At 36.3% G+C, this 67,500-nt stretch overlaps 7 protein-coding genes across 17 annotated transcripts in view; 3 read left to right on the top strand and 4 right to left on the bottom strand.

The window, feature by feature from the left end:
- LOC144965545 (putative 3-hydroxybutyryl-CoA dehydrogenase) overlaps positions 1 to 1,817 on the top strand; it is a 13,328-nt gene extending 11,511 nt beyond the window's left edge. Inside the window, exon 9 of the mRNA XM_078900978.1 lies at positions 1,467 to 1,817. Coding sequence (XP_078757104.1) covers positions 1,467 to 1,660 — 194 coding nt within the window. The 3' untranslated portion in view covers positions 1,661 to 1,817. The remainder of the gene's footprint in view (positions 1 to 1,466) is intronic.
- A 12,937-nt stretch (positions 1,818 to 14,754) lies between these two features.
- On the bottom strand, positions 14,755 to 34,055 carry LOC144963209 (dihydrofolate reductase-like). Of its 5 annotated transcripts, none has more exons than XM_078896986.1 (2): positions 33,343 to 34,055; positions 14,755 to 16,998 (listed from the first exon to the last, which is right to left on the bottom strand). In XM_078896986.1, exon 2 carries the CDS (start codon positions 16,992 to 16,994, stop codon positions 16,437 to 16,439), a length of 558 nt encoding a protein of 185 aa, XP_078753112.1. In that variant the 5' UTR covers positions 16,995 to 16,998; positions 33,343 to 34,055; the 3' UTR covers positions 14,755 to 16,436. The 5 variants fall into 5 exon arrangements, with proteins under 5 accessions (XP_078753112.1, XP_078753109.1, XP_078753108.1 ...); XM_078896983.1 differs by lacking the exon at positions 33,343 to 34,055 and adding an exon at positions 28,624 to 29,454; XM_078896982.1 differs by lacking the exon at positions 33,343 to 34,055 and adding an exon at positions 27,395 to 27,620.
- On the bottom strand, positions 21,375 to 27,398 carry LOC144963207 (zinc finger SWIM domain-containing protein 3-like). Its single transcript, XM_078896980.1, has 3 exons — positions 25,454 to 27,398; positions 24,692 to 24,876; positions 21,375 to 23,251 (listed from the first exon to the last, which is right to left on the bottom strand). Exons 2-3 carry the CDS (start codon positions 24,761 to 24,763, stop codon positions 21,623 to 21,625), a joined length of 1,701 nt encoding a protein of 566 aa, XP_078753106.1. The 5' UTR covers positions 24,764 to 24,876; positions 25,454 to 27,398; the 3' UTR covers positions 21,375 to 21,622.
- On the top strand, positions 27,905 to 37,654 carry LOC144963208 (transmembrane protein 223-like). Its single transcript, XM_078896981.1, has 2 exons — positions 27,905 to 28,433; positions 36,929 to 37,654. The coding sequence occupies exons 1-2, from the start codon at positions 27,905 to 27,907 to the stop codon at positions 37,219 to 37,221; spliced, it is 822 nt and encodes a 273-aa protein (XP_078753107.1). The 3' UTR covers positions 37,222 to 37,654.
- Positions 37,655 to 43,161: 5,507 nt separating this feature from the next.
- On the bottom strand, positions 43,162 to 52,592 carry LOC144963196 (peptidyl-prolyl cis-trans isomerase FKBP2-like). Of its 3 annotated transcripts, none has more exons than XM_078896952.1 (5): positions 52,454 to 52,592; positions 50,156 to 50,363; positions 48,019 to 48,131; positions 45,908 to 45,990; positions 43,162 to 43,356 (listed from the first exon to the last, which is right to left on the bottom strand). In XM_078896952.1, exons 2-5 carry the CDS (start codon positions 50,324 to 50,326, stop codon positions 43,295 to 43,297), a joined length of 429 nt encoding a protein of 142 aa, XP_078753078.1. In that variant the 5' UTR covers positions 50,327 to 50,363; positions 52,454 to 52,592; the 3' UTR covers positions 43,162 to 43,294. The 3 variants fall into 3 exon arrangements, with proteins under 3 accessions (XP_078753078.1, XP_078753076.1, XP_078753077.1); XM_078896950.1 differs by lacking the exon at positions 52,454 to 52,592 and adding an exon at positions 51,939 to 52,089; XM_078896951.1 differs by lacking the exon at positions 52,454 to 52,592 and adding an exon at positions 51,493 to 51,642.
- LOC144962934 (uncharacterized) lies at positions 52,281 to 58,770 on the top strand. Its single transcript, XM_078896349.1, has 3 exons — positions 52,281 to 52,572; positions 55,796 to 56,970; positions 58,735 to 58,770. Exons 1-3 carry the CDS (start codon positions 52,281 to 52,283, stop codon positions 58,768 to 58,770), a joined length of 1,503 nt encoding a protein of 500 aa, XP_078752475.1.
- Positions 58,771 to 63,790: 5,020 nt separating this feature from the next.
- The window catches only part of LOC144963195 (cytochrome P450 2D9-like), a 21,057-nt gene continuing 17,347 nt past the window's right edge, over positions 63,791 to 67,500 (bottom strand). For all 5 annotated transcript variants that reach the window (XM_078896945.1, XM_078896947.1, XM_078896946.1 and 2 more), the window contains exons 9-11: positions 66,941 to 67,068; positions 65,781 to 65,977; positions 63,791 to 65,001 (exon numbers count right to left, since the gene is read on the bottom strand). In XM_078896945.1, the coding sequence (XP_078753071.1) occupies positions 64,805 to 65,001; positions 65,781 to 65,977; positions 66,941 to 67,068 (522 nt within the window). In that variant the 3' untranslated portion in view covers positions 63,791 to 64,804. The remainder of the gene's footprint in view (positions 65,002 to 65,780; positions 65,978 to 66,940; positions 67,069 to 67,500) is intronic.

The raw sequence follows: 67,500 nt of genomic DNA, 5'->3' as shown, positions 1-67,500 counted from the left end.
TGCTTCTACACTCTATATCTATCTACTACTACTACTACTAACTACTACTTAACTATACTAATACTAATATATAATAATAATAATAATAATAATAATAATTAATAATAATAATAATAATAATCTAATGGTAGTAATAATGATAATAATAATAATAATATAATAATAATAATAATAAATAATAATATAATAATAATAATATAATAATATAATAATTGATCATGTTTGTTTTGTTTTAAATTATAATATTGTTCTCTGCTTTTCATACAACACTTTTCAGATTTTTGTTTTCATGTTTTTTTATTTACCGTGAAATAGGGGTAACTGCTAAGGGCAGAACCTCAAATGTGTGCGCCAGATTGAAAATCATTAAACAAATATGGTAGAATGTACATCGGTTGATAGATTTCACCATTCCCCACATTTTAGAAAAAGGTCATTGGACAGGTTATAGATATATCATATAAAGATGTTTAAAAAGTGTTCTACGACTATCTTTATGTGCGGCTATGTGGTCTTGTGGTATGACACTCGCTTTCGGATCGGCAGTACCTTGGTTCGAGCCTCGCTCGCTCGGTGCATAGTTGAGTCCTTGACTCACATTCTCTCACTGTACTCAGGTCTAAAATGAGTACCTGGCTGTTAACAACGTTGTCTCTTTCGGAAAAAAATGTAATCTCGCCTAGCAGGCGTCATGACTCGTTCTACATGGTAAGTGTTGCTGTCGGTCAGGAACCCTTTGTAAAGCGCTTTGAGCATGTTTAGTGGATATTGCTCTATATAAATGCTCTACTTTATGATATATCTTGACATTGAAATAATCTGTCTGATGTTCTTTTTATATATTGTTTGGAATGGGTGAAACCTATCAAATGGTGGGCATTTTGCAATATTTCTTTAATAATTTTCAACCTGGAAGGTGTGGGGGGGGGGGGGGAGGGGGGGGCACATTTGAGGAGCTGGTCTTTTTCACCCCATCTGACCTTAGTCACCCTATCTGACCTTAGTCCCCCCGTTTGACCTTAGTCACCCCATTTGACCTTAGTCACCCCATGTGACCTTAGTCACCCCATTTCATGGTATTTATATATTTATTTATTTATATATATATATATGTATATATTTTTTTTTTGGTACCAAACCCTCTTCCATTTTCAATCTCAAATGTCAAATTTGAGGAGGTGGTCTTTTTCACCCTATCTGACCTTAGTCACCCCATCTGGCCTTAGTCACTCCACCTGGCCTTAGTCCCCCCGTTTGACCTTAGTCACCCCATTTGACCTTAGTCACCCCATGTGACCTTAGTTATCCCATATGACCTTAGTCACCCCATTCCATGGTATTTATTTATTTATTTTTTTATTATTATTTTTTTTTTTTTTTGGACCAAACCCTCTTCCATTTTCAATTCCAAATGTCAAAAAAAGCTCACACAATTTTGAATTTCTTACCCAACCCCCATACTTTAGCTGCTTCCGTCATTCCAAGTGACCTTGACCGTGATTGTGCCATCTGCATGGACAGAGTAAGAGACTGCCTTTTGTCGCCGTGTCATCACATGGTCACCTGTTTCGAATGTGGAAATATGCTTCAGAATAGGCACGATGCCTGCCCTGTTTGTAGAAAAGATATTCACAAAACAATACGAGTGTTTCATACATGATGATTTCTTACAACAGTTGATAAGATTGTTTTTTGTTACTGTTACCTCATTACATGAATATAATGATCTGTATTTATTCTTAGTGTTTTACTATTCCTGCAATGATTATTTTTAAGATATTGACAAATGTTTCCTCCATCGCCATCTCCCCATCCCTTGTTCTAAATAAATGAACTATTTATGTCAATGCATGACATTATCAGTTGGAAGGTGAAAATTTTAGATTTGCATTTTTTTTTTTTTCATTTTCTGAAAGAATATGCTCACGAAAGCATTTTAATCTTTATTTAACGTAAAGGTATCCAGCAACTTTTCTCAAGTTTCATACTTTTTTAACTTGACTACCTGTAAAATATATTTAGAAGTGAAATTAAGCTTTGATATTTCCCGATGATGTACAAAAAAGGGTTGATTTAATCATTTATAACAAGAACTCATTTTTGATAAAAATTGACCTTCTAACTAAACTCGGCAATATCTCAGTTCAAACCTTTTCACCGTCCGACTGATTATGTCATTCACTGTAACATTTTATCTTGAAAGGACCAAGTGGATAAGGCATTGCTTTTCTACTTGGAGGACTTAGGTTTGAGCCCTCCTGTTGACAGCTTGTTTATTTTTTTACTTTGAGCAAGAAGCTGAGGCCTTATATTGCTTATTTTGCGGTGTCACACTGCAGCTGACACCTAGATAGGTTTTCTTGGTCTTTTTCTCAAACTTTAAATAAAAATTTTGTCAAGGATGAGTCAAGGAATTTATATATATATATATATAATATATATATATATATATATATATATATATATATATATATATATATATATATATATATATATATATATATATATATATATATATAAAACAAACATGATGTTACATAAAACTTTTTTTAAATGGCATTATCTGTGATATATAAAACTGCCCCAGGCATTTGGACCTATCTATCCCTTCAAATATAAAGATCTGGATCCATTTTCCTATTTTAAAGAAAATTTTGAAAACATTGTTGTTTAAACAGGTGTATGATGTCTAGAATTAATATTGAAACAATGAAAGTATTATTAAGTGTTCAGTGGACGTGTGTGCTTTGAGTTCATTGTGCCTTATTGGTTGTTCCATTCCAATCGATGTGTGTGATTTATCTTTGAATTCATTACTCGTTTTAAGGACTTTTCTATGGTATTAATTAATGGAATACAGTGGAACCTCAGTATAACAGTTTTGGATATAATAGGTACCTGGGGTTTTTGAAATCCTCTTTTTTATCCCTCTTTGTCATTTGTAAAATTTATTGGCTATAACAGGGATTTTTTAGAACTTAATCGTGATTAAAGGGGGGCATGAAACTCACTCAATATTTCCAAATACAATGTATAAGCCCACATTATATTCAACTAACCCTACATACCACTAAAGGCAACTGAGAGCTAGGCAAGGCCTAGTTCATGAATGTTGTGTGTGTGTGTGTGTGTGTGTGTGTGTGTATGTGATAGTCGGTACTTACTACTCTATGCTGTATCATTTTAAATGATGATTTAGGCCATTCTCGGGTATACCAGGGATTTTAGGCTGGTCCCAGATCACTGTTATACTGAAGTTCCACTGTATAAAGATTTTCAATCAGTTCTACTTCTTTGAATTCTGATTCATATTTCCCGTATATCAGTAAGCTAGTCTTTTCAAATTATTCAAGAAATTAGATGTTATTCTAACATTATTCTTTCAAATTTGTATTATTTAAAATTTATTATGTGCTTGTGTTGAATTCCAGTGACATCGATATGACTAATCTTTTGTTTAACAGCTCTGATAATTTTTTCATGTTCTCCACATAGATCAGAATAATGTAATAATTTATTTTTTTTCATCAATCCAGCTCTGTTTTCCTTTGGATTTTTTTCATACAGTAGAATTACTTTAAACCGAAATTTTGGGGACCTTCTAAACCATTTCGGTTTAAAGACATTTTGGTTTAAAGCAAGTTCCAGTTTTGCAATGTTTTTCAATGGTAGTAACTTTTTAAGGAATTTGCTCATTTAATGGTATCATGGGTTTCCCGTTAAATGGAGTTGTTGAATAAATGCCGTCTTCGTAACCATTAATTTTTTTTATTTTTTTTTTGTGTGTGTTTTAAAAATATTTTTGGGGGTTTTCGTTTTCAATTCAAAATTGTTGAAAGAGTTGTGTTCGGGATGCCGTGTATTTTACATATCTCTGTCTTGATCAACTTTTTTTCATCGACTTCACATAGTATTTTAATTTTAAACTCCAACGTGTAAGCACAGTGCTTTCTTTTAGACATCTTTTAGTACAATGCAAAGCTAAAATAAGATCGAAAGTTCTTGTGCGATAATTGATAATGAATGACGCGCAGCTACTCAGAGGTGAAGTGAAATGGAAATGAAAAGGCGTGTCAATGCTAAGCTGTCTACTACTACTAGGCATCTCTCTTTTGTTGAAAAGCCATTAGGTTCATAGAACCCCCCCCCCCCTCCCTCACAGACACACACACTTAAACAAAGTGGAAATGAAATGGCATGTCAATGGTAAGTTGTCTACCCCCCCCCCCCCCCCCCCCCTTCCTTATTCTCGTGTTTAAAATCTCCAGTCAGTTCCAAAGCATCAACACACGAGCGAGAACATCTCGCTTGCGTGATTCTACATCCCAACTCCTCCTCTTTCCTCATTTTTCGCCTGCCAGTCACCCGCTGTCTTCCTTTTCCAGTCTGTGCGATTGTGGTGTTGGCCGAGCCCAAGTGCAGTGATTGAAGTGTTTGCCTACACCCCACCCATCACCCTCATCTTATACTTACGCTCTTTGTTTAATATCGCCGGGCATTATTACGTGTGGCCACCTTCCCCAATTTTTGAAGAAAAATTGAGAGAGAATAAAGGAAGGTGGTCTCAAATTGTTTCGGTTTAAAGAAAGTCCTTCTTAGAAGTATTTCGGTTCATCGTAAGAATTAGTACAAAGATAATGAAGAAACTAGTACAATTTATTAAATTCTTTGCGGTTTAAGGTATTTTTCGGTTTAGCTTCTTTCGGTTTAAAGTAATTTTACTGTATTTACCATTTTCATAATATCTTTTAATATGAAAAAATCAAACAAAAAAAACTTGAGCTTTTATTGTATCGTAATATCCACTAAACGTGCTTAAAGGGCTTTACAAAGGGTCCTGACCAACAGCAACATGTAACATATAGAACGAAACATGATCTTACAAATTTTCTGACAGAGATAACGCTGTTAAAGGTTAGGTACTCATATTACACCCTAGTATGGTGAGAGAATGTGAGTAGAGTCTTTCCCAAGGACTCAATATTGCACCGAGCGAGGCTCGAACCCAGAACCTTCCGATCTGAAAGCGAGTGTCATACTTCAAGACCACAACATATGTACACTATGATAAATCAATTATAATTTCCAATGATACAGAAGAGGTTTGGATAATCTGCCTTGAAGTTGGTTTAGCATCACTATTTATATGAATGAAGCCTCCAATATCATTGATTAGTGTTAAAGTTTTACATTTCTTTCATTCTTTTATCACAATAAATAATGAAAATAAGTGATTGGACTTTTCAATATAATAACAGTATTAGTAATAAAAGAATCACTGTTCAACTTACGCTTTTGTAATCTTCATGTCATAATGGATTTACAGTAAACTCTCAATATACACCCACCTCCCCCCCCCCCTCCCCTATTTTTTTCTGTCTATACTGTCATCACTTATCATCAATCTAAATTAGATCCAAGAGGGAATCCATTAGTAACACAGTCAAACATGTCCCTGTGCTAGATTTTAATATGATATAATGCAAGTTATGCACAACATAAAACAAACTAAAATTGAATATAAAATATAATTCTATCTCAGAGAAAAGTTAAATTTGAATAATTATAGCATTTAGGGTATGTTGTGTAGCCTTTTTGATTGATTTTTTTTTTTTTGCTTTGTTTTGTTTAGTTCATGTCGTAGTTATTATCGTAGGCGTAATTTAACCTTCCATTTTATCTTTTATTAGCAGTTTAAGTACCCCGGCCTCTTATTGCCATCAACTTAACATATTTCTGTACCGATAAGCCTTAACATGCATTGCTATTGCGTGTAAGTGTTGGGTTTCTTCCAATTTCCTGGCTTTTTTTTTTTTTGGTTTTGATTTTACAAATATATTTGTTACACTTGAATCCGCATAAAGTCAACACTTAAAATACTTTAAAATAATCTTCTGCTTAAAGTCAACATCTCTTGTTGGTCCCAAATTTATTTTTTAAAATCTAAGTGTGTTTTATTGATACTAAAAGATAATGAAATGTAAGCTCCATTTTATTAAACGAAGACAGATACTGTGGATGTTTCGGGTTTCCCCTTTATCAACAAAACAAGATGATTGAAACACTAAGGACGAATGAAAGATTGATTCTGGATAAAATCAGCCTTGCTTAAAGTCAACCACCAATCTTTCTGATCCAGCGGTATTGAGTTTATCAGGATTCCACTGTATATTATTAGCTAGACTAAATGGAAAAGATGTTTTATGATGTTTGTGTTTTTCTTTATTTTATTCAGATTGGGTTGTTTGTCCAAATCAAAGCAGTTTCAGATTCAGAGTTTTATTTACAAATTGGATTTTTGAACCAGAGGAAACTTCATAAAAATCAGTTTGTTTTACTTATCATCTCAGACATTTTTTTCAAGTTAAAACAGACGACACATGTATTTCAAATTAAGGATTTATATACATTATTATTATTATTATTATTATTATTATTATTATTATTATTAATATTATTATTATTTGATATAGCACCAGTATTCACAAAGTGCTCAGAGGTGTTTTACAATAGTTTCACACAAGTTCATCCATTCGACTACAAAATCACCACAACAGTCACACAAACACACATACACACACACACACACACACACACACACACACACATCTTGTTTGAAGTTCACATAGAATCACAATAAGCAGAATAAAAAATATTGTTTTTTTTTTAATATAACATAGCTCACTCTTTGAATCTTCCAGTTTAAGCTAATGCAGAATAATTAATTGTGTGGGTGGGGTTCCTGACCTCCCATAGTGGGCAGGGAGGTACATACTGCGTCTTCTCCCCCCTTATATCTGTTTTCCAACACGCTTTCTGTCTTTGTCTTGGAATGAGATTACTTGGTTTTGTCCTGGCCCTGGTCGGAGTCCTGGCTGGGAGGGAAACAGTCAAATGCATAGTTATTGTTTTGGGAAATGATTTTTTTTCCCTTGTAAATCATCTCTCTGTTATGTAGTATTATTTTTGTTATTTTAAATGTATAATGTAAGCATTTTAGTGTATTCCTCTTTGTCGGATTTTGTGCTTGTGTCCGGATGAGACTTATAGTTGATCTCAAACTAAGTACATTGGTGGTATGCTCTTGGAATCTACATCTGATCCCTATTTAATTTGTTCCTAGTTCCCCTCTGTCTTACTTTCTCTTGGCTGCTTTATTTAATTGTAATTCTAGAACTTTTTACTATCCCATTTTCTTCCTTTTTACTGGTGCTGATATAACCTAAATGTGTTTCAAGCGCCGTAAAACCCTTAAAAACAAACAAAACAAAGTCACTCACATACATATTTATGGCCGAGACATATGTTTCTATGATCCCCATGTCGTTATTATTATCATCATCATTTTTACCACTATTATTAGAACTAAAAAAACATGGAGAGCATAGAAACATATGTCTCGGCCATAAATTTGTGAGTGACTTTATTTATATAATTTTATATTAGCTCTAACCAACATTATTGAGCACTCTCGTACCTACAAGTACCCACCAACACTCATACTCATATATATATATATATATATATATATATATATATATATATATATATATGTATATAATTTCCTGTGTATTTTCACACAAGTAAGATACTTCCATGTTGCCAAAATGTATTGATGAATGACTCGATTGGATCTGTCCTTACAGTGCTTTAAATATTTGCATGTTTTGAAAATTGATCAAATGGATATGATATTAAAACGGAATGGCTATTGGTCAGTACTGACCCCCAGGCACTGGCACATGCTGGTTAGTACTGATGAACAGGCACCAGCGCCCGGGGGTCAATACTGACCAATAGGAACTGGTGCCTATTGGTCAGTACTGATCACAGATTAGTGAGAGGTCTCTGGTACTGCCGAGCCACAGGCGTTGGCACCTGCACTGACGATGCCAAAATTATGGAAAAATGACATTTTTAAAAATAACTTGTTTGGATTTCCTGTCCCATAATAGTCACAGGTTTTGTCGGTTTACGTGAGATTTGTGTAATAAATTTATCAATGAATTAAACAAGTGAAATTTTTCAATCCTGAGACTGAGAAAAAGACCAAATTTGGTGTTGAAACGCCAAACTGGCAGCCTTGTATGCCTTGTATTTTGTATTTTATCATCTCCATTGCGCATGCTCACTGATGCGTGACGGCTTCAAGGTTTTTATCTAGAACTGAAAGTGAAAGCTCTTTCATTATCTCGTCTTTCTTCATTCCGTCATTATTCATTTGAAATTCGTCGTGCTCGCATCTCACTGAGACAGGAGAAAGGTACAGATGGAACTCGCTGTAGTCAACAAGTTTTCCTCCCGGAAGAGGGGGGGATATTTTGCTGTTAATTCTATCCCCTTTGAATTAGTCCTTTCTAAGCAGATGTTAAAATCCACTCGACATCTTTCATCTTTTGTCAATTATTTTTCTGTCGTTGAATGAAATAAAACTTGTCACTAGCACCGTCCAACCTCTGAGAACACTTTCTGACAAAATTTAGGATGCACTGGAAGGAGGGGAGAGCTGGTCCCTGTGCTAAGGGAATATATCCACCTGCTGTATGATAATGCTAGTGTGTAGTAGAAATCTGTATTGGTGGCGGAGGCAGTAATAAGTACAGAAGGTATAGTTACGATCGTAATAGGGCTGATATGTAGTGATGTTACACCTACTCTTCCTGTTCCAAACTCCCGGGAAATGTATGTAACTGTAACCAAGTTTCAGTTAGAGTTAGAAGCAGGATGTATATACCGGAGGATTACAGGACGTAAAAGAGGATAGATTATGATCTTTGATTGGCGACCAGGATTTAATATTTAGAAAATAAGATGCCATGACTCTGAAACCAGAAAATCAATTACACAAGGTTGGTATCCAATCCTCCGGAAGAGTGGTTTTACACTTCAATTGAGATTGGAACCATTTTTTTATACATCACATGTTTGTTCCCTTTTATGATGGTGTAATTGTGGGGATGATGAAGAGATCATATTATGATATCTAAATCGAACGGTGAGGGGACACTGATTGTGAAATGGTCATGCCGTAATGGAAGTTGTAATGATGCGTAGCTTTCTTGGTCCTACGCGACCTCCACCAGAAAGAGTTGTATTATTCAATAGAACAATGAGATTATGTATTTCTTCCTGGCTTGAGCAGTACTATTGACATCTCACTTTTCATGACCGTCGCCCGGAATTGTGATTCATTTATTTTATTATTTTTCTTTTGAGTCAATCAACGCGTAACCTTCATTAACTTATTGATGGAACGAAATTGACGCCACTCAGCTCCTTGTTATTGTTTTTAGCCAGCCATTTTTATGATTACTACTCACTAAATTCTATCAGACTATGTATAAAGTTTAAGGTAACACATGGTTTTGTGTGTTTGTACGTTATATCTGGCTGGCGGATGTTGTGAGCACTTTACCTTGATGTACAGCATCAATATTATAGTCTGACACTAGGACTGCGATTACGATTAAGCGATGAATGATATATATCTGATAAACAACAAAAAACCTAAATTTTGCTTAACTGTTTTTGTATAAAAAGTAGTCCTTCAGAGCCATTTAACTCATGGAGCCAGAGTTTGTCCCAGTTTCTGTAGCGTGAAACAGACAATAGTAACTGCTTGCTAAACTTTGGATAGGACACTAGTCTTCCACAAAGTACTTTCCACCAGATCTAACAGACCCAGCTACCCAATCACTGCTGGACAGGGAGGTAAAAAAAAAAAAAAAACTTAACTGCACCTGGGATAGATCTTGGTCTTCTTGCATATGAAGCAAGTGCTCTCTCAACTGAACCATTGAAACCTCAATGGTTTTTGCTGTGCCGCTGTTGGTGTAAGTCTAATTATAAATAAATGTATATTACCCAATTTTGCTAGACAGAAGGGTGGGAAACTGCAATCTGGTTTAAAATTATCATCTTTTTTTTCTCTTCACGACGAAATGATCGAATTTGCTTACAATCCAGACATAATGCCAGAATTTTGATATTTTTTATGCTGTCCATCCGACAGTAATTTTGTACTATTTGTCAAATTGACCCCCCCCCCCCGGAAAAAAATACATGTAATAAATAAATGAAAATAAAGATATTTTAATTTTAACAATTTCAACATATTCCCTCCTACCTCAGTTGCTATACGTTTTAATGTGTAGAGGAACATGTTTTGTTTTTAATTGTTGGACTCAAATTGTTATTATTTTGTTTGTTGAGTCTGGAGATTGATAGCTGAATAAAAGTGGAAGTCAATTTTTAAAAAAAAATTTTGTAGGTCACAATTTGCTCTCCTTTTACAATGTATATATCTATGATGAAACATAATCTTAGTATATTAAAGTAGATTTGTGTATTTTTCTGTAATGCATATTTTATCCACCATAACCAAGGGAAAGGAGCAAATCTTTCTTTCTCTTGTTGAATTATTTTTTCTCCATCCATTTCTTTTATTTATCTGAGTGAGGTTCCCGACCTCCCATAGTCTTGTGCGGGGAGATACTTGCTGTCTTCTATCCCTCTGTATCTGTTTTCCAATTGCTTTCTGTCTTTGTCTTGGAATGAATGTCTGGGTGGGGTTCCTGGCCTCCCATAGTGGGCAGGGAGGCACTTACTGTGTCTTCTACCCCCTCCCCCTATATGTTTTCCAACATGCTTCGCCTTTGTCTTGGAATGAGATTACTTGGTTTTGTCCAGGCCCTGGCCAGATACCCTAGCTGGGAGGGAAACAAGAGTTTTGGGAGATGATATTTTTGTCTTTTAAATCATCTGTTATTGTTATGCACTGTATTGTTTTGTTTACATATTTATATATGATTTGTAAACATTTGAGTGTATCCCTCTTCGCTGGGACCTGTGCTTGTGTCTGGAGACTTATAATATAAGCGATATCAAATTAAGTACTTTGATAGTGTGCTCTTGGAATCTACAGCTGTTTCCTATTTGAACCAATTCCCCTTTGTCTTCCTTTTCTTGCGTGCTTTAATTGTAATTCTAGAACTTTTGACTATTCCATTTTCTTCCTTTTTACTGGCGCTGATATGACCTTAATGATAATGTGTTGCAAGCGCCATAAAACCCTTAAAAACAAAACAGATCTCAAACTAATTACACTTGATAATGATAGTAGTGTGCTTTTGGAATCTCCTTCTGTTCCGTATTGGAACCAGTCCCTCTTGGGTACCTTCACTGGCACTGAAATGACCTAAATATGTGTCACAAGGACTTTGTGTATATCCCTTTAAAATGAACAAAGCACAATCTCTCAATCTTGATGTTATTATATGAGGTAACAAAACGGAAAAAAAAAAAATAAATAAAAGGCATTCCGTCATTGTAGAGCAGTATTGTTCTGTAGGTAAATGTACCTTCGTGTTATAATTACGACATGTACTATGCTCAATTTGATCGTCTCTATTTTGTTGTATTATTAAGATGGAATGTGATACTATATGTATATCCCACTTTTTTTAAATAAAAAAGAAAAGAAAAAAAAAAATGGTTAAATTTCTTTTTTATTTCACACTTTATGCTGGAACTCAGTTGCAATATTTTGTCAGACCTCACATGCGGTTATTTAAGTACCTACAATTGATATTTAATTTCAATGTTAAATCAATTATAGGTCCAGGTGTGGCCTACTGGGGAGGTCACTTGATGCGTCTTCTATCCCTGTATATGTTTTTTTTAAATTTCTGTCTTTGTATTGGAATGAGATTAGATAGTTTTGTCCTGGCCCTTGCCAGTCCTTGGATGAGAGAGAAACAGTCAAATGTACAGAGTGTTAGTTTTGTGAGGTGACTGTTTTTTCCTTGCAAATCATCTCTCTGTTATGTACTGATAGTTCTTGTTTTGAGATTATTTTGTAAACATTTGAACGTGTTCCTTTCAGTGAGATCCTGGATGAGACTTTTAGGTGATCTCAAACTAAGTACAGTACAACCTCTGGATAGCGACAATGACCTCTGGTCCTAATTTTCTTTTCTTTTCTATATGTAATTAGTACTAATAAAAAACCCAAAATAGCGACATGATACATTTGAATAAAACTCCTGTTTAGCGACATCGTTCTAACAATTGGTACCGATGCTTGATATCCGACCATTGCCATCTCGTACTCAAATTTTTTTTTTAAACCGCTTTTTTTCCTCCCAATGAGATTGCTTTGTTCATTGTTACTGACCAATCAGAACCCCACCCAGTTAATTGAGTTTAACCAGTTAACTGCCATACTCTGGACAGACAGGTATTTAAAACAGCAGATACATTATCAGTTTCGCTAGTAGACCTTGGTCTACCACTACCTTCTTGTCTTTTAGTTTTAGAAGACCCGGTCTTCCTAATCTTTGCAACAAGGCGATTAACTCTCCTCTTTGCCCAGTTCTTATAATTTGGAAATATTCGTCAACACATCCAACCCCTCTCTTTGTACCGTGTCTCTATGGTAAATTTGTCGGCCTCTATAAGGGGCATTGTAAACGAGAAACTAATAAAGATCCACAATGATTTGAAAAAATAAAGTTTGAAATAGCTGGGTTGAGAATAGCTTGTTTGATTTGATGCATATTTGCAAAGAAAGGGAATTGCTTCAGCTTATGATGACAGTTTCCTTTCTTCAACGGTTCAAACAGTGCAGAATGGTTCCTTCTGGTTTTGATAGATATATACGTAACTGGTTGTGCATAGTTTCCCAGGCATAGCAACAGGTGTCTTCTTTAAAGAATTGCATGTACTTACTGTGTCTTCTATCCCCCTATATGTTTTCCAACTTGCTTTCTGTCTTTGTCTTGGAATGAGATTACTTAGTTTTGTCCTGGCCCTGGCTGTGAGGAAAATGGTCAAATGTATAAATTATTTTGGGAGATGATATTTTTTTCCTTGTAAACCATCTCTCTGACTGTTATGCACTGTATTATATTTTTTATACATATTATATATGATTTGTAAACATTTGAGTGTATTCCTCTTAGTCAGGGACCTGTGCTTGTGTCTGGATGAGACTTTTAGTTGATGTCAAACTACTAAGTATTTTGATAATGTGCTCTTGGAATCTACATCTGTTTCCTATTTGAACCAATTCCCTTTTTTTCTTCCCTTTTCTTGAGTGCATTATTTGTAATTCTAGAACTTTATACTTTCCCATTTTCTTCCTTTTAACCGGCGCTGATATGACCTAAATGTGTTGCAAGCACCGTAAAACGCTTAAAAACAACAAACAAACAAATAATTACGTGTAAATGCCACAATAATGTGCGTCATCTTTCACCATTATCGAAATTTTTAGGTTTTACAAGATTTAATATTAATCAAAAGCCACTCATCCAATTATTTTGATATTTTTTAAATTCTATTAACAAAGAATAGTTCTGATGGTAGGGGAAATTTGGAAAAGATATAGATACAGGTATTTATATAATTTTTTACAATAGAAAAAAATAAACAGCAGTGCAGGTTTTTTTTTGGTGACACCTGATATTTACTGGACTAATAACAAGAGATCATTTTCGTTTTGTTTTTAAGGGTTTTACGGCGCTTGCAACACATTGAGGTTATATCAGCGCCAGTAAAAAGGAAGAAAATGGGATAGTTGTTTTTTTGTTTTTAAGGGTTTTACGGCGCTTGCAACACATTCAGGTTATATCAGCGCCAGTAAAAAGGAAGAAAATGGGATAGTAAAAAGTTCTAGAATTACAATTAAAGCACCCAAGAAAAAGTAAGACAAAGGGAACTGAGAACAAATAGGGATCAGATGTAGATTCCAAGAGCATACCACCAATGTACTTAGTTTGAAATCACCTACAAGTCTCATCCAGGCACAAGCACAAAATCCAACAAAGAGGAACACACTCAAATGCTTACATTATACATTCAAAATAAAAATAATAATACATAACAGAGAGATGATTTACAAGGAAAAAAATATCATCTCCCAAAACAATAACTATGCATTTGACTGTTTCCCTCCCAGCTAGGACTCCGGCCAGAGCCAGGACAAAACCAAGTAATCCCATTCCAAGACAAAGACAGAAAGCATGTTGGAAAACAGATATAAGGGGATAGAAGACGCAGTATGTACCTCCCTGCCCGCTATGAGAGGTCAGGATCCCCACCCAGAAAATGGGATAGTAAAAAGGTCTAGAATTACAATTAAAGCACCCAAGAGAAAGTAAGACAAAAGGGAACTGGGAACAAATAGGGATCAGATGTAGATTTCAAGAGCTTACCACCAATGTACTTAGCTTGAGATCACCTATAAAAGTCTCATCCAGACAAAAGCACAAAATCCGACAAAGAGGAATACACTCAAATGCTTACATTATACATTAAAAATAACAAATATAATAATACATAAAAGAGAGATGATTTACAAGGAAAAAAGTATCTCCCAAAACAATAACTATGCATTTGACTGTTTCCCTCCCAGCAGGGACTCTGACCAGGGCCAGGACAAAATCAAGTAAACTCATTCCAAGACAAAGATAGAAAGCATGTTGGAAAACAGACGTAAGGGGATAGAAGACACAGTATGTACCCCCCTGCCCACTATGGAAGGTCAGGAACCCCACCCAGAACAATAGATCAAACCCAAATGAAGGCAAATAAAAAACAAACTAGGCAGTTGAGATAGATAGATAGAAATAAATATTGAAAGAGAGAGAGAGAGAGAGAGAGAGAGAGAGGGGGGGGGGGGGGGGGGATAACAGGTGAGTGAGAAGGGTAATAACTATAACTGCAACAATGATACACCAGCCATACACCAAATTTGGTTTACATATTAATTTATTTTCCCATTAAAACGTTTATAATGTCACCAACTTTTTCTTTCCTTAAAATGTCAATGGGGCTTAAGTTAGTTATCTAATATATCTTTCCTTTCTAATTTATTCTAAATCACATTTATTAAGCACTTACAAGATACCAATTAGCATCGAAAAATAAAGAAGAGCGAGACATTTTTTTCGAGTAAAAAAATTATCGCTCTATATCATCTGGTTAAAAAGTTATGACCAACAAAGTGGTGAAAAATTGTTATAAACACTGTGACCAAAACACTACAATTTAATGGATAATCGAGCACAATTCAGAGACTGCTTCAGATACAACTCTAAAACTTTTACATGTAGTAATTCAACATCTCTGTCACATGTTACAAACAGTAAAACGAATTATTTATAGAGAGAGAAAAGTACAGTTCAGAGTGTTGAAACAGCTGAAATCAAGGAAAAATAGATTATGACATGGAAATCATAAAGACCTAGATGAGATAGAGACATAATTTTCCGGCAATAATGGTCATTATCAAAACTTTATAATTTTATGAGAAAAAAGAAGCATTTTTGACCCTATAAATTTTCTTGAACAATCTTATGGTGATCATTGGCTTAGATGAATGACCACTATATCACGGGAATATTGGAAACGTTAGGATTAAAATATTTAATCATATACAGATATACCAAATACACCAATGAATCAGCGTCATTTAGGCCTTATAAAACTGGAGATATGGGCTGACAAATGTGTGAGGTGGTGAATGAAAAATTATAGAAAATAGATTTTTTCTTACCAACTTCCGATCCCCTAAATTAAACAAATCAAATGTGTGTGAGCGATAACTCTTGTGTGCAAGCACAATTTGCCCTGAAATATTCAGTGAAGAAAATTTTTTTATCAAAAAAGGACTATTTCCGGTTTTAAAAATTATAATACGCAATAAATGCATGCACTCTTTACACAAAGATTTCTAAATATTACGAAAATGGAGGGTAATGATAATAGTACAGCTGTATGCAGAATTTTATGCCCTTTTCATCGATATATCTATAATACTTGCCGTTTCCTTTCACAGAAAATGAAAAGCGAATACAGACATGTCAACCAACCTCAACCATTTGAAAAGATTGATCATATTTTCCCCAATATTTATGCTCATTTTCTCATGTTTCTTACCTAAAAATCATATATTCAACATGTGCAACCATCCAAAATTTTAAATTTATTTAATTTAACATTTGTTGAATTTATGGAGTCTTATCAAGCTAGAGTTGGAGAGAATAGGGAAATCCTGCAATTCCTGTGACAATCATCTGTCTGCCTACTCAGGTTAATGTAGGTGGAATTGACATTTAATGACTTCAACTATTCCACTTTTATCATGTTTTCTCCTTTTTGTTACAAACAGTTGATTTTTTGCATTTATCATATTTTAATAATCATATGAGAAATCATACTGGTTGGCAAGCCTGCGAATATCTTAAGTAGATGTCATTTTTAAAATTTTCTTCCAGTTCTGGTGATGAGATCAAATTTCTTCAATCTATTATAACACAAATTTGTCTGCTTCAAGAGAAAACCATCACATTCAAAGTCACAAAAACAAATGATTGCACTTCAATTAACAAATTACATAAAGTATCCAAGTCATATCTGTAGCCGATATTTGTTCAAACAGTTCCTTTTTTTTCATAAACCTCAAATTGAAACTTTATTCCATTTTCTTCTTGTTCACATGATGGAATATCCTCAGGGTTATCAATCTTTTCAAACACAGATGGGTCTACTTCAGGAAAAAACACATCACAGTCAAAGTCACCGAGCACACGAGTTAAATAAATCCTGCATGGGTTGGGGGCTAGCATTGCCTCCCTGTATAAAGAGCTCCCTCCAATTATGAAGATGCCCTCAGAATCAGTACTGTTATTTACCATCTCAATTGCTTCTTGAAGGCTACGTGCAAGACTTGCTCCTTCAGGTGATTCTGTGAGTTGAGAACTCAGAACGATATTCATACGACCAGAGAGGGGACGGAACTTTGCAGGGATGGAAAACCAGGTCCTTTTGCCCATAATCACAGCATTTTGTTTTCCTTCCTGAATGGAAGAACATGTAATTTTCTTGAAGAATGCCATATCTTTCTTGAGACGCCACGGTATCCTTCCTTCAATTCCAATTCCCATATTGTTGCATGCAGCAACAACAATATACAGTTTTTGTGTTGCCATGTCTCTGAGAATAGAAAAAAAAAAAAATTTTTAATTAATATATAAAAGCTACCAACAAACCCAAAGCAAAATAAATGATCTTCGTCATTTAAACACTCATTTACAGCAATCTCTAGTGATTACATTATTACCTGGTTTATGGAGACACTAAGATAAGTCATCACATTAAATTTGTATAGTAAAAGGCTCAGGAATCGCAATACCAAAGGCTATTATTATTCGAAATACCCCAAAGAAGTGATCAAGAGACCTCAACCATGGTACTTATTTTGATGCTAGTGTTGGTATAGGTTGTAGTAGTGATGATGCTCTAGTGGTCATGGTGATAATGATGATGATGAGGTGGTAGTGGTTGTGGCAGTGTCAATGCTGTGATGGTGATTGTAGCAGTGGTGACCACTACTACTACTCCTACTATATGGGAAATACCAACCTATGTAATATATACAAGTTGAATACCCCAAAATAGTCTTAGTGCATTTTTTAAAAAACCTACAGCGTTCTTACAGCTCCCCATTTAATAATAATAATAATTTAAAAATTAGACTCATACAAAATATTAAAGGAAAAAAAATATTATAAATTTAAACAGCAAAATAAAGTATTTTTTTCAGTTTTATTGTAAAAGGACATAACCCATTTACGTTTATGTTTATTGGCAATACAGTCCTTGATTGAAGGCTTCATTGTCAAAGATGTTGGTTCTATTTTATTTTCACTTGACAAGTTCTATTTAACAGGAAGTAAAAGCTTAAATGATATCTGAGACCATTTGAAGTATAAAATAAGCTTACATGCATAAAGGTTTTAGTGAAAACCAGCGTTTAATAACCAACTGAAAAGAGCACTATAGTACAAAATGAGACGCATCAGCTGATGTGTCCGATGTGAACAGATCAAAAGTCAGAAAAGTGAAACATTTGTTCAATTGTCACCTTTGAAGGAAGATTAAATAGTCTACACAGGTATTTCCTAGTATTATAATTAACGTTCCAGTGGTGCAATAATGATAAAGATGGCAGAAGAGTCAAAATGCCGGCAGGCGATTATTACATTTAGTAAAATAGTTCCCCTCTTTGATTTAATACATAGAGAATAAAAAAGGATTTGAGAGTATTTATATGAATAGATATAAACATGTTGCGTAATGACATAATAAGTTTTACCTCTGGCAATTTAATTGCATATAATAAAATGGTAGATTGAAAAAGTTCAAATAAATTGAAACGGATTCCCTATTTTAATTATTACAACATATGAACTGACAATTAATAAAATTTTATTGCCCCCCCCCCCCCCACCCCCCACTTCTCTCTCAATGTGTGGGGGTGTCAAAATGTATAACTAATAGAGAACTTCTTACCATAATAATTATTAAGGCTAATGCCTTTAGAATATGGATACAAATGATAACAAACATACCTAAACATATGGGAAAGAAAATTGATGACTTGATGGCAAAATAAAATTATAGCAATTGGTAGTTTTTACATATCGATATTATTAATATCGGATTTCACAAAGAGAAGAAAGATATACGAACTTTTAAAACAAAAACTATAAAATGCCCATTAAAAAAGTTGGAAAGTATGTATTCAAAATAAAAGCAAAGTAAATAATAGTACTGAAAATATTATGGACTAAATAAAAAATAATATATAACTAAATTTTAAATTGTCGGGCAGGCATGATGAGAAGATAATGTAAACATGGCATTTCGGCGATAGTTAAAGTGTCTGCGCATAGATATAGAGGCCTGAAATTTGGTATGAATAAAGTTTAGATGTTATTCTAAAAACAAGCGTTTTATGTTCAAATTAAAAACACACGCTGTAAATAAAAAAGGCCGCTGGTAGACACAGCGTGCTATGCGACTATGGTAAACATCGCGTGTTACGTTGTGGGAAAGAAACGGTAGTAGGTGCAGCGTAATACGCTACCACCCACTTGCCGAGATGGTAGCTGCAGCGTAGATAGGTAGAGCGTAAAACATTATGAAGTTTCCGATGGCTGTTATAAATCCATTTTCCGTTTCGCATCCAGATTTTAGTTTTTTTTGTGACTCGTTTTGTTTCTAGATTATGAGTCCAAAATTATTGTTTAAATCCCACAAACGCTGCATGCTGCCAATTAACCTCCTCCTCCTCCTACTACTACTACTACTACAATAACGTTTTTTAAATCTACGTACTACTTCCAATTGTATTATCTGACGGTGTAAAAATACAAACGAAATGGTGAAAAATGAAAGATATTGGATGGAAAAAGTAGAATCAATGTACCGTTGGGCTCAAATCCTTCGTCGGCAAAACAAACAAGGGGTGTAAATATGACAAATGTAGCGCTGAACTGTTGGGTGATAGAAGTATAAAGGAAACGGGGGTGTAGCATACATGTGTGAGTAGATTCCCTAGGCTGTTTCACACATGAACATTAAGAGCAGGTCAGTTTAAATAAAGACGAAAAAAGAATAAAACAAAAGAGATACTTGTTAGAAATATATTAATCGTATCTAGTAGTAATAGTAATGATATTGGTAGTAGTAGTAGTATTGGTCGGGACTCAGTGGCTAATAGCACTGATGGCAGGGACTCAGTGACTATTAGCACTGGTGTTAGGGACTCAATGGCTAATAGCACTGGTGTTAGGGACTCTGGCTAACAGCACTGATGGTAGGGACTCAATGGCTAATAGCACTGATGGTAGGGACTCCGTGGCTAATAGGGCTGGTGATAGGGACTCAGTGGCTAATAGCACTGTTGCTAGGGACTTGGTTGATAATAGCACAGGTGGAAGGGACTCAGTGGCTAATAGCACTGATGGTCAATGGTAGGGACTCAATGGCTAATACTAATAGCACTGGTGTTAGGGACTCTGGCTAACAGCACTGATGGTAGGGACTCAATGGCTAATAGCACTGATGGTAGGGACTCCGTGTTTGTTTGTTGCTTTAGGTCTCTTCCAACACAATTGAGGTTATATGAGAGACCGCTGAAACAAAAAAACAAGCAATCTAACAAAAATAGTACAAATGTCAATCAAAATCATAACCTAAAGATATCATAAGCTAAATTATAAATAACCAAGAACAAACAGGCAGAGGATTTACAGGAAAAAAAAAATATCCCCTGTCAAAAATACAATCACAAACCAAAGAAGCAGGATAGGCTAGTAAAGAGAAGAAGAAACGACATCACTATCGGATCGTACACCCATGCGAACATCATAGGTATACGATTCAAGGGTGATGCTCCCATCCAACCACCCCAAGTAGGGACTCAATGGCTAATAGGGCTGGTGATAGGGACTCAGTGGCAAATAGGGCTGGTGATAGGGACTCAATGGCTAATAGCACTGATGGTAGGGACTCAATGGCTAATAGCACTGATGGTAGGGACTCAATGGCTAATAGGGCTGGTGATAGGGACTCAATGGCTAATAGGGCTGGTCTGGTGGAAGGGACTCAGTGGCTGATAGCACGCACTATTGATAGGGACTCAGTGGCTAATAGCACTGGTGGTAGGGGCTCCGTGGCTAATAGCACTGGTGGAAGGGACTCAGTGGCTTATACGGGTGGTGGTAGGGACTCAGCTGATAATAATAGCACCGGTGGTAGGTACCGAGAAAGAGAGAGAGATGGAACAACAGCACAGGTGGCAGGGACTCAGTGGTTTATAACACAAAAAGGTGGCTAATAGTACTGAATTAGGTACAAGTAAAACGAATAACAAAATCAAGACATGTAGTAGGATTGCAATATCCGCCACAACCAGCAAGGAATACAATTTATTATTGTAACAAAACATTCAAATTCAATATATAGAACAAACATTGACATCAAAACTGAAGGCATAAACCAAACGTCCATGCCAAATACTTCATGATAAGAATATCACCATTGCAATGCACGGTTCATCAGTAATATAAGTGAGAAAAAAAAATCAAAACACATCAGAGGCACGATGACACATCTTGACTTGGGATTTAGCCCCCCCCCCCCCCCCCCCCCCCCCCCCACCCATTCCACGTTCGAGACTGCACACCCCTGCAGCCACGCAGTCCTCGGCACGTAGGTACACCTTGACTTGGGATTTAGTTTCCCACACCCATTCCACGTTCGAGACTGTACACCCCTGCAGCCACGCAGTCCTCGGCACGTAGGTACACCTTGACTTGGGGAAATGTGCTACATAAATGAGAACTTTGTGCAATACTGGTGATTATTTAAGAACATGCACAAAATTTACATACATAAGAATTACTGTCAGGCAAATGAATGCAAACATTGTGGAACCAACGGATACAACGAAGACATCTTGTCGAGTCAGTTGGCCCACTGCTAAGCTCTCTTGGGGGATCTTCTAATCAACATTCATTACATTTATTTTTTTAAATCCTCTTTTTCTTTGGTAAGCCTAAAACAGTAATTCCAAACCCTTTTGGTCTTCCTCTCTTTCCTAACTTTGTTGGGGTTTGATATTTAAAAGATCTGTACCCACTCTATCTGCCCCATTACAATAAGCCAAAGCTCCAGTAACTCCCGCTACAACACCCCCACATTCAGCACTGTCACAGCTGAGCGTCTCAACAACCCCTGAGTTTTCTACAAGTACATCTACCACAGGAACTTAAAAAATATGACCATCTACACTACCTAGCCCTTCTACTACAACACTGTCAACAACCTCACCCTGTGTATCATCAATTTCTGCTCCACTTGCACCACCTAACCCTATCTCGTCACTACTAGTACCGTCTAACACCATCTCCTCACCGTCCCCTCCACTTCCACCTTGAACACTTACTACATCTGCTACACTGTTTGATGTCTCCACCCCACAATGCCCTGCTTCTTCCACAGCACTATACCCAATATCAGAGTCAAATATGCTAAACTCCTTGCCCTGACTTACCTTTAACTCAAACCCATTCAGCAGATCTAGATAATATCGTAACCTGTCCTCACCTAACTCTACTAGAAGGTGAAGCAATTTATCAACCTGTGGCTTTGCGAGTCCATAGCGGTCTTTCTTTTCCATGGCACATGTGCGCCAATCAAAAGAAGGCACACTAGGGAACATATCTATAGATTGCTGTTGCACATTGCACATGTTATAGCCAATGTGCCATCTCTCATTAAAAAGAGACAGCGAAAGGGGATTTTCTCCTTTGTCCAGACGAACAGAAATAATGTGCTTACAGGGCAACAACATTGATGTTGAAGTGTGGCATGTGCAAGTCAAACCATCAACCTCATTGCAATCGTCAATATTATCGTTGTTATAAACATAAGCAACAGAGTCTAAGTAACTGATATGATAATTAACAGCTTTTTGAAATTCTGAGACAACAAGCTTAAGCGCATGGGGTGTAAAATGTTTCTGAATTTCAGGGAATTGGGATGACGATTTCTTGGTAATATTCACAAAATTTAAATGAGCAGTCTCTTCCAGTAAACTCTCATAAAGAAAAAAGATTTTCTTAAGGCATACATCAAGGGGTGCTGGGGACTTTATGACAGACTTTAATTTCTGGTGATAGGATTCTATCCAGTTGTTAGTTGTATCCCCAAAATTAATGTGCTCAGCTCTGGCATAATGCACCCAGCGCTCACGCATGCCGTCCCAGTTGTCCAAAAAGTACTGGAAAAAAGTCTGATGGAGTGTCAGCAGCACTTCCTTGAGCTCATTATATTGTTGTAAGCTCTTGGCATTGCATAGCTTCTCCACCATCAGCCTTATTCCCATTTTTACATTAGACTCAGCCTGTAAACTGTCAATTTTTTTTTTGAATGCCTTCTTAACATGAAACAAACACAATTCGCACAACGCGTCGGGGAACACTTCCTCCAACCTCGCCACCTCACTTAGGTCTTTGTCCACCATAAAAGTTTTAATTGAAGAGGAGTTTGGATTGTGGTCCTTAAATTTTGTGAAAATTTCCGTCAACATCGATGAACTTTCGTTTGTTATTAAGGCAAATCCACATAACCTGCTCCTGGAATTTCCATCCACAACTAAAAATGACAGCAATGGCATGTCCCTGTCATTTACACAATACGTGCAGTCAATAAGAACGTGTTCCGGAAATTTCCTGAATGTTTCCCTCATCTCTGACGGCTGGACAAATACATACTGAAGAACATTTTCTTTATTAATGCCGTAATCAGACACAAGACCTGGATCCTTGACTCGCAACCTGTCCAGTTCCACTGCCAACATCTGGGCATCATTGCCATTAGAGGCAGCCTGTTTTTCCTGTTAAGTGATATAAATAAAATAAAAAAATTATCACGGATCCGGGTACAACAAAAAAAATTAAAAAATTAAGCATAATTCATGAAAAAATGATGGATGATTACTTTTAGAAAAATTAAAAGAAATAAATAGGGGGTGTTTACATGATACATTCAAAACAACAAATGTAAAAATTCATAACGGTACAGACAGATGATATACAATCTGTCCCTCCAGGAAACCGCGACGCTCGTAGCCGCAACGCTGCCGTGATTTTTCACTGTTACCGCAATGTTTTTTGCAATGTTCCATGCTCTGGAGTCAAATATAATCATATAATGCTAAACATAGGAAAATACTACTGCCACCGTCACACAAAACTATTTAAGATTTCGTGAGTAGCTTCCCTTGACAACACAGGAAGTAGATAATTCATTGTTTTCAATCGATTGACTCATCTCGGCAATTTATCATCCTCTAATAGGCTTTTGTTGAATTTGTGCCGAAATTGAGTTTGAGTTGTATGAAAAAAAATAAAATCGCCCATGATGTTTAATAATTCAGCAAAGAATGGTTCCAAGACAACAGCCCGGGAACGACATAGATAATTTCTGGGACGAAACTTTTCTGTGATGCATGTAACATCGTTTTAGATCATCAGAGAAAGGCTAAATTAACTTGGTCCCCTCGATCTCGTTACTCCCGAGTTCCAATGTATCATTATGATGTATAGATGTACTTGGAAACATAATAATAATAATAATATTTTTTTAATTTATGAGCTTTTCTACCACATAATTGTTAGGAATCCATGCATTTGTGTAAAAGTGTTGTTTTTTTAATTTCAAAATCTCCTGGTGGCATCCCCTGTATATACCTGGCATATTATTTCTTTTCTGTGTATGCAATGTCAATATCAATGTAATTTAACGTAATCCATGGACACAATACTGTATAATACATACCAACTAAAATTGGTGGAATGTGCTTGTCAAGCAAGAATAAATTATTGTGCGCTGTTTATTGAAAACAATGTTTTAATTTGCAAGTATTCCTAGCAATCAGTTAAAGATAAAGAGACTTCTTGAATTAGGCAATAGAAAATTATCACGGAGTCCAAAAGTTGTTGCGACTACCCAAAGTTTGTTGCTAAGAGCCAGTGACTTTTGAATAGAATTAATTCGGACTCTTGGAAAATTTTCTGATTATCCGGAGTGTACTCTATTATACAAGCATTACAGTATAGTCAACATGGTGTAAAATGAATTCTAAAAAATAAATAAATTTTAAAGATTGAACTTTTATATATGGGGGCAGGCAATCATAGGAATAGGATCTCACAGAGAAGAATTTTAAGTTGTTCTGATCAGTCTATATATTTATCAACATTATGTCTGGTGCCAACAATGTCGTTGCAAAGCGGTTGCATTGTAAACAAATGAGAAAAATGAAATGACTTACTTTCTGACGCACGGCTTTCTTAATGTTGTGTACATCTTGCATGATGACACGTTTCCCTGTCAAACAAACCATTTCTCTCCTCAGGTCTTTAAGAGGTACATTTAACTTAATAAGTTCCTCCGCTTTTCTCTTCTCTGCCTCATTCAGCTTCCTCTGTTTTGCATATCTCTCAAATATATCTGTAGCTGTGAGAGAAGAGATAATTTTTGTATTCTGTACAATTAAAAAATAATGTGCTCACTTGACTCGTCTCTAATCATAACATGTATGGTAATTTTCTATGGAACTCAAATCTTGAAACTAAACAAAAACCGAATATATAGCTTTATAGAATCCGGTTAAAGGTACCAAACTCAAACATAGAAATCAGGTTGAAAAAAACCCCTCAAAATTAGGAAACTACTGTTATATTTCATGTAAAAGATTGAATACAAATTTCCATAACTAACAAATATCAAAATTTCAGTTTTGGTCATCTTAACTATAAATTCCTTCTCGATGTATGGTTTATCCCGAACAAGTGGCAATTTGAATACAAGTCCAAAAAGCATCCCCTGGCTATTCGGACCTAAACTCAAAAGTAGTATGCTTGTGCAATCATAGACGCCAAGGCCAGATTCAATAACAGCCTCACACATGATGATTGTACACAAGAAGCATTTGAGACGGAGTCCAAATCACCGCAGCCATATCCCAAAACGACACCGTAATGACATGATGGTCAAATAGAAATTAATAATTTAATGGATAAAAAGTACTCACAAATCTCATGATTGTGCACTTCATTAAGTTGCTTGATAACGATCTTCGACCTGTCCTTTCTGTCCAAACATGCATAGATTTTTGCTTCACATGCTTGCTTACTGGACCTGTGGAAATAAAATGGTCTATACTTCAAAACTTGTCAATAATACTGCGCGCTGGGCAGCAGTTCTAATTTAGGTCCACATCTAGTCATCTAGATCTGACATATAGTGATATAGAAATCGAAATATAAAATCATTCATACTACTTACACTTACAAGTATGTATAGTGACAAGGATTTGAATCCATTCACATCAATATCATTCTCTGGACATACAACAAAACATATTCATATGAACTCTCCAATTCACGAAATATAAACAAAACTGAGAAATATCCCCACAAACCAGGGCTCGAGTAGCTCAGTTGGTAGAGCACATGCTTAATACACACAGAAAGAAACTGAGATCAGTCATTCAGTTATTAGTGAAGTTGTGATGATGTTCATACACTTCCCCCCAGTGATTGGATTTGGATAGGTGGGTCTGTAACTGTAAGATCTAGCTGAAAGTACTTTGTGCGTCCAAAAGCAGAAGTAATTAATTGCAATTGTCGGTTTCACACTATAGAAACCTAGGTCTAGGTAAACTCCAGCAGGCCTCTACTTTAAAGACTAGAAACTTAATAATAATAATAACAATAACATAAATAATCCCCACAATGTTACACTCCCCTTTCCCATGTCCAGTCCCTCACTCACTAAATCAAAACAATCTCTCCCTATCTGTACAAGAACAATCTCTCATGTCATACCCCAATAATTCCAAAAATACTCCTGAATTTAGTCATTGACTCATAGAGAGCCTAGTCTAGTATTATTAGTATTAGTATAAAATCTGCTTTGACGTTTAAAACTCCGATGGAATATCATCTCATTGATTTAATAATAAAATCGTTTTAATTTTGATTTTGTCTCTATCTTGTACTTGTATTCATATTCTATATGCCTTAAAAACACAAATCACTTTTAAGCAAGATCTACGAATATTGTCAATAAAGATAAAAGTTTTAAAAAGTTGCAAAGTACTAACAAAACTTACTTTGTATCACGCTTTCCTTGGCCACTCGGTTTGAGGTATGCGTGCACGGTATGTATAGTACACATACTCCATTTCAAGTGGATATGCCCTCTGACCATCTTTTACATGTTTGTTCGCTTGAATGCACGTTTTGCACGATGATTTACAAAGGGTTGACTTGTTTTTTTAGCAATATTTTTCAATTGCAGCGAAAAAGTTATTCCATGAAGGAAATTCCTGTCCTATTCGTAGCATCGCCATGTTGGTGAATGACAGGAAGTAGGAAGACAAAGTGAGTTGCGCGATCGTATTATGCGCACTACGCTGCGAGGAATGGGGGTAGTAGCGGTAGCGAAGTACGCTGCGAGGAATGGGGGCAGTAGCGGTAGCGAATTACGCTGTGCCACCCACTTCGAAAAAAAAATTAATTAATAATGTATTTGAAAATTGCCAAATTTTAGCTTCATATATTATATAACTTCTAGTTAGAATTTTTAATGGATTTTTCCTTAATTGGCACCATTTAAAAGGAAACTGAAAGACGAAAATAATGATACCAAAATATCTGCGATATTCCTCTTTATTATTATTATAACGAAGTTATGCATCAATTGAACCCCCCAAAACGCTAACGGCAATTTCCAGTTGCAACTTTCCTATGGCATGGCATGGGCGAGTTGGGTCACAATTTGACTGCCACTGCTGCTGCTCACTAAACTGCCTATTCAAACTCAAACTAGGCTTTGGCGTGAAGGTGTGTTTACACTTTCAGTTTTCCAGCATTCACAACTCTGGCAAAAAAGGACCATTTTTTATTTGGCTAGGGAGACCAAGATTTTGATCTCCCTATCTAGATACTTCCTTGATATAAAGACTTACATAAAAGATGGAAGAAGTTTGCTTTATAGCTGAGGTGGTTGTTGAAAGTTGGGCGAGTTTGCCTATTTATCTTGGCAACTTTTCACAGAAAAATAAAAAAACGATAGGGGCTGCCTTTGCCTTTTCACAGTTAACTTCCCGCTTTTAGCATTTGCTAAACTGCTGAAACTGTGATCTGTAGCTGCAGAATTTTTTATTCGATAAATTATTTATCTTGATTTATGTTTTTAGCACTGTCCAACTAATAATAAGTTATTTTTTGTAGCATTCAATTACTCAAATTAAATAATAATTAAAAAATAGAACTTGATACTTTCTAAAAGTTAATTGTTAAAACCGCTGACCTAAAGTACGAAAATCAAATCTAACGATCAGGTCTGGCAGGGGACGTTACTCTCAAACACTTTCTGTTTGTTTACTGCTGGATTTGACGGTCACAACCAAAACTAATAGGAAATAAGCCCTAGAACAGAGTTCAATAATTCATCTGTTCCTTCGGAAAACAAAAATATGAATGTTGCACGTCAACTTGCTTATACTTCTAAAAACTTTTTCCACAGTATTGCGACACAAGCCCGTATCAATTCTATTATAACTACAGCCAGAGTGGCCAGAGGAGTCGGCTACCAAGGTATCCGGCGTGCTGAATCAAGAACGAGATGGACTGTTGCTCTTATAAACAGATTCAAACATGTGTTTCCCAAAAGTTCATTGAATACAATGTATATAATACCACGACGTTTTGTTTCAAACACGTCTTCTAAAATACAATTTACTGTAAATAATGTCAACAAGAAAGTCACAGAAAATATTCTTGTGTTTTCCAACGAAAATGATTCGTTCTACAAATTCCTTTCTTTCTTCGGAGTGTTCCAGATGGTATTGTGGGGTTATTTATCACTTTCTCCTGTGCAAAATTTAAGTACTGGTCCAGTAACGTTAAAGAAGGAAGATCTATTGGATATGCCATGGTGGAAAAGGTGGCTTTACAAAGAGGGTCAATACAAGAATGCAATCTCAGGAATTTTCCTAACTGTCGGTATGTAAAATGCTTTGATGAGTCAAGGGTTGAGTTTTACACCTTTATATAAGAAAAGCACCTGGGAGTCAGGTGTCGTGAATAGATTTTTACATCTCATTCACGATGAGAAAATAAAATAATAAATAATATGCCCGAGGCATGAATCTCCACCGAAGTGGGCAGTTCCCGATTTACTAAGTACACATACCTAGATTTTGATTATCCGTTAGGAACGTTTGCTGTAGATTCAAATGGTCAAAGAGAGAGAGTAAGCGGTGACTGCCGCTTATATACGGTGGCCAACAAGATATGACGTCACAATCACAAACGGAACATCATGACAACAACTCACAACAGCCTCGATCGAGATACTACACACCAACACACAAACACACAACATAAAAAGGCATACTGTTCCCTACATTCCTCCCCCTTCTAAAACAAACCTCATTCTCCAGTTTGACATCCTATAACGAAAAAAAAAGACTTCTTACCTTATGAGGCGTTGCTCCAATTGAGCCATAAAACAGGGGAAATAACAACAAACAATAAATCTCCCTTCCCGGGGGCTTGAAAACTTGAAATAAAAATCCACAAAACATTACTGAAAATATCCATATCAGAACATAGTACTTATGAAAGTTGGACCACAATTAATAAAAGATAACATGTTAGGAGGGATGTAATATTTTAAATTTAATTGGGAACATAAGCAATCAAAATTGTAAGACAATATCAGTGTGGTTGCTTCCTGCACTTGTAAATGGGTGGATATGTCTCATTTTTTCTTTAAAACAATGCAGCTGAAAATTGAGCTTATTTAGTATTTACATTATTGCTAACAGGATAGGGGAGCTCTTTATTAATTGATTGACAAGATGATGATGACCAGGGATAATGTCAGAAATTTTTTTTTTTTTTTTTTTTTTTTTTTAAAAGCATAGTCGGAACCATGTCCGTTACCAATTCATGTTAATGTCTATAATACAGGTCCTGCCACAAGGTGGTATCCATCATCATTTTGAAGCTTATGCTTCTGACTCACCTGATCGAGGTAATAAAATACCTTCTGATGTATAGCCATAATTCCCTCCCTCGCCTGACTGAGGTGAATTCTCAGGTGTTTCATGTTATCAGTTCATTAGGGGTACCACTACCCTGGTTTCCTGGCCCACATGGTCATCATGGTACCCTCATGGGTTCTTTCTCACATCTTGGCTTATTCTGATTCCATCATGTTGGGTCGGGTTCTTAAGCCATGATCAGATGGGCCTCTGGGTAGCTCTCTCCCTTCCTCGCCTGTGATTCCGAGGGGTACCATCCCTGGTATCATCAGGTCTCTGGGTTCAGGGGGGCTTACACCAGGTATCATCAAGCCTGTGATTCTGAGGGGTTCCAACCCTGGTATCATCAGGTCTTGGGTTCAGGGCACTTTTTTCAGCTGTCATCAAACCTGTGATTGCTTGGGGTGTCATCAGGCTCCCTGTGCATGGTGTCTGCTCCAGGTGTCTCTAGTAGTCCCTTGTGCCCTTGAGTCATCATGATGTGAGAAGTTTCTTAGTGGGGAGGTGAAACCTCTACCCTTTGATGGGGAGGTGAGGCGTCACCTCTACCCTTCTCCTTCAGCCTTTGGTTCGAGTCCAGTATCATCAGGCTGAGCTTCCCTGGTATTTTCTTTGGAATTGAACCCCTTCATCACTGTCACTGCCATGTTGACAGTGGTGGCATCGACTCGTTGCTATTCTGCTCAGTTGATACAGACCGTGATGTTGCTCCAGACAGTCAAACATACTTTGTTGTTTCTTTCCAGGGTCTGGGGTTTTTCTTTTTGTACATAGCAACAGAAATGAGTCATGACAGAGTTGGAGGCTTCTTGATTGACCATTCTTCTTAAAGCTTGTTTCTGTTTTTTACACATAACACTGCACCGAGGATTAAATCTGCAATGATGCTGGCAGGACTGATCAGGATGGCATTCAGTTATAAAACGTTTTTAATTTTTAATTTCTGTCTTCAAGGTGCACTTTTTGCCTCTTCTAATTCCATAGTCGAATTTCATCTTTTCAACTCTGTCCTGGGAAAGCTTGGAGTGCCAGTTCCCACAGTCTGTCTGTGTAGTCCAGAACATCCTCCTTCTCGGCCTGGATGGTACTGTTGAATTGTATCAATGCTGCATGTTGCAGTTGTTGGCCGCCAAATCTATTCCTTAAAGCCCCATATGCTTCCTCAATATTTATGAAGACTGTTGATTGGTGGATACGCGATAGGTAATCCGCGGCTTTTCCCTCCAATGTTAAGTTTAAGAAATACAGTTGATCACGAAGGTGCTGGATATCATGATACTTCAAAAAATTTTGGAAACTATATACGAATGTGTCCCATCTTCCAGTTCCATCAAACGATATTGATCTTGGTAGCTGCACTCTGGATGGGGGAAGCATGTATGAGTATTCATTTGGCATCTCATAGTTGGGCTTGTTATCAGGGTTGCGGGATGCAAACGGGACGTCACGATATGGCAACTGTCTTGCTTCGTCTCTCCACTTCTGACGTTCGTTGTACATATCAATCACATTTTGGACATCACCGTACATCGGGGGCATCCTTCCTGATGGCATCGTATGCGCTGTCCTACTTTGCCTTACTGGATCTCTTCTACTCCTTTGCTCCTCTCTCACGTGCATTGGTGCTACATCTTCCTCTGAGAAGTGGAGGTAGGGATCCCTTTTGCGAATATTCACCGGGTCATAACCTTTACCTTGGAGATCCCCCTTAAAGGGATCCTGACCAAGTTTACCCCCCTGTGAAAAAGGCACCCCGTCTTGATTGGACGGCGGAAAGGTTGCTCGGCGTGACATGCTTGGTGAGTCGTGAAACTCTTCACGTGGGAAAAGTCTCATATCGCCATTTTGATTTACACCTGAAGCATCATTCGCCTTTCCTCGCGACTTATCAGTAGCAACCATTTCGGGTTGCGAAACGGCTCGTCGAGCGAGGTTTTTTTGGTTCGAACGGTTCGCCCCGCAGGTCTACATTACTGCTACTCAAGTTATCCAATGGGCATGATTTATCCGGGGTACTAGCCTGGGAAGCTGTGGCAGCTGGTTCCTCAGGATTTACCCAAGCACCGGTAGACGGAACCGCAAAATCAAAAAGATCTAACATTTTGATGTTAGCAACCTTATCTTCCAAATCGTCTCTAGTTAGAAAACCCTTCTGAGCACGCAGGTCTAACACTTTGCGAGCCAGTGACTTGCTGATCAATGAAGATCTGGCAAGATCTTTGGATGAGATTGAGTTGATCATGATTTTTGAATCCATTTTAAATGAACTGAAACAATATGAATAGATTTTGTCTCAGTGAAACTGCTCACATGGATTGAAACTAGGCCATAGCCAACTTTATGACAATTTAGGGTTTTCTATTCTTGTCATATTAGATTGGGGTATGTAGACAATTTGGTGACTGGGACAGGTAATTTGTGAGCTAAATGTCCCACATATTGGACGGAAAGAGTTTCAGGGAAACGTCCAATAATTAATAGGGGTAGTTAGGAGCATGTAAGTGAAGATGAACGCTTCTGTCTGGTGAGACCCAACTAGCCGCCTGTGTAGCTTGGTCAGCTAGTTAGATTTATCACTTACAACTTAGTCTAGTTAGTCTACCTGAGTTGAGTCCAGTTACTGTTGACTTTAAAACTAGAGATAGAGGTAATTGACCAGCAATCTGGGAGCCATGCAATGCATAGGAATAGTACTCCAGATGTCAGTCCTTGAGACTCTAGTCTCATGCATAAAAGATAAGCACCCTACCCTGTATGCATGGTGGGTCTTGATTAAACTCAGTTTAGACAGATTTCGACTTCTGTTGTAATCTTCTGGTATTAACACTTAGAGCTTAGAGACTAGTCAGCTAGTCTACCTGAGTTGAGTCCAGTTACTGTTGACTTTAAAACTAGAGATAGAGGTAATTGACCAGCAATCTGGGAGCCATGCAATGCATAGGAATAGTACTCCAGAAAGCAGTCATTGAGACTCTAGTCTTATGCATAAAAGATAAGCACCCTACCCTGTATGCATGGTAGGTCATGATTTAAACTCAGGAGTTTAGACATCGACTTCGCCTTCTGATGGATATGTTTTCCAGAGTATGGATGTAAAGAGTTCAGATAAACATCCTATACTTAATAGGGGTTGTTAGGAACATGTAAATGAAGATGAACGCTACTGTCTGGTGAGACAAAACTAGCAGCCTGTGTAGGTTGTTCAGCTAGTTAAGTGATTTATCACTTACAACTTAGTCTAGTTAGTCTACCTGAGTTGAGTCCAGTTACTGTTGACTTAAGAACTAGAGATAGAGCTGATTGACCAGCAATCTGGGAGCCATGCAATGCATAGGAATAGTACTCCAGATGTCAGTCCTTGAGACTCTAGTCTCATGCATAAAAGATAAGCACCCTACCCTGTATGCATGGTGGGTCTTGATTAACTCAGTTTAGACATAGACTTCGACCTCTGTTGTAATCTTCTGGTGTTATCACTTACAGCTTAGAGACTAGTTAGCTAGTCTACCTGAGTTGAGTCCAGTTACTGTTGACTCAAGAACTAGAGATAGAGGTAATTGACCAGCAATCAGGGAGCCATGCAATGCATAGGAATAGTACTCCAGATAGCAGTCATTGAGACTCTAGTCTCATGCATAAAAGATAAGCACCCTACCCTGTATGCATGGTAGGTCATGATTTAAACTCAGGAGTTAGAGACATCGACTACGACTAGTTGTGTAAGTAAAAACACCATGACACCTATTTTATGAGTGGTTCACCAGATCAGCAGATAGTTATAAGGAATAATGCATAGTAGGTCTCATCTCCTAGTCATTTAAAGCATTTCCAAATAATTCAATGAAAATGGGAAAGGTACTCACCAATATTTTGTTCCTTTTTTGTAGAGTGAAAATCTCTCTAAATATTATCGTAGTTAAATCACTGAAATACTGATAATTAGTTGAGAATTGCCGACCCCTAAAACGGCGAATAGCTGCAGAAATAGCAGTTAAGACCTCTCTGGTTGGGTAGCATCCACCAACTCCCATGTAATCCAGAGGAAAAATATCGTGGCGCATCTAAACATAATCCGTTGAAATTTTAGAACAATGCTAACTAACGACGGACTTGTTTACAGAACTCTTTTTTATGAAACTAATTCCCGTGCCCATGCACGTGGTGTCTCCATGCACGATTTTCATGGCAGGGTTCGAAATTTTACAGTTACACTAAAACCACAGTGAAAATTGTAAAACTTTATTAGTCGCAGCGCCAATTGTCGTGAATAGATTTTTACATCTCATTCACGATGAGAAAATAAAATAATAAATAATATGCCCGAGGCATGAATCTCCACCGAAGTGGGCAGTTCCCGATTTACTAAGTACACATACCTAGATTTTGATTATCCGTTAGGAACGTTTGCTGTAGATTCAAATGGTCAAAGAGAGAGAGTAAGCGGTGACTGCCGCTTATATACGGTGGCCAACAAGATATGACGTCACAATCACAAACGGAACATCATGACAACAACTCACAACAGCCTCGATCGAGATACTACACACCAACACACAAACACACAACATAAAAAGGAACAAAATATTGGTGAGTACCTTTCCCATTTTCATTGAATTATTTGGAAATGCTTTAAATGACTAGGAGATGAGACCTACTATGCATTATTCCTTATAACTATCTGCTGATCTGGTGAACCACTCATAAAATAGGTGTCATGGTGTTTTTACTTACACAACTAGTCGTAGTCGATGTCTCTAACTCCTGAGTTTAAATCATGACCTACCATGCATACAGGGTAGGGTGCTTATCTTTTATGCATGAGACTAGAGTCTCAATGACTGCTATCTGGAGTACTATTCCTATGCATTGCATGGCTCCCTGATTGCTGGTCAATTACCTCTATCTCTAGTTTTAAAGTCAACAGTAACTGGACTCAACTCAGTTTAGACAGATTTCGACTTCTGTTGTAATCTTCTGGTATTAACACTTAGAGCTTAGAGACTAGTCAGCTAGTCTACCTGAGTTGAGTCCAGTTACTGTTGACTTTAAAACTAGAGATAGAGGTAATTGACCAGCAATCAGGGAGCCATGCAATGCATAGGAATAGTACTCCAGATAGCAGTCATTGAGACTCTAGTCTCATGCATAAAAGATAAGCACCCTACCCTGTATGCATGGTGGGTCTTGATTAACTCAGTTTAGACATAGACTTCGACCTCTGTTGTAATCTTCTGGTGTTATCACTTACAGCTTAGAGACTAGTTAGCTAGTCTACCTGAGTTGAGTCCAGTTACTGTTGACTTTAAAACTAGAGATAGAGGTAATTGACCAGCAATCTGGGAGCCATGCTCGCAGCGCCAATTGTCGTGAATAGATTTTTACATCTCATTCACGATGAGAAAATAAAATAATAAATAATATGCCCGAGGCATGAATCTCCACCGAAGTGGGCAGTTCCCGATTTACTAAGTACACATACCTAGATTTTGATTATCCGTTAGGAACGTTTGCTGTAGATTCAAATGGTCAAAGAGAGAGAGTAAGCGGTGACTGCCGCTTATATACGGTGGCCAACAAGATATGACGTCACAATCACAAACGGAACATCATGACAACAACTCACAACAGCCTCGATCGAGATACTACACACCAACACACAAACACACAACATAAAAAGGCATACTGTTCCCTACACAGGAAATAGATGTGGTTTAGCAACGAGGTGGCCAAGTGGTTAAGGCATCGTACACTGTGACCCGGAATGTCTTCTAAAGACCGATACTTGTTTTCTTATGAATTACTTTGAACAATTGCCGAACAATCCATTTCATTTATTTTCCTTAATGGCATGATACAATGACAAATTAAGTATCAAGAGATTTTATTAACCCTCGAATGGTAAGCAAAATGGTATTTACTTCAAGAATGGCACATTAAACGCCCCGGTTAACTGTAGATAAGGAAGACAATTTTAAAATTCAAAATCAAAGGGATCAGAATCACAAAATTTTTTAATTTTATAAAAGTTTCATCTCAAGAAATGTCATTCGTTTTCTTTCACTAACAATAGACCACAATGTAATCAATTAGACTTCAATTTAATTGACATCACATGGTTGTCATCAACAAATAACCATGTCCAATTTTCCTCAGTCATGCTGCAGAGTAGGATACACACGCAGACACACACAAACACTCACACACCCCATCGCCATTTCACATAACTGACACCCGTCTGCTTATTCTTATTGCTTTGCCATTTGCGAACAATGGTTGGCTCGGTAGATTTAAATAGCGGTACAGCATTTCTTAAAGCAGCCTGTGGCGAGTCTGCTCCTGTGGCGAGTCTGCTTCAGTTGACACTCCTATCGTTTGTCCAGTCAAATTATACATTCTAAAGTGGTTGGGACATGTCTCTTTACAGGCACTCTGGGTGGGGATTCTGACCTCCCATAGTGGGCAGGGAGGTACATGCTGTATCGCCCCATGCCGGATTTCCAAATGTTTCCTGTCATTGTCTTGGTATAAGATTACTTAGTTTTGTCCTGACCCTGCCCGGAGTCCTTGGCTGGGAGGGAAACAGTCGAATGTATAGTTATAGTTTTTAGAGATGGTATTTTTTTCCTTGTAAATCATCTCTCTGTTTTGCATTGTATTATGTTTTGTTTACATGTTATATATGATTTGTAAACATTTGAGTGTATTCCTCTTAGTTGGGACCTGTGCTTGTGTCTGGATGAGGCTTTTAGGTGATCTCAGACTAAGTACTTTGACGGTGTGCTCTTGGAATCTACACCTGTTCCCTATTTGAACCAATTCCCATTTGTCTTACCTTTTCTTGGGTGATTTAATTGTAATTCTAGAACTTTTTACTATCCTATTTTCTTCCTTTTTACTGGCGCTGATATGACCTTAATGTGTTGCAAGCGCAGTAAAACCCTTAAAAACAAAAAAAATTCACAAGCACTGGTCTGCGCATCACATCATTGTAGTCAACGGTCAAACCACTGAACTTGATGAGCTCAGAGTAACGACATCCCTGGATAATGCATACTTTTTCTGTCTCAGGCGATTCAATTTGATGCAATTAATTTCATTTGTATACCTTATCGAGAGGTTAATTTCATATCACTGAAATTCAAATAGAGCCACAAAATACAGGCCAAAGGTCTTAATTTAATTGAAGAAACAATTCTATGGTGGATGACATGAAGTCAAGGACATGTGAATTATTTTTTGTTTATAGATTTTTTTTAAAAAGTAATTTTTGCTGTGTTAGTGTCAGTAATAAACAGGAAGCAGGTTAATGCCTTTGTATAGAGTTTGTTTACAACAATAATGTCCAATGGAAAAAAAAATTATATATATAATTGCTTTTAGTGCATCATTATAATTCTTTATGGCTTTGTCTTTCTTTGGTTCCATAAGTCTGTCTTTTGTTTCTTTCAGGATCATCAATCCTTTTTGTCAGCCTTGCCTATCCAAGAAGAGCAATTAAAAGTTTGTGGTTGTTGAAAGGTGGCAATCATATCAAGATCACTACACACAGCCCATTCAAGAATAGCCAATCTTTCAATGTTCCATTAAACAATGTAAATTGCTTACAGGCTCGCACTGGAGGCGGTACCCAGATACCACTTAAAGTAAAAGATAAAGCCTTTTTCTTTCTTATGGACAAGCAGGGAACTTTTCACCACCCAGAAATCTTTGACTTTGTGATAGGATTACAACGAAATTTATAAAACAGTATGTAGTGTCAAAGTGATACTAGGCTGCTAGAAGCTGTGGACTGTAAAAAGTAATAAACAAAAATTTATTTAACAGCTTTAAAAAAAAAAGAACGAAATACCAAACACGGAACGTTTCGGTTTCAAAACCCTTCTTTTGAGCCTGAAACATTCCATGTTTGGTATTTTTTTCTTTTTTAAAAGCTGTTTCCTGACCTCTCATAATGGGCAGGGAGGCATTCACTGCAACTTCTGTTCTGCTGAAAATTAACAAAGCTTTACTACAGCTTTGAGGTGTTGACTTAAAGTAAGCGTATTGCACTGTATGTGAATAGGGAATGTGTGGTTGATAGTGATTGAGTGTTTATAAATGCCTTTGTCTTGTTTTGTTATATGTAGAACTAATAAATCTGAAGAATAATTAAGGATTAAACAAATAATTTACTAATGAACTTGTGTGCATTACTTATTTAAACCTCTCTGTCCTTGTTGAGACACAAGAGGGTTTAACTGTAACATTTGTGGTGTTGTATATCCTTATCCAGTGCTCTTTAAAAAATTGTCTGAAAATTTGTTCACAGAATGTATGACACCTTATGTTTAAGTCCATCCATGTTTACATTGCATGCACATTAAGGATAAAAAAGAGTACAAAGATTGCGGCAATATTGTCGGAAAATCCGACAATTGTTGGACATTTTGCAGGTATTTTGATCTTAGTATGGGTGGATATAATATGAGTTCCATAATGATCTTGGGGCTGAAGTGGTAGAGTGGTTAAGGCATTGCACTGTGATCTGGACAGTCCTGGGTTTGAACCTAGCTTTAGACATTTTCAGGGGGTTTTTTTCTTCCTCTGGTAAGATTATTAACCCCCAAATTGCTAACTTTGGACATGGGTGATTCCTGTTGACATCAGATATCCTGTTTGATGGATTATCTTATATTCCTTTATGGAATGCCTAGGCGATGGGATCTAATGGGGCCAATGATCTTTGAGCATGGAAGGCAATGTCTAGCTTTTCCGTTGTTCATCTTTTCTGGATTCAGTGGATTATGTGCTAAGGTACCCTTTTTGACTGAAAATTAAAATATTAGTTTGACAACTAGGATACTAATATATTTCCTTGTCATCTACCTAAAATTCTGGGTGGGGTTCCTGACCTCCCATAGTGGGCAGGGAGGCACTTACTGTGTCTTCTATCCCCCTGTATCTGTTTTCCAACATGCTTTCTGTCTTTGTCTTGGAATGAGATTTCTTGGTTTTGTCCTGGTTCTGGCCGGATACCCTGGCTAAGAGGGAAACAGTCAAATATATAGTTAGTTTTGGGAGATGATCATTTTTTTCCTTGTAAATCATCTCTCTGTTATTTGCTGTATTATGGTTTGCGTATTATATATGATTTGTAAACATTTGAGTGTGTTCCTCTTAGTGGGATCTTCTCCCATAGTGGGCAGGGAGGTACATACTGTGTCTTCTATCCCCTTATACTTATATCAGTTTTCCAACATGCTTTCTGTCTTTGTCTTAGAATGAGATTACTTGGTTTTGTCCTGGCCGCTGAGAGGGAAACAAATGCATAGTTGTTTTGGGAGATGATATTTTTTTCCTTGTAAATCATCTCTGTTATGTATTATTATATTTGTTATTTTGAATGTATAATGTAAGTACTTGAGTGTATTCCTCTTTATTGGGTATTGTGCTTGTGTCCGGGTGAGACATAGGTGATCTCGAACTAAGTACATTGGTGGTATGTTCTTGGAATCTAAATCTGATCCCTATTTGTTCCCAGTTCCCCTTTGTCTTACTTTCACTTGAGTGCTCTAATTGTAATTCTAGAACTATCCCATTTTCTTCCTTTTTACCTAAATGTGTTGCAAGCACCGTAAAACCCTTAAAAACAAAAACAAATTCGTGGGATCTTGTGCTGGTGTCTGGGTGAAACATTTAGGTGATCTCAAGCTAAGTACACTGATAGTGTGCTCTTGGAATCTACATCTGTTTCCTATTTGAACCAATTCCCCTTATTCTTACCTTTTTCTGGGTGCTTGAATTGTAATTTTAGAACTTTTTGCTATCCCATTTTCTTCCTTTTTACTGGCGCTGATATGACGTTAATGTGTTGCAAGCGCCGTAAAAGCCTTAAAAACAAAACAAACAAAATCTAGCTAAAATTTTGATTTTCAGTCAAAAAAGCTATTGTAGCACATAATTCTATACATGTAAAGACATGTTTCCCCTGCTTACTATAGATGAATCCATTTTTATTCTATTCACAAAAATCAAAAAAAAAAAAACACTTCTAAAGTAACCAAATTCAAGCAATGTTGAGGAGTAATGTTCAGGGATTTGAGAGGTGACCGTGATCACGAATTGACCTGTATACTGTGTCCATGAGGAAGCTACTTTTTTCACTTCCACAAATTCAACTCAGGTATTAATGAGTATCTTGCTAGAATTAATATTGCTAGTACCAAAAAAAAAAGGGTAATGTAATGTATAGTTAGATACGATATAAACAAGTAATTTGATTGTTTGATGAAAATAGACGAAAACATTGTCTGGGTACGGTCATCGGACCTCCCATGGTGGGCAGGAGGCCACTTGCTGTGCCTTCTATCTCCCATATCAGTTTTCCCTTTCCACCTTGCTCTGTTTTAGTTCTGGATTGAGATTGATTCTTGCAGGGATCCTTAGCTCGAGGATCAAAATGTGCCAGATTTTAAAATAACCAACAGGGAGCCGGTAAAGAGGTAAAGAAAATATGACATGACGAGTAAATGTGACTTATATTGCAACAAAACAAAACAACAGACATTTCAACCATTGGCCTTCTTCAGGAGACAGACAAAACACGCAAAAAATAATTTTTCAACGTAGACAGAATGACTAGAATTTGTATAGACAGGGTAAGTGAGCAGGCAGTTGTAATAATAATAGACCTGTTTGGTACCATGAAAAATTAGTAGAAATACCAATATTTGACTCCAGCTACAGAACTGCATAGGTCTCTTTGACTCAATAGATCTTGTTGAAAAAGAAAGTTTAACTCCTTGAACCTCACTGCTGTTTATTTCTTCATAAAATCGGATCACTAAGTTATACTGCTGGAACCCAGCAAGTGACTGACAACAGCAGCTGCATGCTGTAAAAGTGGCTACCTGGACGGGGATTCCCCTTTTTGAGGGTTAAGACACAAAGTATTGCATTTTCGTGATGTAATACAACACCATATCTAGATGACCACTTACATTACAATAATATTAACTTACGGAACAGACAGTACTACCTTCACTTGTTATGTTGGTTCTTTTTTCGTTTTATTGTGATTATTCTGATAGGTTTTATTAGCAATTTAAAATCCCTACCATTTTAAAATATTTTTGTTGTTGTGCGGACAATAAAAAATTCAAATCTTTAAAATCAGACGTTGGATTCCGAAACTAATTAATGCTTTGTCCAGTCTTAATATTATTACACACAGTAAAACATTCATTTTCTGATTCAACACATTTTAACTACGTTTTTAATGGTCATAAATGTAATGGGCTGGACATCTGGTATGTTCTCTCCATTTGTATTTTGTATTGTATTTAAAAGATATGGAGATAAGAGGATTAAACAATTTAACACACTCCTAAAGAACATATAAAGCAATATATTGTGTGTGTAGGTTTTACTTCACTATTACAAATAGAAACAAAACCATCGTCATTACACCAAACAACAACACCATCACAGTGGCGTTGTAGATAATAGAAGCAATGAATATGGTAGAAAAGATATTCCTCTCTCTCTTTCTTTCTCTCTCTCTCTCTCACACACACACACACACATACATACATACACCGATACATCCTGCATATACACACATATTACATACACACGTAAAAGACAGGCTAAGAGAAATGAATCACATTCACACTACACCTAATTCATACCACTGACAACAACGATATAACATCAACAGTTAGTACAGATAGTATTCCACAAAAGCAAGTTTGACTGGGGAAAATAAGAAGAGGGGGAGAGGGGCGGTGGGGGAACTCAAACACAGCCAAGATAGAGAAAATAATAGTGGCACCTCCTAGGAATTAACAGATATTCAGACATTATTCTCAATATTCACAATGTACAAGTAGTGCAGCTGGTGAATAAAACTTTCCCACACCAATCAACAGAGACATGAATGAAACAAACCCATTCATTTCATATTTCTTAAATCAGTAACAGATGTGTCTTTAAGAACTATTATTATTGTAGGGCTACTTGCAGAGGGAGTGTATATATATATATATATATATATATATATATATATATATTCGTGGGAACGTTTAATGACAAAACTGTAGAATCAGTGTAGTAAAGTGTTCCATGGTCAGTAGGGAGTCCAGGAAATGATTATGACATTGTTTACATTGTGTAACTGGTCCAAATTCATCACCCACGATAGCCTAGACATCTCATAGACTTCTACTGCTAGATATTCCCAGTGAAATTTGATACCCCACCCCTACACTTGTTACATATTTGTTGAACTGAATTAACATTAGTGCAACAGAAAGTAGACAGTTTGTATTATGTACTAGTGTGAATAATAATAAACTGCAACATCTGATTGTTGTTGTAGGGATTGCAGAAATATTTGATTTAAACGATAAATGTAGTGATAATGTGAGTCTACTTTGCTGTGTTCCTGAGAAAGAAATATACTGATGATATCCATGATATTTAGTCCAACGTGTGAGGGGGATTTCAATCTATAACATGAGTGATATAGATTTACATTTAAGATAATTGTGGCTTGGCTATGCCATTATTTATCAGACCAATTAGACTACTCGCTTCACTGACTGCAGGCACGTGCCATGCCAGAGCGCAGGTAAAGAGAAGGAGAGTAGTGACCTCTTGACCTAGCATCTCAACTAAGTGATCCGCTGGTAAACCACTGTGACCTCTATGCAGGACTTTTGGACCATGCTGAGAGCAAGTTACATTTATTTCTAAAGCTATTTGAATTTTTTATTGTTTCTGTTTGGAAACTACGAATTTTTTTGAAATTTCAAGTAGGCAGCTCTGATGTAACAATGTCTATTGAAATATAGAAAGACATTGTTTTAATCATCTGTTTATGTACCCGACCTGTGTTATATTCTGAATAGAAGTAACTTCAAACTAAGAGGAAAGCACTACGCCTGACCATGATATATAAATCAAAGAACAAACTGGTGGCGATTTCAAATTCTGACCTCTAAAACTAAACACTGACATGAACATCTAGGACTTCCCACATGGACAGTTTCATTCCCCTAGCATCCACCTCAAAGACCTCAGAAAATTGTCATTTTACCCCAGAACCATGACACATTAGAACAATTTACAGCGGAAAGTTACATCTGCTCCCACTTTAAGTTTATTTACCGACTTAGATCACTGCTGAATTTTCACCTGAATGTTATTGTTCATGTCAAAATTTTCATGTTTGAAGGTGGACATAAAAGGAAGATTCAGATTCTATCTGACTCCAAATCTCAATATACTTTAATTAGGACCTTAATTGTGATTATTTTTCATCATTTGTCAACCTCTTTAAGAGGGCTGAGGGCGGAAAATTCATTTGTTTTGTATTTTTTCAATATATCATGCGAGTCACATTTACATAATTTAAAATAAATAAAATTCCCTTTATTTATCCCATAGAGAAAATTTGTCTCTAGGGTCTATTCCAAGGAAAGAATGGAATAACCCAGGCGTCAGCCGCAGTGCAGTGCTGCAAATTGAGCTAGGGCCAGGTGACTTGCTGAAGGCCACACAGCACAGCGAACTCAGTACCTTTCGGGTACAAAGCAAAGACCGTACCGCTGAGCCACGCTGCCCCCCTTTATTTATTGCTAGATTTTTATTGATTCCAATGGTTAACATACTACAAAAAAAATGTCACTGAATGAAACGTCTTTTTGTACAAAAAGGCTTTGATTTTTATTCAATTTCACACTGCGCACCAAAAACACAAACTCTCATTCTCTCAAACAATTCAGTAGAAAAATTAGCATGACAATTTTATTTATTATTAAAGCTTGGAAGCCATTATAATTCATCTTTCCTCTCAATCTTTAAAAGCTCGACCTCAAAAATGAGTGTAGCACCACCTGAGGAAAAAAATATAAAACATCATTTGTTATTATTTCTAGGACAGCCCTTGTATTTTATTTCATTTGTTTGTTGTGTTAATTCTTTATGAAATATTCTTGTCGCGGGTGGTTGGATGGGAGCATCACCCTTGAATCATATACCTATGATGTTCGCGTGGGTGTACGATCCGATAGTGATGTCGTTTCTTCTTCTCTTTACTAGCCTATCCTGCTTCTTTAGTTTGTGATTGTATTTTTGACAGGGGATATTTTTTTTCTGTAAATCTTCTGCCTGTTTGTTCTTGGTTATTTATAATTTAGCTTATGATATCTTTAGGTTAAGATTTTGATTTACATTTGTACTATTTTTGTTAGATTGCTTGTTTTTTTGTTTCAGCGGTCTCTCATATAACCTCAATTGTGTTGGAAGAGACCTAAAGCAACAAACAAACAAAAAAATATTCTTGTCCCTCATAAATCACCTCAAAATGATGCAGAATTCTCGCTAACCAGCAGTGGTTTACAATCTATTTGCCAACCGTCTTCAGTCCTATGAAAGTTTTTTGTTTTTTAAAAATGTTATATAAAAAAAAAAAAAAAAAAAAAGAATTTGCCGAACTCTGTGACTGTCATTTTTAGTGCAGCGACCCACCATCTATCTTCATTTTATTTAATTATTTACTTCCAAATAATGTAAATATTAATTTATTAATGTATTTCTTTTGCAAACTTTTCAATTTTCAATTTATGGTGACATAAACTATTTTACAATGTTGAAATTATTCATATATAAATATTCCCACTCCATGAGGCATCCTCAATGTGCAACCTTAACAATTAGTAGTTTCCCTAGGAGTCAAAAAATGTCTGTTCTATTTTTAGTCTTGTACAAAAAATTTAATCGTTTTTTCGACCGTGACACACGAACACCACTTTTCCAGTTTTCGGCAACTGACCGGATCCTCTGGGTTCTCCAGTTGTGATGGTCCGACACAAGCCGGGACTTTAAAAAAATAAATTTCCAGCACTGTCTTTTATCAAGTTCAAAATCTGTCCACTTTTGATTTTTCGTGCATTATCAACTCTCAAATAGAAAAACAAGTATCTACTACGTTATACTATAACAGTATTCCACTCCAATACTTTGAAGCCATACCCAATGTAATAAATGGCACATTTGCGCAATTTTTCAGCCTCTTTTAAATTTGTCAGGTGGCATCACTGATGACATTGTGGTTATGGTTAGATTCCAATGAATGAAACTGTCGTAGAACAAAGTAGGAAGTTACTGGAAAAGGGCTTTTGTCTACATTTCACAGTCAACTTTCGACTTTCAGTTTTCCCACCGACAGTTTTGAAATCTTAATTTCATTTGCCTCAATTTTAAAATGCCATAAGATTTTGTCGATAGCTCTGCTGACTCCAAAGCTATTGCGAGTGGTGTAAAAAATGAGTTTGAGTTTTTAAAAAGCTCAGACTATTCTGTTTTCCAGCATTCACACATCTGATGATGACTTTTTGACAATTTAATGAATTTTTGACTTGGTGGCCACACTTTCCATCAATCAATCTGTCATTAAGCCTAGATACCCCTTTCTAACACAAGTCTATTTAGGACCTCATTCTCATTCTCCGTCTTAGAGTACCTTACTGGACTTATTCCCCTTTACATTTTTCTGATCAGCACTTTTGTTTTTACACAGAAATCACATTGGTGCAATTCTGGGTGGGGATCCTGACCTCCCATAGCGGGCAGGGAGGTACATACTGTGTCTTCTATCCCCTTATATCTGTTATCCAACATGCTTTCTGTCTTTGTCTCGGAATGGGATTACTTGGTTTTGTCCTGGCACTGGCCGGAATCCTAGCTGGGAGGGAAACAGTCAAATGCAGTTATTGTTTTGGGAGATGATATTTTTTTCCTTGTAAATCAGCTCTCTGTTATGTATTTTTATTTTTATTTTGAATGTATAATGTAAGCATTTGAGTGTGTTCCTCTTTGTTGGATTTTATGCTTGTGTCTGGATGAGACTTGTAGGTGATTTCAAACTAAGTACATTGGTGGTATGCTCTTGGAATCTACATCTGATCCCTATTTGTTCTCAATTCCCCTTTGTCTTACTTTTTCTTGGGTGCTTTAATTGTAATTCTAGAACTTTTAACTATCCCATTTTCTTCCTTTTTACTGGCGCTGATATAACCTAAATGTGTTGCAAGCGCCGTTAAACCCTTAAAAACAAACAAAACAAACATTGGTGCATTGAAGTGTATTGAAGTTTTTGATCTTTCACCAAAGTTGACTTTGGGAGACCAAAAAGAGTAATCAATTGTGCTAGTTACAAGTCACAAGTACATGTACTCCTATATTTTTCATCTATTAGGTTTTTAATTCTGTTAATACACTCTATATGATAATTAACAACTTGACATAATTTTGAAAAATAATCATTTATCATTGTTTTCGTCTATGAAGAATTTTTGGTCTGTAGGACTTTATTTTAAAAATTTATAATGTATTATAATAGACTGTTGCACTCCTCAAATCAAATTATTCGAACCATTGACCTACCTGGAATTTTTGGTGGAGCTCCCCTGTCCCCATACCCCATGTCTGCAGGTACTACCAACTTTCTCTTCTCTTCCTCACACATGCTGAAATGTGAAACATGGTCACGAATGTCAATAGTAATATCTTGGAATATTAGAAACATAAAAATTACAAATACACTCTAGTACAGTTTCCTCAAAAACTGTGTCCTGAAGCACATTCAAATGTCCCAAATTTTTTCCTCATTCTTTGTTATCATTCTATTCCTTCCTCAAACTAATTCTTATCTTGAATACTGTTTGCTCGAATTAATTTCACCCAGTCAACATAAATTTTTAAAATTAATTAAAGGGTTTTTTTCAAATGCACCTGTTGATTTTGACCACTGATGTTTTACTGTGACATTGATAGTTTCAGTTATACAAGTTGATACACTATGGACATACACAGCCACTCACACTCACAATGCGGGTGGTTGGATGGGAGCATCACCCTTGAATCATATATCTATGATGTTCGCATGGGATCCGATAGTGATGTCGTTTCTTCTTCTCTTTACTAGCCTATCCTGCTTCTTTGGTTTGTGATTGTATTTTTGACAGGGGATATTTTTTTTTCTGTAAATCTTCTGCCTGTTTGTTCTTGGTTATTTATAATTTAGCTTATGATATCTTTAGGTTATGATTTTGATTTACATTTGTACTATTTTTGTTAGATTGCTTGTTTTTTTGTTTCAGCGGTCTCTCATATAACCTCAATTGTGTTGGAAGAGACCTAAAGCAACAAACAAACAAACAAACAAATCACACACTCAATATTACCGTTTCACATAATCGACACCACTCCGCATATTCTTATCACTTTGCCAGTCAATCCAATGTCAATGCCATGTGCCATGATTTGCTAATGGTTGGCTACAACGGTAAAAGAATGTTGTGATATGGCAGCCTCCCATTCTCTCTCTCACACTCACACGCTCAATATTACCGTTTCACATAATCGACACCACTCCGCATATTCTTATCACTTTGCCAGTCAATCCAATGTCAATGCCATGTGCCATGATTTGCTAATGGTTGGCTACAACGGTAAAAGAATGTTGTGATATGGAAGCCTCCCATTCTCTCTCTCACACTCACACACACACATACACACACACATGCACACCAACAGCTTGTAACATGTCATGTATAAAGTTATCTCCCTCAACAATATCAGAAAAGTAAATAAACAGTAAAGTTCCCTTCATTCATCTTCAAGCGGAAATTTGTCTTAGGGTCTATTCCAAAGAAAGATTGGAATAACCCAAGTCTTAGTCACAGCATAGCATCGCAAAATGAGCTAGGTAGAGGTGGCTTGCTGAAGGCACATAACAGTGGATATTCGAACTAGGTATCTTTCAGGTCCAAGCAATGACTATACCACTGAAGCATAAGCCCACCTCCCCATCATCTTGTTACGTCAAGAGACTGTTTCTTCGTTCTTTCAAACACACTCAAATGTTTACAAATCATATATAATATGTAAACAAATCATAAAACAGTGCATAACAGAGAGATGATGTACAAGACAAAAAATATCATCTCCAAAAACTCTTAACTATACATTTGACTGTTTCCCTCCCAGCTAGGCCATCCAGCCAGTTCCAGGACAAAACCAAGTAATCTCACCCTGAGACAAACACAGAAAGCATGTTGGAAAACATATAGTTAGGGGGACAGAAGACACCGTAAGTGTCTCCCTACAGGAAGTCAGGAACCCCACCCAGGTAAACCGCGTTGAGCATGTTTAGTGGATATATTGCACAATATAAAGGCTCATGTTTTTTCTTCTTCTTTCTCTTTCTTTTTAGTCTGTAACTTCATTTTTGAAGATACCACCCAGACCACAATATTAAACTGAATAATGAGTCATAATTCTCATTCATTTGCAAGGTTGCCAATGTTACCTATATATTATATATGGAATTCAGTTTGTTATAAACCCTCAGTATATTTTCCAATCACCTGCTGAACGGGGGAAAAAAAAAGTATTTAATGTCGCTTTACAGGAGTTCAGTGCTCAGATTGTGGTCAGTTGATGTGTTGGCATAAAAGTTCAGTAAATGTTTCCATCTTGAATTGGCAACTTACTTCAAAAGTCCCTGATCCCATCCTTTGATCACTTGTCCAACTCCCAAAGTAAACACAAAGGGCTGATTTCTGGAAATGCTACTGTCAAATTCCGTTCCATCTTCTAACTTACCCTGATTGAAAATAAAAAATAAAAAATCAGTAAATAGTGACAATAATAATAATAATAATAATAATAATAATAATAATAATAATAATAATATAATAATAATAATAATAAAAATAATAATAATAATAATAATAATAATAATAATAATAACAATAACAAAATCAATAATAATTTTATTATAAAGGAGATAAGCCCCAAACACTGTAGCTCTATAGCTTTAAAAACTAAGAAACCAAGAACAGTCAAATTTGGATTGTTGATTGGGAACAACAAAGCACTGAGAGCGGTAGCTATAATACGATTTTTAAAAAAATGTTTGGTTCCTTCACAATTTGAATTTAAAAAACTAAATTATAAAAGAAAAATTACGAGACTAGATATTCGCAATCAAAATAACTACTTCCTCCACTTCCAGCCATTTTAAAATCCTGTCGATCAGGTGCACCACAATTGAATGCACAAACAACTTAAGAAATCAGAAAGTGTAAAAGAGGTAAAAAAAATAGGCTAAAGACATTTAATAATAATAATAATAATAATAATATTAATAATAATAATAATAATAATAATAATAATAATAATAATAATAATAATAATAATAATTTATTGCATCCCAAAAAGGAAATTTTTTGTACAGACGTGTTATAACTTACACAATAAGATAAAAATTTAATGGAAATAGGAAAGAAAAGAAAAAAGGAGCAGCTCCATAACCAGAGCCGCGTGTTTTTTTTACGAATTCTAGATTCCACACTGATGGATATATAATGAGTTGAAAACAAATCCGTCTCAGTTCACTTTTTTTTAGTCAATGTGTGGTATGTGTTTAGCAAATCAGATAGCTTAGCTCTCCCAATCTCAGTTCATAGAACGGGAATTCCTGCTTGTAATAATAATGATAAAATAATAATAATAATAATAATAATAATAATAATAATAATAATAATAATAATAATAATAATAATAATAACAATAATAATAACACAATAAATACATGAAGGCTGTACAAGAATTAAGGTGAAAATAGCTACAGAATCAACAGTCATGATTTGATCGAAATAAACTCACAAGAGATACGTAATTAAAATATATCCTTAAAACAAAAAATAGGGTTGGTGATCAACATTGTTCTGTACTGCCAATGTTAAATTTTTATCATTGAGAATTACTGGCAAATCTAAAAATTATATAACTATTTTTCAGATTAATATACACGTAACTTGCAAACTTGCATTAAATTAAATTAATGTATTATTGCCCGTTGATTCCAATGGTTAATTTGAATATGTGCTGGGGTGTAATGATAAGTCCACAATTCCACATTGGCCTTCGTATTTGCCATCATTTTGCAGGATGGGCATTAACCAATACCAGTATTCAGTACTTACTTAGGTAGCAAGCCGAAGTAAGTACTTATGTTGGCTGCCAAGTCAATACTTTTCGATACTTTATTTCTTCTCTGTATGTTGATTTCCACAAAACATAGTACAAGAAGTAAAATACATTACTGCCTGTTCATAATAGCCAAAGTCAATTCAAACATTGACTGGGTGGTGATAATTATGACAAGCTTTGATCTCAGGGGTTGCACTGTACCTGAAACAAAACTGTTGGTCCAAATCCTTTCGGAATGATGTTGCACTATCACCATTTGAAGATAAGAACTTAAAAATGTCTAAAATATGGAGAAAAAAAAAAAGTTGAGCATTTATATAGCGCAATATCCACTAAACGTGCTGAAAGCGCTTTACAAAGGATCCCTGGCCAAAAGCAACACATAAAATATAGAACCTGCTAGGCGACATTACATTTTTTCAGACAGAGACAATGCTGTTAACAGTCAGGTACTTATTTTACACCTGAATACGGTGAGAGAATGTGAATAAAGAGCCTTTTCCAAGGACTCAACTATGCGGCGAGCAAGGCTCGAACCCAGGACATTCCGATCCGAAAGCGAGTGTCATACCACAAAACCACATAGCCGCACAAAAACATGCTGAATTGTAGATGTTTAGAAAGTTTACTTACGGAATAGTGCATGTGAAGAACATCCCCTTTCTTTGATTTCATCTTGCATTTTTCTGCATTTGCCCTTCTCTTAATTCCAATCTGTAACTGCTTCTTGTCAGTGGCAGTTTCTCCTATTGCAATCAAAGAAGTCAGGGAGAGGCTGAGGCAAAGAAGGCTGTGAAGCTGCATCTTCAGTGAATTGCTATGGAAAACTTCTTGGCTGCACCTGTAATGAATATAAAATTAGTCTAAGTATATTGTAGGGATAGCTCAGTTGGTAGAGCACTCGCTTCACACGCAAAGGGATTAAGATCGATCCCGGGTGCGGTCGAGATTTTTTCTGACCCCCTGTCCACTGAGCGGTGAATGGGCAGCTGAGTCTGGTAGATTTGGAGGAAAATACTTTGCGATAGACTAGCGTCATATCCAAAGGATAGCAAGCAATTGCTATTGTCCGTTTCACGCTATAGAAACGGAGATAAACTCCGGCTCCATGGGCCCAATGGCTCTGAAGGACTACTTTTTAAAAATGTTTATAAGTATACTGTGATCTACATGGATTTATCTATTCGGACGTCTGGTTAGGATGAAATGTATTTTTCTTTTGTTTCATTGATAAATATAAAAACCATTAGTCATCAGTAGACTTGTATTGTTTGGAAAAGCGGAATGGTTTCCATTTAACTTTCTCTTTTTTTTTAAACTAAAGGTTTCCATTTTTGTTAGAGGATTCCAGACCATAAAAAATTTGCACCGGCTTCTGATAAAATAATTTTAGTCTCCCTGCGTTTATTAAGAATATTGCATTTATGGATAATCAACAATTACTTATTGAGCAAGGTATGTATTATCTAATATAATTTTTTTATGATGCCTTAGAGAGAGTTAGAGCATCTTTTGACTTGAGCCCTTTATAGCTAGACGTCTAGATAGTGTATTTTTATGATTATGAGATAAATGGTGTGCATGGCATAATAAGACTAAGAATTGGTACCTAAATATAACAACTTGATGTCAAATATCTAATATATATGATTTGTACTTTGCTAATGTTTGATTCACTGTTGCATACTTGTTATTTGGGTACTTTTTTTTTTAGTAGTAGACCTGATTGAGATTTGCAGCAATATTTTACTCTTGTCTTCTTCAACTTTAAAACTCTTTATTTTTTTACCAATCTCACAGTCCAGGTCAATAGACTTACTGATATGATGATATGTTATGATATACCTTGGGTGCCATAAGCTTAGCAGATACGGCCCTGCGTTCTTAATTTTGGCATATAAAGATAAAATCAACCCAAAATCAAGCAAATAAATAAGTAAAGTCTCGATAATTAAATTTTATTTGCTTACCGGGGGCGTCGTCAATCGGGAAATGGACACAAGTTGACAGTTCACTCAGTTTCAGTTCTCGACCGTGTGTCATTCGCAGATAGACTTTTGAATTTATGCCAACATTGCTATGTTTAATAAATTGTCCCAAAAAAAAAAATACCGGGGATTTTATTTATTAACCTTTTATTGTGAGAACAATCAATGAATTTGTGGAGATAGATTATATTTATTATCTCGATTTTTATTTAAATTTACAAAAATAATTATTATGAGGTCTTTGACTTTGAGGTTTTTCGTATGGCGTTTTATTGTGAATCTGGTCAACATCGACGTGGCCTTCGTACGTTGGTTGTTCGTCTAACAATTAAATATGTTTCCGAAAAATGTTCTAAATTCAGATTTAAAATTAATAAGCGAGGAATGGAGTTTCAGTGGGGTGTAGGGTATGGAGGGAGTGGTAGTACCTTTCGGTGAGAGACAGTCGCATCTTCGGATGGTCAGGATCCACTGGTCCACACCTGCATATCTAGCTCATGTCTGGCTCCTAGAAGCTGTAGTGCACACAGCGGCCACACCCCGGGACCGGGTCTCGACTGACCTGCGAAACGACATTGAGTGACTCGCGTAGTGGGGTAGAATAGGTAATGTCTCACCTTCTAGTGCACAAAGTCTGGATATGGTTAGGTAAAAGTAGGCGTAGACAGCAAGTCTGTGGTAGACAAAGAGGCGCGTCTGAGACAAAATTAGATAGCGGCTACCACCGTGGAAAAGGGGGAAACCTTACCACGTATCATTCATAGTTAGTCATGGCTAGTCAGAGATATAGTGTTAGAGATGCTTGTGACGTTGGGCCCCCTGCAACTAAGTATCAAGCTGTAAATATGTACAGGGAAGAGGAATTAAGTAATGTCCAAAAGATGGCACCTTATGACGTTTCTGGTGGAAAGCCCTCGGGAAAGCCAGAGACTGATCTACCTACCTTGAAGACAAGAAATGTTCCTTTAAAAATTGGCACGTGGAATGTGAGAACACTTGCTCAAGCAGGAAAGCTCCATAATCTAATTATGGAGGCAGAGGCGATGAATATGGATATCCTTGGTGTCTCAGAGACAAGATGGAAAGACAATGGAATAATAAAAAGAGACAGCCACACTTTTATTTACTCCGGAAATACTCAGCACAACAGAGGCGTTGGCATCCTGATGAAAAACAAAATTGCTAAATCCAGGGACGGCTGGTAATAATGGGCAGGGTGGGCAAATACCAGCCTGTTTTTTCAAGTTATATGCTGTATTACCAGGTCTAAAATAATCAAATTTAAATTAGATAATTTCAAAAGTTACTACTTAAACTTTATACTTCGTACTGAAATCAATTTGTGTGTATTTTTAATAGATTGCGAATCACCCTGCATCCCGTAATGCATAAACCAGGATACGCTCCTGTTCTTTTTTATCACCCCCCCCCCCCCCACTCCGCCCACATCGTCCATCTCATCGTTACGTCGCCTGACGGTGAACTAACTCCGATTTTTGCTGTCTGGCCTCTCTAGTACTAGGTCGGGCTAATTCAAATGAGCCCACCTTATTAACCAGTGAAAACTAAATAGAGATTTTGGCAAACGAACTTTTTCTTATTTATTGCCTTACTTGTGCTGGTACCATTGATGTAATGACTTTGGGAATGTTCCAGTATTGAATTAAATTTATTAATTTACTAATTTTATATCAATTTAGTATTAATTGGTGTTGTTTTTATATATTTGTTTATCCATTTAAACTTTTCTTTTTTTTTCTCGTTTTCTTTAGTGCTTCTCAAAACTCATTTATTTAAATTGTTTTCTTATTTGTTTTTTGTTGTTGTTGTTGTTGTTGTTGTTTTGGGGTTTTTTTGTTTTGTTTTTTAACAAATTAATTTGTTAGTTCTTTTTTTTTAAAATTCTTAAAGTAATTACCGCTGTATTTTTATTGCCAGACAAAATAATTTTGCAAAACAATGTAATTTTCTATTGTATTTCCTCTAATAAAACAAAACACTTTTATTCAAAAGTCACGACTAAATAAATATATAAAATACAACCACCATTTTGGTTTTCTCAACAATTGAATTAGTATACGAGAAATACTCTTCTGAGAAAGGAGAGAGTTGAATTCTAAGTTATAGAGGAAATACGGAAGGGTGGGCAGATTCCGTACTTGCCCGTCCTGAAGCTAATACATACATAAGATAGTTCGCGATGAAGAGGCGGGCAGCTCGGGGTTGGTTGGGTGAGGAGTAAAGATAACACGGTCGTTATTGTTATAGTCTAACGAATGCATGAGGAGAAATTGGTAACATTATTTTGTCTTAATTGTATTGTATGAAGTATTGGCGAAAGCCTAAGATTAAATAAACTGTGTTTTTGTTGGTCTTCTTTTGACTATGGAACTGATACTGATACTTGTCATAGCAGACCTGCCTACTTGAAATAGGAAAATAAAAATCGTAGTTTTCATGGCTAATAAAATCGTAGATATTTTAACTACCCTTTAAAAAAATGACCGGAATTTCGTCTGTTTTGATAGATATCAAATTTTTAGAAACGAGAAAAAATGATTGGAAACGTAATAATGATGGTGATGGTTGTAGTGATAGTGGTAGCGGTGGTGGTAGTAGTAATGATGGTGGTGGTAGTAATGATGATGGTAATATTATTATTGTTATTATTATTATTATCATCATTATTATTATTATTATTATTATTATTATTATTATTATTATTATTATTATTATTATTATTATTATTATTATTATTATTAATATTATTATTATCATCATTATTATTATTGTTATTGTTATTATTATTATTATTATTATTATATTATTATTATTATTATTATTATTATTATTGTACGTATTGGTGGTATTACTATTGTTGTATTTTTTGTGGTTATTAATGGTATCAGTTTATTGTTTGGTTCCATTTACCATTTTTTTCCACTTTCATGTATGTGGTCATCAAATTGTATGATTTATTGTCGAAAGCCTAAGATTGAATAAACTTTGTAATATTGTAATATCGTATGGTAACCATCATTGTCGACGACATCGTCGTTGTCATCATAATCATCATTATCATCATCATTATCATCATCATCATCATCATCATCATCATCATCATCTTCATCATTAACAACAACAACAATATTAACAACAAGTACTACAATAGCAATAAAAACAATATCAACATCATCATAAAATTTCCGTCATCGTCTCCACAAATATCATTCTAACCAACAGCACCACCAAAACCACTACCATAATTACATCCTCCTCCACCACCACCACCACCGCTACCACGATTCCAACCACTACCACCACCGGCACAATCATTCTAATCATCAAGACAGCAGTAAAATGCAATTTGAGCTCTGAATGAAACTCGAGTCATATCGCTGTTGTTGCTTCTCGATTAAAACTTTAAGGTTACCACATACTACTGAAAACCAGTAATGTAACAGAAATATTAATCTCGCCGTTGAGGGATTAAAGCAAATCTTTAATTTTTCGAGTGAACGAAATGGACTTGTATTGTCAAGGTGTTGTCGCATTATGTCTCGTCGCTTTATTTTTTAGTTGTATTCTCTTTCGTGATTCATTTTTGATTACGTTTGGAATAATTAAAATCAACTGGTATTGTCATTTCATTATGAATGTGATTATTTGTGGTTGAAATATTATTTTTTAAAGGTGAAAAAAAATAATAATTAAAAAAAAATAATTAAAAAATAAATAAATAAATAAATAAATAACTTTAAAAAAATAAAAAGATAAATTTTAAAAAAAATAAAAAAAAAAATATATATATATATATATATATATATATATATATATATATATATATATATATTTATGAGTGTTGGTGGGTACTTGTAGGTACGAAAGTGCTCGATAATGGTGGTTAGAGCTAATATATAAATGTAAATTTTCACTCACATTATTCTTGCCAAGACGATTCGTTTCAGTGTTCCCACCTCATCAGTCGGCATAATCCATTTGAGGTGGGAACACTGAAACGAATCGTCTTGGCAAGAATAATGTGAGTGAAAATTTACATTTATATATATATATATATATATATATATATATATATATATATATATATATATATATATATATATATATATATATATATATATATATATATATATATGACCTAATCATCTTTGCCCCACCACTGTAAATAGGCTAGAACCGCCACTGGCTAAATCAGTAACTGGGTATTGGCCCGTGAACGACCGCATCTTAATGTGCAAAATCCAAGCTAAACCTTTTGATTTAGTGCTCCTACAAATTTATGCACCAACGAGTGATCACCCAGATGAGGAGGTCGAGGCACATTATGAAAATGTAAACAAGGCCCTCAAATGCATAAAATCAAGTGACATTGTTGTCGTAATGGGGGATTTCAATGCGAAAGTTGGAAACGCAGCAATCTCACCGTGCATGGGAAGTTGTGGTCTAGGAGAGTCCAACGAGAGGGGTGAACGTCTGGACCAATTTTGCGAGTCCCACGACATGACCATAATAAACACCATATTCAAACAACCAAAGAGGCGCCTATATACTTGGAAGAGCCCAGGAGACATATACAGAAACCAAATAGATTATTTTCTCATCAAAACCAGATTCAAAAACTGTGTGACCCAATGTAAAACTTTCCCGGGTGCTGACATTGGATCGGACCATGTTCCCATCATGGTGAAAATAAAAGTTAAATTAAAAATTCCCAAACAGAAAAGGGACGAACACATAAAGTACGACCTAGCTGAACTTAGAAACGAGGAGCTAAGAGCGAAATATGCTGTAGAAGTAGAAAATAGGTATTATTGTCTTATGGAAGAACAAGAAGACACAAATAAAGAAACAGAAGAAACGTATAAGAGTAGAATTGATAAACAATGGTCCTCTCTTAAAGGTGCAATAACAACTACAAACGAGAAAATGCTAAACAAAAAATCTAAAGAAGCAAAGAAAGAATGGATGACGAATGAGATTTTGAATCTTATGAGAGAACGGAAACATTCAAAGGGCACCCCTAGATACAATGAACTGGACAAATCAGTAAAGAAAAAGTGTATCCAGGCTAAAGAAGACTGGCTTGATGAAAAGTGCCACCGTATTGAGAAGCTATCACATGAGAGAAACCCTGGACCATTGTTTGCTGAAATCAAGAAATTCACATATAAAAACGCTCAATCTGGCGGTTGTATCAAAGATAAATCAGGTAGACTCCTCTTTGAGGTGGAAGAAATCGCCAATAGATGGAAAGAATACGTGGAGGAGCTATTCAATGCGGACAGAGGTGACAACCATATACAGTCCTTTCTACGGGGACCCACAATCCTAAGATCAGAAGTAGAGAAAGCCCTATACTGCATGAAAACAGGGAAGGCAAATGGAATAGATGGGGTGTCAACAGAAATGCTGCAAGCACTGGGTGAATTTGGTGTTGATGTGATAACGGACCTTATGAATGAAATATACGAGTCAACGCACATCCCAGAAGACCTTCGCACTTCTATCTTCATACTGCTACCCAAGAAAGCGGGTGCAATTGAGTGTTCGGACTACAGAACAATCAGTCTTATGTGCCATCTACTGAAACTCCTCCTGACAATAATCCTGAAAAGAATCTCGTCAAAAGTAGATCGTGAGATTTCAGAACAGCAAACTGGATTCAAAAAGAACAGTGGCACCAGGGAGGCAATTTTCGACTTAAAAAATCCTGTCAGAAAAATACTTAGAGGTCCAAAAAGACATATATGCCTGTTTTATCGACTACTCAAAGGCATTTGATTCTGTTAGTCATCAGAAACTTATCCAGGACCTTGTGGCAATAGGTGTGGAAGAGAATGATGTGGCTCTAATCGCTAATCTGTACTGGCAGCAAAAGGCTCAGATAAAAGTGCAGGCAGATACAACAGATGCAATTGAAATCAAGAAAGGAGTGCGCCAGGGATGTGTTATGTCTCCTTGCTTGTTTAATTTATACACAGAGTCTATTTTTCGGCAAGTAGAAACAGCACAAGGGTTGAAGGTTGGTGGCCACAACATCAACAATCTACGTTACGCTGACGTTACTGTCCTGTTGGCGGAAAGTAAGGAAGACCTACAGAAGCTACTTTCAAAAGTGAACGAAGAGAGTAAAGAAAAGGGGCTGTTCATGAATGCGAAGAAGACAAAAACAATGGTGATAACAAAAAAGAAAGAGCCCATAGAAATAGATATAGAAATAGAAGAGTGCCCAGTGGAACAAGTAAAGGAGTTCACGTACTTGGGGCAGTTGGTAACATCCGATGCAAAGTCTGACAAAGAGATCAGGAGACGAATAATGCTGGCCAAAAATGCGTTCATGAAACTAAAGCCAATCCTCAACAACACAAATATCTCCATCAGAACACGAATGAGATGCACCAAATGCTATGTGTGGTCCATTTTCTTTTATGGTTGTGAAACGTGGACACTAACCGCACAGACAGAACAACGTATTGAAGCTTTTGAGATGTGGACGTACAGGAGAATACTGAAAATACCTTGGACAGCAAGAAAAACAAACATCGAAGTCCTCGACCTAATGGGCCAAAAACAAAAAGAACTTCTTTTGACTGTGAAGCACAAAAAGCTGTCATATTTTGGACATATGCGAAGACATGATAGTCTCGAAAAAAGGATAATGGAGGGAAGAATTGAAGGAAAGAGAGGCAGAGGAAGACAAAGGAAATCCTGGACAGATGGCATCAAGGAAGCTACAGGACGGCGCATGGCAGACTGTAACGAGGCTGCAATGGACCGTGAAGGATGGAAGGCCATGACATCCGACCTCTGGAAAGAGATGGAACCCGGGTAAGTAAGGTAAGGAGTTTCAGTTATCAATCCATATGACATAGGCATCTATTAGGCTGTGTTGTTATTGGTAGGATCAGAAAGAAGAAAAAATATAAAAAGAAAAAAAATTCACTAAGCCGGAATTGATTTCAAATCCCCGCCACATAGGACATACTTATATTTTTTTATTATTTAGGCTAAGTGGTCTATTGAAACATTATAGTATTTATAATATTATAAATATATAACGACGTAGGTACTTAGTTTCTGGTCTGATAACCGAAACTGATGTGGACACATTGTTGTAATAGAAATAGATACTCTCAAACCAACGCAAAATATTATGCATTACAGCAATGTAAAACCAAGCCCATCATTTCGTTCTGATTTTAGACGTGCAAATATATGCACTTTGATATAAAACCATAACTTGGCATTTTTTGCGGTCCTACTATTTGCCGTTGGAGCCGCCTGGGGTCGTCTTTAGGCCGTCTGAAGCATTTTAGAAGCCATCCGCACGCTCTCAGAAACGTCCAGAGGCCATCCGGAGCCATCCAGAAGCCTCTGGGATTGTCCGGCGGCCAGTGAAACCGTTAGTAGCCACATGGAACCTCCGGGGGCCGTCCGGATGCCGGCGGTGCGGTCAGGAGGTCTTCTAAAGCATCTGAAGCCATCTTGAGACCCTCAGAGCTGTTCGAAGCTTTACAGAAGCCGACCAGAGGCCGTCTGGTGCCATCCGGAGTCCCCCAGAGCTGTCCGAAGCTTTGCATAAGCCGTTTGGAGGCAGTCTGAAGCATAATTTAGAAGCCATCTGAAGGCTCTCAGAAACGTTCGGTGGCCGTCTGGAACTATTCAGAAGCCTCTGGAGCTGTAAGGAGGCCATTGAAACCGTCTGTAACCACCTACAGCAAACCGGGGGCCGTCTGGAGGTCATGCAAATCATTGTGAAGCCACTTGGAGGCCCTCAGCTGTCCGAATCCTGAAGCCGTTTTGGGTCTTCAGAAGCCGTCCAGAGCCATCTGATGCCGTTAGGAGCCACCGGACGCCGTCTGGAGGCCACCCAAAGCATTCTGAAGCCAACAGGAAGCCCTCAAAACCGTCAGTAGGCCTCTGGGGCCGTCCAAAGCCATCCAAAAGACTCTGGGACCGTCCGGAAGCCATTGAAGCTGTCTATAGCCATACAGAAGCCGACGGGCGCCGTTCGGACCCCACCTGAAGCCGTCTGGAGTCATCCAAAGCATTCTGAAGTAATCCGAAAGCCCTCAGAACCGTCCGGAGGCCGTCTGGGGCCACCCAAAAGACTGGGGCCGTCCGGAAGTTATTGAAGCGGTCTATAGCCACACAGAAGCCCGCCGGGAGCCGCCTGGATGCCATCCAAAGCATTCTGGAGTCATCCGAAAGCCATTAGAACCATCCGGAGGCCGCCTGGCGTTCGGACTGCTCCCGACGGCTTCTGCATGGCTACAGACGGCTTCAATTGCTTCCGGACGGCCCTATAGGCTTTAGGATGGCTTCGAACGCTCCACACGGCCTCCAGACGGTTCGGAGGGCCCCCGGATATCTTCAATATGCATCAGATGGCCTCCGCGGAGCCGCGTGGTTGTGGTTGTAGTGGTAGTGATGATGGTGTGTTAGTTATGGTTGCAGCAGCTGTTGTGGTGATGATTGTGATGTGGTGGTGGTGGTTGTAGTGGCGGTAGTGATGACCATGTGGTGGTGGTGTGTAAGCGGTAGTGGTAGTGATGATGTAGTGGTGGTAGTTGTAGTGTTAGTGGTAGCGATGATGATGAGGTAGTAGTGGTTGTGGTAGTATTGGTGGTGATGTTTATGTGGTGGTGGTAGTAGTAAGAGTATTGGTAGAGATGATTTGGTGGTGGTGGCTGTAATAGTATTGGTGGTGATGATAGTGTGGTGGTAGTGGTGGTTGTAGTAGTAGTAGTGATGATGATTGTGATGTGGTGGTGGTGGTGGTAGTGAAAAACTCATCGGTTTTGATAAACAAAAAATCGACTAGAATAGAACCACATTTATTATTGTAAAAAAATAGTTTTTTTAAAGAAATAAACAATCAAAAATAATAACTGATTTACAAGTCTGTGTGTGGCTAATTTTGACCAGTGGCCATCAGGCATCACTGGATAGTGTTGTTTTTCTATTTAACCAATGTAAATGTTGTTGCCTGAAGCTCGAAGAAATAAATAGCAAGGTGAAATTGAATGTAAGCTTCAATTCAATATACGAAAACAGATAAAATGTATTTTAAATTTATTTAAATGCATTTTATCTGTTTTCGTATATTAAATTGAAGCTTAGATTCAATTTCACATTGTTATTTATTATGTAACCAATGGCAACAGCAATAGGTAGGTAAGCATTGGTCGATAACAAAGTGATCTCGTTGGCTGTGACTTGGCTTTTTATTATTTAAGAGTATAAAATGACGCTGATAAGAAATTATGTTGCCTATTTGGCTAGATTGTTTGTATCAAGTGTTGATGTCAACTGCCGATTATCACTATCGCTATATCGATGTTGCTAAACAGGTCTTTTACTAAAATGTTTGTCGCTATTTTGAGGTTTCTATTACTAATAATATATGGAAAAAATAAAAAATCAGGACCAGAGGTCAATGTCGATATCCAGGGGTTGCACTGTAATGTTATGGAATTAAAAACAAAAAACGAAACTTAAAAAGAATTATTTTTAATGATAAATTTATTAGAAATATACATATAAATATCAAATGTTTACGATAATCGTTTTAAAAGGAAGAAAAATATTTATTTCCTAAAAGTCGCCTTAGAAATAAGTTTGTATGTTTTTAAGGGTTTTACAGCACTTGCAACACATTTAGGTCATATCAGGGCCAGTAAAAAGGAAGAAAATGGGATAGTTAAAAGTTCTAGAATTACAATTAAAGCATCCAAGAAAAAGTAAGACAAAGGGGAACTGGTTCAAATAGAAAACATGTAGATTCCAAAAGCACACCATCATATACTTAGTTTGAGGTCACATAAATGTCTCATTCCGACTCAAGCACAGGTCCCCACAAGAGGAACGCACTCAAATGTTTACAAATCGTAATCATAAAATATTTGTACTATTAAAAATAATACAGTGCATAACAGAGAGATGATTTACAAGACAAAAAATATCATCTCCCAAAACTCTACCTATACATTTGACTGTTTCCCTCCTAACCAGGGTATCCAGCCAGGGGCAGGACAAAACCAAGTAATCTCATTCCAAGACAAAAAACAGACAGCATGTTGGAAAACAGATATTGGGGGATAGTAGACACAGTAAGCGCCTTCCTGCCCACTATGGGAGGTCAGGAACCCCATTCAGTAGAATAAAGTAAGAGGGAAGGATATTAATTTCTAAACAAGTGGAAGACCCACTAAGTTAAATTTTCGAAAGGCAAATAATCTAGATTGTTCTTGTATGTTAAATTGACAACTTTCAACGAAATGGGGGGAAAAATAACAAAACATTTATTAAGAAACAAAATGGACATAACAGTGAATATATCGTTTTAAATATATATATAAATAGAATGTAAAATATCAAAGGATAATTGATCTTGAATAAAAAAAATTCTAAAATATGTATATTTTTGGCGCTTTTCTTGAGTAAAAACAGTTTGATAGTCTGTATAGTTTTGGCATACTATAAATACATTTCTTTTAACAACTGCAAACATTGGAGCAATGACAAAAAGTAAAAAAAAAAACAAAAAAAACAACAACAAAGATTAATTTATGGTCATACAAGAAATGATCAATCGGAATAATGACTCATGAGTTGGCAAAAGGATATCAAATTTCCCAATGCATAATGCATATGATGAATACATAGAATATACAATGACAATATAAATCATTGAGGCAAGTTCTGGCTATTCGGACATGAGAATTATATGAAGTTAACCAGAGATAGCAACGCCATTTTATCTGCCTTTATATTTTTTAAAAATCTATCACCAACAAAAAAGCAAGGTGAACAATCAACAGTTCCATTCAAAATCACTGTAATGATATGATGATACTCAAAGAATATAGAGCATTTATACATTTTATCTGCCTTTATAAATTTCAATTAAATAGATTTAGAAATAAATAATTTACCTTCATCATGATAAAAAATGCAACAAAGTCCTCATTGCATGCTCTCTGCAACCAAACTTTAATTTTCAACATTATTTATTGAATCACAGATGCATAATAAGCAGTTCTGTAGCTGGAGCCAAAAATTCGTAATTCTACGAACTTTTCGTAATACTAGGCAGGTCTGGGAAATGTAAAGAATTAACTACGATAAACTCCAGACTATGTTTACTATAACATCATTTGTCTTAATGAATTAAATGGTATGATTGAGGTAACAGATTCCAACAAGGAATAAATATGGATATTATCACCATTGTACCTAATGTATCGTTTTCAATGTCACTCTAACATATGGTAATGGATTCTTTTCGTCTTTACTAAGAATTGAAGGAACACTGATAATTCAGTTGATAGAGCTCTCACTTCACGTGCAAAGGGGCTCAGATCAATCCCAGGTGCAGTCGAGATTATTTTTATGAACCCCTGTCCACCAAACAGTGATTGGGTTGCTGGGTCTGTTAGATCTAGAAGAAAGTATTTTGTGAGAGGCTGACATCCTATCCAAAGCATAGCAAGCAATTGCTATTATCCATTTCAAATTATAGAAACTGGGACAAATTCCAGCTCCATGCGCCTTTCATGGCTCTAAAGGATTAATTTTTTTCCTCGTACTAGGAATCGTACCAGATTCTATAAAACCCTGTCCCTAACATCTAAAATGCACAAGGTTGTAGATTGTGTTGATAAAAATGCTATAATAGCAATGCAATCGACCTAAAAAATGTGTATTTTGTTTTAAAAAGCACATTACAATTGGGTAACAGGTTTTCGTGCATTAGGGAAAAATTAACATTGAACATTGGAATCCTTTATAGACAGGAGTCAAGTCTTCGGAAAACAATAGGAAAAGACCCATGTTGAAACTCTGAAACGATTAATCCCATAATATTACATCAGGCACTTGGTACAAAATAAAAAACATGATATACAATAAAATAATATCTTTATCATCTCCAATATTCCATTACAGGATCTTGAAACAAATGCAATAACAACAACAATAATTTTATTTTAAATAATAACAACAACAATGATAATAGTAATATTCATAATAATAATAATAAATAATAATAATAATAATAATAATAATAATAAATAATAATAATAATAATAATAATAATAATAAAATAATAATAATAAAATAAAATAATAATAATAATAATAATAATAATAATAATAGTAATAACATTGGTAATAATAATAATTACAACAATAATAATCAAAATAATAATCCTCATCATGAGCATAAAGGAGAAAACGTTCACATGTCAACACTTAAGTTTGTTTTTTTTTTCCCTTGAATCATTCAAAATATGAAAATTGAAATCAGACAAAATTTTGACATATTATCATGTCCGGGCACCAATTTAGAAGGCATGTCAACTTCTTTTGATGCTTACTTTTCAAATGTTATTCTTATTTTGGACAAAAGTTTAAGTACTTAAAAAGTATAATGTTTGACACAATGAAACAAAATCTGTTCACAAAAAAAACAAAAAAAAACAACGTTGTTTGGAGAAAATTAAATTTAGTAGCCACACAACTTTTAAAAAATAGCTTTTCAATCATCTTTGTTCAAATGCGGGTATTAAACTTCGTTTGTATGACAAAAAAAAAACAAAACAAATAAAACAAAAATGCTTAATCTTCTTGGGGGCTAGCTAACAACTGGAGTATGTTTGTTTTTGTTTTTAAGGATTTTACAGCGCTTGCAACGCATTAAGATCATATCAGCGCCAGTAACGAGGAAGAAAATGGGATAGTAAACAATTCTAGAATTACAATTAAATCTCCCAAGAAAAGATAAGATAAAGGGGAATTGGTTCAAATAGGAAACAGATGTAGATTCCAAGAGGACACTGTCAAAATACTTAGTTTGAGATCACTAAATATCTCATCCATACACTAGCACGGTCCCACTAAGACTAAGGGGAATATGGTCAAATGTTTCCAAATCATATGTTAAAAATAAAAAATAAAAATACACAACAGAGAGATGATTTATATATAATATAATTTCCCAAAAACCATAACTATACATTCGACTGTTTCCCTCCCAGCCAAGAACACCGGCCAGGGTCAGGACAAAACTAAGTAATCTCAAGACAGAGAGCAACTTGGAAAACAGATATAGGGGGATAGAAGACACAGTAAGTGCCTCCCTGCCCACTATAGGAAGTCAGGAAACCCACCCAGAAAAACTGGAGTATTGATGGCAAATATCATTGACAAATAAAAATCTTGAAAAAAGTTTATGCATCCCAAAAAGTACAATTTAAGTTGAATTGACAGAATCAAAGTGCTCTTTCTGCTTCTCTCTCTACCAGTCGAACTTTGAAAGGTGCCGGCAAGCTTGTTACCCCAATTTTTGGTTCAGGGGATGGCAGGTTGTCTGCGTCCTCTGGGAGAATGTGGAATCGTTGGATGATACAGGTGGTGAAGAGGAATAGCTCCATTTTGGCCAGTGCTTCACCCATGCAGTAGCGACGACCTAGTTAAATATTTTAATACAATACGGTCATAATTTGACTCATGATCTGAGTATAAAATTGGTGAAAGTTTCTCAGAGTTAATGGAAAATTTAAACAATAACTTGAAGGTTCCAATAGTTGGTAAAGCACTCTCTTCACACGCAAAGGGACTGAGATCGATACTGGGTGAAGTCAGGATTTGTTTCTCCCCCTGTCGAAATTGCAATTTGGTATTACTTGTGACTTAAGTAATGGTGTCATAGGTCTAATGTCACAAGTGACACCATGTCCCTAAATAAGATATGCTTTTTTTGGTCACATTATGCCTAACATTTTATTCCAAAAGTTTCTGAACATTGCTGGTCATAAGCCTATGCAATATTATTGTTGTTGTTATTGTACATTCATTTTTATGAAATAATATATTTACATTCTATGTTGCTTGTGACCGATGACGTCAAAAAGCAACATTTACTCCAATAGTTCGTAACATTATTGTACAATGATTGTTGTTGATTGTGTCTTTTTGTTTAAACCTCACTAAATTAAGTTTGATGCTCGACAAAAATCATTTGGTTATTGAGTTGGTGTCACCGGTAGCATGTGACGTTATTGTGCTGCGTTAGACCTTAATTTTATCTAAAGGGCCTTTGATTCATGAAGTACAGGGTTTTTGCTACACATTTAGACACCTGAATGGACTATTATGTCACTTTTATTTTGAGAAAAAAAAATGGCACCTTTTGAATTTGGCTCATACATATATATAATCAGTTCATATCAATATTAAACAACTCACCGATGGAAAAAGGAATAAACTGATCTGGCACGATGACATTGTTGTCCTGATCCAGGAAACGGTCTGGCCTGAAGACTAACGGATCTCCCCAGGTCTTCACATCTTTGAGGACCTCGTCCAAGTTTGGGATGATGGTCGTGCCAGCTGGAATGGTATATCCACCAACTTCTGAAGTCTTGGTACAGACGTGGTTAAGGCTGAGAAAAGTCGTAAACATAATGAAATTTCATTTTTTTTAAATCCATGGACATTTACTTCAGCCTAAATTTTGCTAAATAAGGGGGTCCTGGTAGCTCAGTTGGTAGAGCACTTGCTTCAAATGCAAAGGGACCAAGTTCAATCCCGGGTCTTTTAGATCTGGTGGAAAGTACTTTGTGATAGAGTAGCAAGCAATTGTCATTGTCCATTTCATGCTATGGGCCTAATAGCTGTGAAGTACTACTTTTTTTTGATAAATAAGTTAATATTATATCCATCATCCCTTCTTCCAACAACCCCACTAAATATGCTCAAAGCGCTTTACAAAGGGTCCCTGACCAACAGCAACACTTAACATGTAGAACGAGACATGATGCCTGTCAGGCAATAATACATTTTTCCAGACAGGGACAACGCTGTTAATGGCCTGGTACTCATTTTACACTGGAGTACGGTGAGGGAATGTTAGTAAAGAGCCTTTTCCAAGGACTCAACTATGCACCAAGCGAGACTCAAACCCAGGACCTTCAGATCCGAAAGTAAGTGTAATACCACAAAGCCACAAAGACCTGCCCAGTACTACGAAAAATTCGTAGAATTACGAAATTTTGTCTCCAATTTCATAACTTCATGAACATTTCTAAGTCATTAAAACTTATTGAAAATAAAAGTTGATTTCAGATTACATATTTTCAAGGATTTTGAGGTGTTATCTAACCATTGAAGGACAAATTGTTGATCTGTAAAGTCAACTATAGCAACAAGAATTTTTATCTCCTAAAAACTACGAATTTTTAAATTTTCAAGTATGCAGGTCTATGATATATCACTTAATCAAAAGACTTATCCAAACCAGCGACCACCTGAGCTCTAGCCCTTCGGTCTTGTGCCATGATGTAGAAGTTAGACGTCTTTTGTAGTTGTTCCAGGTGACTATACAGTGTATTAATCGTATGACAAACCTGAGAGGGACGATACTGCCCAGTCTTTGAGTCTCCATGATGAAGGCGTTGACGTAATGCAGCTTAGATTTATCGGACATATTGGGTAGTCTCTCTGTTCCAACAATCTCCATGATCTCTTGATAAACCTAGTAGGGAGATTAGAGATAGGATGTCGAGTAAGATTTTTTATCCTTCATTTCAAGTAGTAGTAGTAGTAGTAGTACTAATACTAGTAGTAGTGGTAGTAGTAGTAGTAGTAGTAGTAGTAGTAGTAGTAGTAGTAGTAGTAGTAGTAGTAGTAGTAGTAGTAGTAGTAGTAGTAGTAGTAGTAGTAGTAGTAGTAGTAGTAGTAGTATAGTAGTAGTAGTAGTAGTAGTAGTAGTAGTAGTAGTAGTAGTAGTAGTAGTAGTATTAGTAGTAGTAGTAGTAGTAGTAGTAGTAGTAGTAGTAGTAGTAGTAGTAGTAGTAGTAGTAGTAGTAGTATTAGTAGTAGTAGTAGTAGATCATCCCCCAAACAAAATCTATACATTTGAGTATTCGTAGAACTATGAAATTTCTTGGTTCAGTTTTTGATTTCA

Source organism: Berghia stephanieae, chromosome 1 (assembly GCF_034508935.2).
Source record: "Berghia stephanieae isolate SIO BIC M18660-M18661 chromosome 1, UCSD_Bste_1.3, whole genome shotgun sequence".
Lineage (NCBI taxonomy): Eukaryota > Metazoa > Mollusca > Gastropoda > Nudibranchia > Aeolidiidae > Berghia > Berghia stephanieae.
The sequence above is the reverse complement of the archived record's forward strand: the minus strand, read 5'-3'. Positions and strand labels throughout refer to the sequence as shown.

Coding starts and splice junctions, on each gene's coding strand:
- LOC144963209 (XM_078896986.1), bottom strand. CDS start 16,994: ATGGCAACACAAAAACTGTATATTGTTGTTGCTGCATGCAACAATATG.
- LOC144963207 (XM_078896980.1), bottom strand. CDS start 24,763: ATGGTTTGTTTGACAGGGAAACGTGTCATCATGCAAGATGTACACAAC. Junction 23,252..24,691: donor AGAAAGCCGTGCGTCAGAAA/GTAAGTCATTTC, acceptor ATCACTTAACAG/GAAAAACAGGCTGCCTCTAA.
- LOC144963208 (XM_078896981.1), top strand. CDS start 27,905: ATGAATGTTGCACGTCAACTTGCTTATACTTCTAAAAACTTTTTCCAC. Junction 28,434..36,928: donor AGGAATTTTCCTAACTGTCG/GTATGTAAAATG, acceptor TGTTTCTTTCAG/GATCATCAATCCTTTTTGTC.
- LOC144963196 (XM_078896950.1), bottom strand. CDS start 51,961: ATGCGACTGTCTCTCACCGAAAG. Junction 48,132..50,155: donor TTCTTCACATGCACTATTCC/GTAAGTAAACTT, acceptor ATTTTCAATCAG/GGTAAGTTAGAAGATGGAAC. Junction 43,357..45,907: donor AGCTCCACCAAAAATTCCAG/GTAGGTCAATGG, acceptor TTTTTTCCTCAG/GTGGTGCTACACTCATTTTT.
- LOC144962934 (XM_078896349.1), top strand. CDS start 52,281: ATGGCTAGTCAGAGATATAGTGTTAGAGATGCTTGTGACGTTGGGCCC. Junction 52,573..55,795: donor GATGAATATGGATATCCTTG/GTGTCTCAGAGA, acceptor CTTTTGATTTAG/TGCTCCTACAAATTTATGCA. Junction 56,971..58,734: donor TGGGTGAATTTGGTGTTGAT/GTGATAACGGAC, acceptor TTCTGATTTTAG/ACGTGCAAATATATGCACTT.